Below are 53,217 nucleotides of genomic sequence, written 5' to 3' on the forward strand. Positions count from 1 at the left end.
GCGCCTTTATCTGCCTTGCATCACCAGAGGGCTGTTTGTCTGGCCCCAGATCTATAGAGGGCCGGCCTGCCCTAGTGGCAACATAGGAACAGCAGGACTGGCGGATGTCGCAAGGTCCTGCAGGTTCTCCCCCTCTCTCCCTTAAGGACCGGGGGAGCCTTTCCCTTCTGGGGCCCGGCCAAAAGAATTGTCTGTCTCTGTCCCAATTTTCCCCTTGGGAGGCATGCCCTTATCTACCGGGGTTTCTTGGACAATATGTCAACCCAAACCTGAATATAAGGAATTTGATTAGGATGCCCTGGGCGGCCGTATATGACATAATGGACCCGGTAGGCAGTGGTCAGATCAAAAGACCCTGCATCCGGCCACCCCTCCTGGAAAGTGGGCCACTCCCATTCACAGAATCGCTGTAAATCAAAAGCATTAACGTTATAACTTTTAAATCTACCCCAGAACTTCAGTTTAATATAGTAAATTACAACCCAGGTAAGAGCAACTGATAGACAGAAATCTTTATTAACTAAGTAGGCTGATTCCCCTTTAACAGTGAGCAAAAGACTCTGAGAAAAAAATAATTCTCGCAGCTGCAAGAGGCTTTGAAGACTATTAAAGGGGCCAGACCAAACGTTCAGCCAAGCGTATCAACAGAAAGCAGAATAAATCAAAGTAGCTTTTACTTTACACAGACCAGTAATGATTTACACTTTCTTAGTAGACCAGCCCAGGGTGGAGCTGTATCTAGTCCTTCTTCTCTGTAGTAATTTGGCTAGTCCCAAACAAACAAACTTTTTCCCGACCCCATGATGATCGGTGGTGAGAGACAGACAAGGGAGGGGGTGACCTGTTTTCACAGATCCTCAGTCAGATGCCCGCCTGGCCGCGTCCCTTGGGAGCTTAGATTCGTCATAGCTAAGGTGCACCCGTATAAACCCCGGGCCTGGTCACCTCCACATGGGGGTGAGTCACCGTTATGCCATATGACGAATCGCGGAACCGCAGGTTGGGGCCCACTCGGACTCCGTAACCGAAGTCGTGGAGCCACACAAAGGAGAGGAGAGGGCAGGCCCCCTCCCTCTACACTCACACACTTTCACCAGACATTCACTCAGAGTTTAAACAATCCACCCAATTCCTAACAATTTCCCAATTCCTGAGGGAGCTCTATAGCTTCCCGGGAGGTGATCAAGCTCCCCTTCCACTCACCCGGAGTGGGCCTGACTGATAGGGGGTCGACGAAGATGACTGACCCTATTCCATTTGACAAAGACTAAGACAACAAAGAACAAAGACAAAACAAACCAGCCAAATGCAACCTAAGGTTGCCCGGAACCTGCAGCTTGCTCCTTGAAGTCCTGAAAATTTTCAAAAAACATTGCAGCAGGGTGTACACAGAAGCAGACAACTTTTTGACAATAAACACCAGGACAAACAAATACCAGACAGACAAACCCAGTGCAGCCTACAGCCACACGAACCAGGGACCCCGGCCACCATCGTGGCCGCGGGTCAGGACCAGGAGTACCGCTGCGTCCAGCCCTCCGTATAGGTCCTTCCGTGGGACGTCCCAATTCCTGTTTAACGACCGGTCCTTACCTCTCTCGAGAGTCCAGGTGGCTCGGTTTCCGAATTGAAAGTTTTTGGGTGGACTGGAGGCCTCCTTGATAGTCGTTCTCCACAGGTGTGGGGTATCTCGCTGAGTGCCCGGCGACAAGTGGGGGAGAGCCTCCTGCCTTGAATAGGGGGTCCCTCTCACCCCTGCCGGGGGAGAGCCTCCTGCCCTAAACAAGGGGTCCCTCTCACCCCTGCCAGGGGAGAGCCTCCTGCCTTAAATAGGGGGTCCCTCTCACCCCTGCCGGGGGAGAGCCTCCAGCCCTAAATAAGGGGTCCCTCTCCTCCCTGCCGGGTATCTCGCTGGGGCCTCCAAATGTTATGGGTTGGCTCAACGAGATAGACCACCGACTTAGAATTTAAATTTAAGAGCCTTTATTAAGCTGGCCAGCTGACCACAGCACCTATCTCCCCCTCTGGGAGATTCGGAGCATGTGGCGGAGACCAAGGGTGCAGTATGATCTTTATATAGCAAAGCAGTGTTAAAAATCAATTACAAAGCATTCCATTAAAAGTTCATAAAGAGTTAGCTGCTCGTCGCCGGAGCCCGCGTGGGAGCCGGCGGCCTCCCGGGGAGCCGGGCGCGGGCGCCGGGCGGGAGCGCCGAGCCGGGCCTGGGCGGCGGCGCGGCGAGGCGGCCGCTGAGCCTGTCGGCCCCGGCGCGTGGCAGAAGATAAAATAACAGTCCACTTTTTAAACCGTGACGGTGAAATACTAACAACCAAAGGAAAAATTGGTGACTCTCTGCTAGATGTTGTGATTGAAAATAATCTAGATATTGATGGTTTTGGCGCATGTGAGGGAACCTTGGCTTGCTCTACCTGCCACCTCATCTTTGAAAAGCACATATACGAGAAATTGGAAGCAATCACTGATGAGGAGAATGACATGCTTGATCTGGCGTACGGGCTAACAGATAGATCTCGGTTGGGCTGCCAAATCTGTTTGACAAAGTCTATGGACAAAATGACTGTTCAAGTACCGGATGCCATGTCTGATGCCAGGCAATCCATCGATATGGGCAAGAACTCCTAAGATAGAATAAATGGGAATATTTTCACAGAATGTTACCTATTTTTATAATTATTATTTCTTAATTAAATGAGAGCATGGATGAATGAGTTTACTATGATGACCTGCTTTACTACTTTAATTCACCTTGTATAATTACTGAATTTTGTAGTCCGAAAGTATGCAATCTTTATTTTGTTTAAATTATAAAAAGCAAATCAAATATTAGAAAACATAGGATAAAATGGCACAGATTTTACCTTATATTTGTTTAGCAACTTTAGCAAAATGTTTTCATATAAATTCTATGCCTATTTGCCTATAAAGTAGGTTTAAAAAGGCACTATCCCTGTGAGATGTGGATGAAGGCAGAGATCCAAGAGTGAATTAGAAAATCTGTACCAGAACCCACATCCTGTTACTACAAATTTTACAAATTTAATGTTTAGATTGAAAGTCACAAGAACAAAGGGGGTAAACAGAGTCACACCTGGCTGGAGCATATCATAATTCATTGTTTTTCTAAGACAATCTAACAATTTTTCTTCCACTATTACCCTGACACAATCCTGCTTCCACGGTTACCCTGACACAATCCTTGAACACAATCCTCCCTCGTACATCCCCCTCCCTTCGAGCACATTCAATTTCTCATGTCTCATTTCCTCCCCTCAGCACATTCTGTAACATTCTGTAACCCTTCCATGGCTCCGTCCCCTACCCTAGCACAAGTGGAAGGACACACAGAGAAGGCAGCATGCAGAGGCCAAAGACAGAGCAGCTCCGAACCAGAACCTGAAGAGACGTTATTGGTGCCAGAAGTTCCAGCTGCTCAAAGGTTAACAAGTGATCTCAATGGGTGGAAAGGACTTTGAATTTAGAAGCAAGTCCATTTCTCCCACCCGTGTTCCTAAAAGGTCTGGCTGCAGTCAGTTATTTCTATGTGAATTCATACCATCAATCCCAATTATTTTAGATAATCTGAGTGACTTATTAAACCAAATTCTCCCCACTCTGGAATAAAGGAATCTTCAAGACTCCTGGGCCTGACAGACTTTAAAGGATTTAAGACAGTTGGAACAGTTCTTGAATGAATTTGTGTTTTACAACTGCACTTCTCCATCTGGACTCCTAATATTCCCAGGTTAGGGCAGTGCTATCAAACTTTTTGAGGCAACCACAGTAAGAAATACATTTTACAGTGGAACTCAGTACACAATATATACGTATATAGCACATCTTTGACATACCACACACACAAAAATGTCATGAGGTCATACTTCCCTCACTGTGAGCAAAAATGCCATGAGACAATACTTCCCCTCACCATTTTCTCTATTCTGTTCTATTTTCTTTTTTAAAGGTGACATCCATTACGCTGATTTCACAATCCCCTACCATCAGTTCAAAATACTGTGGTAGGGGGCACCCAAACGCCCAGGATAACAATGATACATTTTCTTGGAGAGTCCATTTTAAGAGCTGAAGTTTTCAAATATTTCAACTAATTATAGAGTAGAATCACAAATCCATTCAGTTAAAGCACAGAACTTCAAAGATACTTTTCAGTCGCAGCTGGTCACCTGTGGCGTCTATAGACACTCCAAATAAGAATGTCCTCGGCCCCTCTCCTAGGAGTACAAGAGCTGAGCATGGAAAGGATTCTGCCTTCACACCGGTGTTCTCATTCAGCAAGGCACATCTACCGGACGGTCACCTCTAATTCTTCATACCGACGAATCCAATCTTGGGGCTCAGCTTCCTGAGGGTCCCTTCTCTGTGCTCACGGGAAAGGCAATGGGCCGCGACCAGCAAGCGGTTGTCCGGCTAAGCAGGTCAACACTGTCCAACAGACTGGTGACAACAGGGGCATTCATAGGGGCAGCGGGGCACCTGCTTTTTTTTTTTTTTTTTTTTTTTTTTTTTCACAACCACCAAGGGCAACGAGTGTCCACTATGCGGGAAGTCTCCCTGGCTGGAAACCTGATCGCTTCATTTCGCAGGCCGTGCTTTCCCGTTCATTTCCCGTGACCAAGGACTCCCTGCTGGCGCCCCTTCCTGCATTCAAAATCGGTGCCACCCAACAGCGCTACCACCGCCACCAGGAAAAGGGTTGTCAGGGCGCCTTTTGTGGAAAATAGAGCAGCGTCTGGAGAGGTCAGCCCACACAAGGGCGCAGAGCACAGCGGATTAGATCCCCTCTGGAAGGACGGTTCTCCTCCTCCTCCTCCTCCCCCTCCCCCTCCTTCCCCCCTCCCTCCTCCTTCTCTTTTTTTAATTGATTTCAGAGAGGAAGAGAGAGGGGGAGAGAGATAGAAACATCAATGAGAACCACCGATGGGCCGCCTCCTGCACGCCCCCTACTGGGGACCGAACCCGCAACCTGGGCATGTGCCCAGACTGGGACCTCCCGGGACCTGGGACCTCCCGGTCCACGGGATGATGCTCAGCCCACTGAGTTTGTCTACTCAATTAGCCACGCAAGTGTCGAAAATTAAAGATGTGTTGATCTGTGAGGTCTGCGGGGTCCGCATGTCGCAGAGTAGAAATCAACTGATGAGGCGCAAACTTTTTGAATGAAATGCAAAACATTTTGAATTCACACATTTTATTCTTCCCACAGTCCTTCACTGCGGGTGTCTTTTATTTTACTTTATAGTTCCCATCACCAGCGGATTAGGTTTAATCACCAAATACTTTCTCAAATCCAGACTTACTAACACCACCATAGCTAAGAGACTAAAAAAGGAAAACGCAGGAAACCCGGAGGCTAGCAGGTAACAACCTCACTCCTCGCGTCTCACACCTTTTAAGGGCTCAGCGGGAGCCAGTTCGCCGATCTCAGCGGCTCACCAATGACCGTGCCTTCCACAGCTAACCCCGCCCCTCGCCCTGCTCTTAACCAATCACTGAGAAGCCAGCTTCTCCCTCCACCCCCACCCCCCACCGAAACCCCACGCCAGGCGACATTCAAAGCCTTCAAACCCCGCAGGCGCACACGCGCGCGGCGGCTGCCCGGTTTTATTTTTAGCTTCGTTCGAGCAGCCCCGCCCTGGGGCTGCCTCTCCGCCGCCCCCAATGGGAGACGGAGTTTCCGCCGCGTCGTCGCGCGGGCGGGCGGGAGTCGTCCAATCGGTGCTCTGGGCCAACTGGCGTAATTAAACATCGGCGGAAGACGGTGGGAGGGCCATGACGCAGCGAGTTTCCGTCGTGACTTTTCCCGAGGCTTCTGAGCGTCCCCTCTTTCCCCTTTAAAGTAAAACGTCGTCCGCCCCACCTCCGTGCGTTTCGGGGGCGGGGGCGGGAGCGGCCGCCCCGGCGGGGAGGGCGACGCTGACGCAGTCACGGCGGGGCGGGCGGCGGCGGCGGCGGCGGCGGCGGTCACGTGGGCGTGTTTGGGGGCGGGGCCGCGCGGCGGTTCCGGGCGGTTGGGCGCGCGAGCGAGGAGCGGAGGCAGCCGCGCCCGCCCGCCCCGCCCCTGGATGCCGCTCTGCCCCGGCGCGGCCGCCGCGGATCGCAGCACAGGAGTCGCCGCCGCCGCGGTTCATGTGGTTGGCCTGGGGCTGAGGAGGCCGCCAAGATGCCGCAGTCCAAGTCCCGGAAGATCGCGATCCTGGGCTACCGGTCTGTGGGTGAGTGACGGCGCGGCCTCCAAGCGCCCGGCCCGGCCTTGCCTGGGCGCCGGGACTCGGCGGGCCCGGCCAAGTTTGGGGCCGGCGCGGCCATGTGGCGGCCGCGCGTTTCGTAACCAGCCGCCCGCCGCCGCCATATCCATTTTGAGCGGAGGCGGCGGCGAGGCAGGGCCCCGCGGGGCGGCCGGGCGCGCGGAGGACGAGTCGGGGAGGCCGCGGACGCCCGGGGAGTTGGGTTGGGCCGGGCCCCGGGTGGCGCCGGAGGGGTCGGCCGCTGCCCGAGCCGCCGCGGGCACCCGCGGGGGGAGAGAGCGCACCTGTCTCCCCGCCTCTTCGCGGCGCGCGGTCGTGATCGCCGCCAGCAGCCTTTCCGCCCCGAAGTGAAGCAAGTCCGTGGGGTTTTAACAAAGGAAGCGGCGCCTCGGGCTTCTCTGTCGGTGTGGAAGTTCACATTCTAAAGAAAACCGGGCCGTGTGGCTGCTGAGGGCGCGTTTCCTGCCGAAGAAAGCAGAGGCAGCCGGCGTCGGCAGCCCCGTGTGCCGCCCGCCCAGTGGGAGGGCGGCGGGGCGGTCAGTTCCTGGTCTCGGTGTCCTATTTTCTCCCGAGAAAATAAGGTCAGGCGCTGTGACCACGCTGCTGAAGTCATTCAAAAGTTTGTTGTTGTTCCCTGCAAAGGGTTGACATGTATTTGAAACTTGCTGGCAGTCGCCGCTTTGCCGAGCCGGGGTGATCTGTGACGGGGTGCGGGGCGGACAGGGGGCCAAAAAAAAAAAGAGTGAGAAAGCAGAACCGTGGAACTTCACCGTGTTTCTGGGCGAGGCCTTATTTATTGTCTCGGACAACCAGCAGCCTGGGGAATTGGATCTCTTCGTGTTGTTTTAGGAAGGAACTGTGTGAGGAAGATGCGCACTTGACCGTAGGGGAAGGAAGGTGAGAGCGAGGGTTTGGGTCGCCGGTGGTTGCAGGGGAGGGGGCCGCTGCCCTCGGGGAGCCTGTAGCTGCCTGCGGCTCCCGGGGAAGGACTCCCCGACTCCGCTTTCTGTTCCGCCCCCCCCCCCTTTTCCCCCGCCCGTGCCAGGGTCTGTGCCCTTTGACCAAGATGGGCTCCAGCCTGCTTGCTCACCCTTTTGTCGTCGCTTCCTCGGTGCTGGCGCGAGGGGTCCGGAGGCTCCGAGTCATCGGGCACCCCTGGGGCGGGGTGGCGTCAAGTCGTAAGCATATGTGGGGGAAGCGGAGGTGACAGCCCTGACAGCTGCCGCCATGAAGGGCCATGCGTCCAAGTGAGGCCTGTGGGGTGGCCAACAGCCCACGCCCCGAGCGCCCATATGGCACCGGCGTGCAGCCTTTACTGGCAGCCGAGCCGCCCAGCCCTCGCTTATCTGTGCTGTAGCCTCCTCTGCGTTTGAAGAGTGGGCCTGTGACATAGCCTGGCTCTTGCGTGAGCTCCGTCTAACACATGAGCAGGGCCCACTAACTGAAGCTAGCCCTCCGAGTAATCAGGTGACACGTGACATGTACCCGGGCTACCTGACTTCAACGCAAAAGATGCCCCAACGATCCGCACTTACTTACTTACCCCTTGAGATTCTTGAGATGATTCTGGGATTCAGTAAGCAAGGCTACTGTTCTATCACTTTTGCTAAAAAAAAGTTGCTTATGTTCCATTGAAATCCTTCTGTTTCGTCTTCCTTCTAGTCGTCCCCCTCCTAAACACCCAGAGGTGACAGGTCACTTCACAGACACTTAGTGTGACTGCTGTTTGTTCAGGACTCTTCTAAGTAGCCTCCCAGGGGCACAGATTCAGTTCTAGTCCCTATTCCCTGTGCCCTCAATATAATGACCTCTTCCATTTTCTCCACGTTTACTTTCAGGGGTAGTGACGATTGAAGTAAAGGTTAAATTACTCCCAGGCTTTGTATTTGATGTTTGAGTTGTTTACCTTTGCTATGAATCAGGACACTTTGGGGTTTGTGGGGTCTTCTGTTTTGTTTTGCCAGCATCAAAAAGGAAGTAATTCCCTGATTTCCTGTACAGGCCACTCTTGGGAGAATGATTCAGTCTTCAGACTCCAGGAGTTTACTGGCATGTCTGCTTGCAGATGGTGCTGTACTAGAGAAGTTGGAGTATTGTGTTTCTAGATTGTGTTATTTTGTATTGTTAAGCTGTTGTGTCATTTTGATGAGGTAGAGTGGTAGAAAAAGGCACAACTAGAAACCATACTTTTCTCAGAATGTTCTCTTGATTAAATATCTTATGCCATTTTGACTAGTGAGTCTTAACCATGCCACAGACTTTATTTTAAAATCTTGCCTTCAGATAAAACTACTAAATGTTACCATTTTTTAAACACTGATGAAACTATCGGTAAGGAAAAGACAATTCTCAAATAATTTATACGACTCATTTTCCCCCTGAAGTACTTTTCCTGTTGTTTACAGTGTTAAGCGGTTAAGGCCACGTCACCTATAACGCAGGCTGGCTTTCAGGGAGTGCTTTGTATTAATTGTTTAGTGGTGGACAAGTGTCCCAGCTCCCTTACACCCATTGTTTCTAATACAAACAAGTAGTCCCATAGTAGGAGGTAGCTCAACTTAATCAAGTTAAAGTTGTAGTGTCAGTAAATATCTTCAAATAAAATCTGGTGCATCTTTCACTGGAATTTTCTAGAGAGGCTTTGGTAATCTAGTTTGCCATCAGAGCATACTAGTAATCCAAAAGTTTGTTTCCCATATGTAAGCCTCTGAGGTTAATGAAAGAGGGGATCACAGGAATGTGAACAATCATGAGAGAAAATGAAACCACTCTGTTTTATAAAAGGCAATTTAGCAAAAAGTAACTCCAAATATGACCTTCTCAAATGTTTTAGGTAATAGGGAAGATGCTTCCTTTGATTTGTATACTTCACAAGAAAAGATAGCATCAAATTTGTTCCAAATAGAATACAAGCCAATTGTGTTCTCGTTTACTGTCTATTTTTAAATCATCCTTTTTGGACACATTTCACTGAAATATTTTAAGGTAAAACATGTATAAAATCTGTTAGTGTGTGAAATTGTATGTTCAAGTGCTTAATAACATTTTGAGGTTGTGTATGGGGTGGGAGGTGGTAGTCCTGCTGTGGTCACCTTATGTTGAAGCTTGAAGTTCTTTTTATAATTTTTTTTTAATCCTCACCGAGGATATTTTTCCATTGATTTTAGAGAGGGGAAGAAATGTCGATGTGAGAGAAACACATTGATTGGTTGCTTCCTGCACGTGCCCAGAGCCTGCAACCAGGGTATGGGCCCTTGACTGGAATTGAACCCAGGACCCTTCGGTCCGCAGGCCCGACGCTCTGTCCACTGAGTCAAACCAGCTAGGGCTATACTTTTTATATATTATTGATTTTAAAGAGGGAGAAAGAGATAGAAACATCAATGATGAGAAAGTCCATTGATCGGCTGCCTCCTTCATGCCCCCTACTGGAGAGCGAGCCCACAATCCAGGTAGGTTGCCCTGACCGGGAATTGAACATGATTCATAGGTCAGCACTCAACCACTGAGCCTCGCTGGTGTTAACTTTTTTTTTTTAATCATTCATTGTTCTGTACAAGAGAATAACCAGAGTTTGCATTTGTGGTTATCACTTTCAGTGCTGAATGTTACTAAATGTCCATGTAGAATATACTCATCCATACTTTACCCTTATCACTCCAGAAAGAAACTGTGCCCATTAGCAGTCACTCCTTGTCTTCCCTTCCCCTCAGCCCCTGGCATCCACTAATCTACTTTCTGTTTCTATGAATTTACCTTTTTATTACCAAATAATATTCCATTGTTTGGATATAACACATTTTATTTCTTCATTCGTCAACTGATGAACATGTAAGTTGTTTCTACATTTTGGCTATTATGAATAATGCTGTTATGAACATTCCTGTACAAATTTTTGTGTTAATTGTATGAAGTGTATGTTTTCATTTATCTTGGGTATATTTGTGGGAGTGGAATTGCTGGGACATAGAGTAACTTTATGTTTAACATTTAGAGGAACTGTCAAATTGTTTTCCAAAGCAGCTGTGCCATTTTTATATTCCCATCAGCAACTGACATTGCTTTCAGTTTCTCCACATCCTCACCAGTCACCAACACTTGTTATTGTCTGTCGGTTTTATTCTAGCCATCTTTATGGGGACAGTGGTATCATACATAATTTGCAAATAATTTTCATTCTGTGGGTGGAAACTTTTTGCTTCCTTTGAAGCTTTATCCAGGGCCGTGTGGACTTAATACTGTGTTTTCTCCTCAGTGTTTTATATTTTAGCTCTTACATTTAAGTTTATGATACATTCAGAGTTAATTTTTGCATATGATAGGAAATAGAGGTACAACTTCATTCTTTTACATGTGGGCATCAAGTTGTCCCAACCTTTTTTTCAGCCCCCCCCCCTTTTTTTTAAAGACTATTCTTCCTTCTATGAATTGTCTTGACATCCTTGTCAAAAACTGAGTGACCAGAAATGTGAGGGAAAATTTATTTCTGGACTCTATTCCTATGATCTGTATGTATGTCCATATGTCAGTATCACACTGTCTTGATGACTGTGGTTTTGTAGTAAGCTTCAAAATAGGGATGAGTGAGTCTTCTAACTATTCTTTTTCAAGATTGTTTTGGCTCTTCTGAGTCCCTTGCATTTCCATCAGTTTCTACAAAAAAAAAAAAAAAATAAGCAACTGGGTTTTGATAGGGTGTTTGAAGGGAGTCCAGCCTGCACAGCTACATAGTTGGGAAAGGGGGGTGTATTTAATAGCTTTCTCAGATAATTGTGGACATTCTTTGATACCCACCGAAACTTCACAGGTGGTAGTTTCTTAAAGGTTAGTTGTAGTGTGCAATATGAAGTCATACGGATGAAGTTTCTGCCTTGTTACATTGGACTCTATTGGGTTATTTTGCACTTTGAATGGGTCTTCTGCCCATGCCTGATTTTGTTACATCATACATTGGTTATTTGGAAAATATTGGTCCACTGTTTTGTAGATCCTTCTACATTTTGATACATTTTAATATGTAAATACTTTTAAAAGTCACATTTAATATCATCACCAGTCTCAGAAAAATCTGGATACTGGGAAGCTGTTAAGCTCACCTTGAATGATGCAAGTTTTCCAACCTAATTTCCTCTTGAAAGTTCGAATTTAATTGTTGGAAAAGTGCTAGCAGTTTTACTTGAAGTGACAGTCTCATTTCTTTCATTTTCAAGAAAATGTCTGCCAAATACCCACATTTGAAATAATGATCATTTGTTGGTCAGTCTTGAAAGGAAAAATGGTGTTCCATAATTAAAGTGGCTATTTCAGATCACTTTGCAACCAATTGCCTCGTTTGGAGACAACCATCACACTTCAGTACGTAGCAGGATGCTCTGTGCATATATCATGTTTTGTCATGCAGAATACTAAAAGGACATGCTCTTAAGGGTCAAGATTTAATAAAAGTAATAATTTTACTGCTTCCTCAAGAACACTGTTAAGTGAAAATGGCTTTTTTATTTTTTAATGTTGGTACATGGTAGTGAAGAATATGGTGACTTTCTACAGCTTGCTCCTACTGTCCTGATTTGTGCTGAGGGGTGCCAAGCTAGTGGTATTACCCACCATTGGTTTTGCACCATTACTGCAAATATGAAAATAGTTAAAAAGGCAGATAATACCTTAGCATTTTTATGAAAATAGCTTTGACTTCATGAGTCCCTTGAAAAGGTCTCCAGGCTGCACTTTGAGAACCATTACACTGTGGTGTACAGAATCTTGCTAGACTGCTCACTGTTGTGCAGAGTCAAATCAAGACCAGCTGCATCCTAGCTGCTGTGGTGACTGCTGAGGAGCCTTCCCAGGAGGCCCTGCAGCATCCTGAGGCAGGGATGGGGCATGAGAGACAAGGATGGAGGGGGCAGGAAGAACTTAGCCTGCCTGCATGGGACAGAAGGAAGCGGGGTGGCTCGAGCATAATGCGGTGGGAGTAGGAAATTAAGTTGGGAAGGTAGTCAGTAGCTGGATTTTGCAGGGCCTGGCAAGAACGGCAGGGAGTCATTCCTCCTGAGCAGTAAGCAGGGAGTTGCTAAAGCCTGAGGAGAGTGAGGGTATCTCAGTACCAGTTGACTTGGCCTCTGATTGTGGTGCAATTTGGGGCGTGTTGTTTTTTGACCTGGTAAGGGTGCGGCTCCCCCAAAATAATAAAAATCACCGAGGGTAGCAGCATACCCAAGACCTGTATATTAAATACTGAACTGACATGGTTCAAATACAGGTAACAGGGTGGAAGTAAAAACAGCCACTTGATCACAAATGAGAAACAGCCATCTCTACCTGTGATTATGAAGTTAAAATGTACACCACTTTCCCTAGTGTAGGTCTACAATATTAGTGATTTTAATATTGTTCATGAGTAGGTTGTACTTAGTTATTGGGCTAAACCAAAACTGAACTTGGACATGATTGTACAAGTTAAAGCATTATGAAGTCTTTAGTGCTCACACTTAAGAGAACCTTTATTCTTGTTTCTAGTTTATCCTGAAGCACCAAATTAAGTCTTAACAGTTGATAGAGAAATCACTGTCTTAAACTGATAAACTTAGTATCTCAAAACATAGAGGTCCTGGAATACTACTTTATTTTATTTTTTGTGTGGAATGCTATCTTAGTATTTTCATATTTCTAAATGTGTATTGTTGAGGATCCTTGTGTAGGGCTTTGTGGACAAGTGGAAGTAGGCAATTTAAGGATCTCAACAGTTCACTCCTACCTGTCCTTGGCTGGTGGTGTAACTGTAATATAATTGAGTTCCCTTACCTCCCCACCACCCTTCCCCCATTTCTCTTGTGCTTGCTTACTTGAAAGCCTGAGGTGGGGGTGGAATTTTGAAACAAATTGGTGTTTTAACAATATGTGTGATCCTTCTTTTTGCAAGATTAAAAGTAACTGTGATGGCAGGGTAAATAATTTGTGAACATGGAAACAAAGATACTGGCTTTTACAGTTAATATAGTTTTCTGAAATGGAAATGCTTTTGTATGTCTTAGATATAAATGCATCTGGCTGATCACTTGCTTTTCATCAAGTCTCAATCACACTTGGAATTTATTTTAAAGAGAATATTTTAAAATATAGGTTCTCTTTATTCTTGTTCATGACTTGTATGAGTTACTGAATAAAACATATGGCGAAATTCAACCATAGCTGAACATCCAGAAGGAGAGGATTTGGAATGACCTTGGCAAACTGGAGACACGCCCTGGCGTAAGCGGAAGTGGAACACACTGTGGACTTTCTGGTCTGTCTGCCAGGAAGTGATTAGATGTGGATGGTGAATTTCTGACCTGGTTTGTGTGGCCTGGAGTACACCAGGGGCTAGGAGTGGCTGACAACATCTCTGAGCTCCATACTGGAGGGCAGGAGGACCACAAAAATGCAAGCCCTGAAATTAAAGCCTTGTGTTTACGTTTCAGAAGAAACCTCCTGTGTGTGTACAGGCTGAGACCCGGATTCCGTTTCTGAGCATTTTAGCTGGCCGTGCTCTCACTGTGCATTCTGAACCACTAAGAGCCTTCTCTGCAGTCTGGGTGGCATGTGTTGAAGAGCATTGCCAGCTTAGAGTCATGGTTCTTCACTTGCCGTTCATGAGCTTCCCTGAGATGTGCATATTTCCAGGGGAAGAGTCAAGGGCTTTTATCATCCATCTTCTATCCAGAGGATTTCAGTCTGCAAAAGATTGAATTTCTAAACTGACTGTTTGAAGAGAACTGTGTGTGATTTAAGTGTCACATGTAATTCAAATAGGTGTTCATCACTGCACCAGGCCCCGTGTACTTAGTCACAAAAGCTAGGGCCATCCTGATCTCTGCCTTCAAGGAGCCTCAATCTAGTGAGGAACCACTGTAAACAGCTTCTACTAATGATATTGGCGGGTGTTTTAAAAGTACTTACTGAACTCTGTGTGGTAAGTACCATTATTATGCCTATTTTGCAGAGCAGGAAACTGAGCTGCAGAAAGGTTAAGTGATTTGGCCTAGGTCAGTTATTAGTGGCAGAGCTAGGATTTGAATTTAAGCAGTGGTTCCAGAGCCAACACTAAATAATAACACAATTACTATTTAAAAACATTTGGGATAAACGCTTAGAGAAATAATTCAAGGGAGAGCTAACATAACCATGGGTGGGGCGGAAGAATTGTCCCTAGCAAACTGTCATTAAAGCTGGAGTTGGTGGGGCAGAGGGTGGGGAGCATGGGGGCAAAAGAAGGGCAGGGCCCTCCAGTAGAAAGGAACAGCATGTGCAGACCTCCTGGGGTGAGAAAGAGCTTGGCACTCAGGAGGAATAAAGAGAAGGCCGATGTTGACTGGTGAATGAGGAGAAGAGTAAGATGTGAGTGGCAAGGAGATCACAAGGAACTAATCTATATGCCAACTGTCTACCAAGAACAGCCTTGTAGGCCCTGTTGGAAATGTTAGACTTCCTAGAAACGCGGAAAGTCACGGAAGGGTTGTAAGCAGCATAAGGTGATTTGTCTATACCAGGCTTGGCAAACATTTTCTGTAAAAGGCCAGATGGAAAATTTATGTCAGGCTTTGTAGGCCACATGGCCTCTTTCGCAACTACTCCCTTCTAACTTTTGTATCACACAGCATTACAGACAGTTTATAAACAAGTAGACATGGCTGTGTGCCAATAAAACTTTATGGACACTGACATCTGAATTTCATCTAATTTTTACATAGTATGACATATTATTGATTCTTTTCAGCTATTTAAAGATGTAAAAACCAGCCCTGGATAGTGGGTTCAGTGGTTAGAGTGTAAGCCCGTGCCAGAAGGTTGCAGGTTGGATTCCAGGTCAAGGGCACATACCTGGGTTACTGGTTCGCTCTCTGCCCCCATCAGGGTGTGTGCTGGAGGCAACCAGTCAATGTGTCTTGAGACATCAATGTGGTGGTTGTTTTTTTCTCTCTCTCTCTCCTCTTCCCTCCCTCCTTTCCACTCTCTGAAAAGCAATAGAAAAAATATCCTCAAATGAGGATTAACACAAGAAAAATAAAAGATGTAAAAACCATTCTTATTCGTAGCTGAGCAAATTTGGCCTCTGGTCTAGTTTGCTTCTCCTGTTTTATATCCTCAAGAGGATCCCCCCACTGCTCTGTGTCGGGGATGAGGGCAGTCAGGAAGGGAAGTGGGAAGACAGCCACGTATTGAAGTTCACCATCAAGGTCTCACGGACAGCCCAGCAGTGTGGCTCAGTGTTTGAGCGTGGACCTATGAACCAGGAGGCCACTTTTTGATTTCTGGTCAGGGCATGTGCCCAGGTTGTGGGCTCAATCCCCAGTGTGGAGTGTGCAAGAGGCAGCCAATCAATGATTCTCTCTCATTATTGATGTTTCTGTCTCTCCCTCTCCCCTCCTCTCGGAAATCAATACAAAATATATTTTTTAAAGATCACATGGGGCTCCTGCAAGAAGCTACCAGGGGAACCAAGATGGCGGCATAGGTTAACTCCGGAGTTTGCTGCCTCGAACAACCACTTCAAAAATACAACTAAAAGACAGAACGGACATCATCCAGAACCAGAGGAAGGCTGGCTGAGTGGAAGTTCTACAACTAGGAGGAAAGAGAATAGCATACCGACTCAGAGGAGGCGCAGTGCTGAAGTGAAATACTAAGGTGCGGAGTGCATGCGGAGTGGGCTGGCGACTGAGGGTGCGGTTGTTTTCAATTGGGAGGGAGTTTCAGACTCTGAGCTCCAGATCCTGGCGAGTCTCTAGGGACCCAGACTCAAACGGGAGAAGCGGGACTGTCTGGCTTCGGTCGGAACTCGAAGGCAGCTTTCTCTCCGAGGTTTGCAGCAGTTGCTGGGACTCTGAGAGGCAGAGCCCCTGGGGATGGAACTGAGAGCAGCCATAACTGCTCGCTCTGCCCACCCTGTAGATCCCCAGGGACCCGCCCCGCCCAAGCCCTGCACAGAGGCATTTGCCGGATAGCCTTAGGCAAATGCTAGATTAGCACCACCCTAGAGATCCAGCATAGAAGTTCTCCCACTGCAGACACAGCTGACTCTCATAGCCAGTTAGCCTGGAGGTCAAATCACCCCCAGTATTGCCGACAACAATCAGGGCTTAACTACAACAAGACTGTGCACAAAGACCACAAGGAGGTGCACCAAGAAAGCATAAAAAATGCAGAGACAAAGAAACATGACAGAAATGGAGGATATAGAGCTAAAAACCGCACTTTTAAGGTCTTTCAATAATTTTCTAGAAACTGCCGATAAATGTAGTGAGATCCTCAAGAAATCTAATGAGACCCTCGATGTTGTGATAAAGAACCAACTAGAAGTTAAGCATACACTGACTGCAATAAAGAATATTATACAGACTCCCAACAGCAGACCAGAGGAGTGCAAGAATCAAGTCAAAGATTTGAAATGCGAAGGAGCAAAAAACACCCAACCGGAAAAGCAAAATGAAAAAAAAGAATCCGAAAATACGAAGATAGTGTAAGGAGCCTCTGGGACAGCTTCAAGCGTACCAACATCAGAATTATAGAGGTGCCAGAAGATGAGAGAGAGCAAGATATTGAAAACCTATTTGAAGAAATAATGACAGAAAACTTCCCCCACCTGGTGAAAGAAATAGACTTACAGGTCCAGGAAGCGCAGAGAACCCCAAACAAAAGGAATCCAAAGAGGACCACACCAAGACACATCATAATTAAAATGCCAAGAGCAGAAGACAAAGAGAGACTCTTAAAAGCAGCAAGAGAAAGAAAGTCAGTTACATACAAGGGAGTACCCATATGACTGTCAGCTGATTTCTCAACAGAAACTTTGCAGGCCAGAAGGGAATGGCAAGAAATATTCAAAGTGATGAATGCCAAGAACCTACAACCAAGGTTACTTTATCCAGCAAAGCTATCACTCAGAATTGAAGGTCAGATAAAGAGCTTCACAGATAAGGAAAAGCTAAAGGAGTTCATCACCACCAAACCAGTATTATATGAAATGCTGAAAGGTATCCTTTAAGAAGAGGAGGAAGAAGAAAAAGGTAAAGATACTAATTATGAACAACAAACATGCATCTATCATCAAGTGAATCTAAGAATCAAGGGAATACATAATCTGATGTACAGAATGAACTGGTGATCATAATAGAATCAGGGACATAGAAAGGGAATGGACTGACTATTCTTGGGGGGGAATGGGGTGTGGGAGATGCGGGAAGAGACTGGACAAAAATCGTGCACCTATGGATGAGGACAGTGGGTGGGGAGTGAGGGCGGAGGGTGGGGCGGGAACTGGGAGGAGGGGAGTTATGGGGGGGAAAAAGAGGAACAAATGTAATAATCTGAACAATAAAGATTTAATAAAAAAAAAAAGATAACATGGACTAGTGGAGTGCTGGTGAGATGAAGAGGAGACAGATTTGAGATGCTCTTGAATATGTTAAAGATTGTTAATTAGAGGAAGAATCAAACTTTGATGTGTGCAACGTTGAGGATAACATTCGGTGGTTAGCACGAGTGCCTGAGTGGGTAATGGTGCCACTGGCTAAAATGAGAAATGGTAGAAAAGGGCCAGGATTTGCGATGGTCTGCCCACCAGTCCACACATTTGCCTTGTCATTTCGATGGTCTAGAGCAGCCGTGGGCAAACTACGGCCCGCGGGCCGGATCCGGTCCGTTTGAAATGAATAAAACTAAAAAAAAAAAAAGACCGTACTCTTTTATGTAATGATGTTTACTTTGAATTTATATTAGTTCACACAAACACTCCATCCATGCTTTTGTTCCGGCCCTCCCGTCCAGTTTAAGAACCCATTGTGGCCCTCGAGTCAAAAAGTTTGCCCACCCCTGGTCTAGAGCAGTGATGGCGAACCTATGACACGCCTGTCAGAGGTGACACGCGAACTCATTTTTTTGATTTTTCTTTGTTAAATGGCATTTAAATATATAAAATAAATATCAAAAATATAAATCTTTGTTTTACTATGGTTGCAAATATCAAAAAAATTTCTATATGTGACACGGCACCAGAGTTAAGTTAGGGTTTTTCAAAATGCTGACACACCGAGCTCAAAAGGTTCGCCATCACTGGTCTAGAACCATGGTCGGCAAACTGCGTCTGGCGAGCCACATGTGGCTCTTTGGCCCCTTGAGTGTGGCTCTTCCTAAGCCTTAGGAGTACCCTAATTAAGTTAATAACAATGTACCTACCTATACAGTTTAAGCTTAAAAAATTTGGCTCTCAAAAGAAACTTCAGTCGTTGTACTGTTCATATTTGGCTCTGTTGACTAATGAGTTTGCCGACAACTGGTCTAGAGACAGGTGGCTGCTCCTGCAACTGGGGTTCTGGGGTGTGCTGCTCCCGGGTCCTCATGTTGCCTGAGGATCTGCCCCAACATACCTTCATACTGCAGGTTGTTGCCTTGGCAGCAAAGGAGGTTGCAAAACTTACTTGGCCGCACACTGCTCACTGTGCCCGAGAGGGTGCTGAGGATTCCTGACTGACTACAGGATGTTTCCATTTTCCTGCTGGGAGAAGGGGAAGTTGGGCTCCATGTCTAAACCTTTTCATTTTCCATAACTGCTACCAAAGGTGTGACTATATCTAATGAAGTAAGTTGTTTTCTTACTCTGACCATGTTTCTGAATGAGCATTATCCTAAAAAACTGGACAAAATGAACACATCTTCTATTTCTTAGACCTCTGTGGGAGTCTTTCTCGTAGACAGCTGTGTTTATACAAGTAGGATGTTCCTATTCCTTCAACTATGGTATTGAGCAGCATTGCAAGTTTTCTAGTAGTCACATTAAACAAAAAGAGGTAAAAGTAATTTAATATAATTTAGCCCAATATGTCCAAAATATTATTTCAATATGTAATGATATTTTTACATTTTTTATGCTAAGTTTTCAAGTCTTATATACATTTTACGCTATGACCCATCTCAGTTAGGACTGGCCCCCTTTCAAGTGTTCACTGTCCACCTGTGGCTGGTGGCTGCTTGCTGGTGGACAGCACAGGTACAGTGAGGAATGCCAGGGCTGTTAGTAAATGGGCTTAGTGCAGATTTGAAAGAACTCTTGAAATAATCTTTATAACTATTCGTGCTGATGTTGAATACGCTTTATTTTATCACTTGATTGTCCTAAGTTTTTGTCATTACTAGTTTTGATCAGTCTTAAACTTCGTGCTCTTGAATATGCTAAAGATTGTGTTAAAATTTGAGGATTCATCTCTTATTTGCTTTTTTCAGCTCTTTCCCACCCTGACCCCCAACCTTCTTCCCAGTTGCCCACAAATCTAGCAAAATTCATTCTTTATTGTTGCCAAATATTTAATTTCCTGCAGGATACCAGGTCTCTTCCCTCCCTTGCCTTCCAAATCAGCTTCAACTCCAACTCTTCCTATAGAAATGAGTATCCTATTTTTTTAAGTTCTTTAATATGTTTTTATTGACTTCAGAGAGGGGGGAAGGGAGAAGATAGAGAGATAGAAACATCCATAAGAAAGAAAACACCCCCTACTGGGGATTGAGCCTGGAAACTGGGGCATGTGCCCTGACTGGTAATCGAACCCTTGATCTCCTGGTCCATGGGTTAAGGCTCAACTGCTCAGCCACAGTGGCCCAGCATGAGTATCCTATTTAATCATCTTTGGGCAGTTTCATGGCCTTTTCTGGCAGCACTTTTTTCCTTTTATTTGTTTATTTATTTATTTATTTATCCTCACCCAAGGATATTTTTCCATTGGTTTTTAGAGAGAGGGAAAGACAGAGAGAAATATCAATGTGAGAGAAACACATTGATTGATTGCCTCCTGCACGAGCCCTGACCAGGGCCTGGGCTGGGGAGAAGCCTGCAGCCCAGGTATGTGCCCTTGAACAGAATCAAACCTGGGACCCTGTTGGCTATCCAGTGAGCCAAACTGGCTAGGGCTCTTCTTTCCTTTTAGTATAATAACCTTGACAGTTAATAAATTTTTTTATTTCTCTAACTCATATCTATTTTCATGTTATAAACTTACCTCTTGTGTTCTCAGGGGGATATATCTGGAAGCGTAGTGCTTGGTGGTAATAGTAAGCAACCAGTGAGTATTTGAGTAATAATTTTATGAACCAGTTTTACTTGGTTACTAGTAGTCTCTGTCTTGTCTTTGTCATAATAATTGCACCTTGGTTTTGTGTGGGGGTTTTTTTGCCTCCTAGCATCTATTTTTAAAAATTGGGAAGGGGGTGTGAGAAAGAATAAGATGATGTCAGCTGTGCTTCACTCATAGGCACAAGTGAGATAATTCATGCAAAACTGTTTTTGTAAACTCTTAAAACAATGTCTCGCTTGTAGGTTGTGAACTATTAAATTTGAATTACCTGCTTCACATGCCCTCATCTGACCCTGTATGTGGTGGAGATTCGGGGTGGGTCTGTATATTGGAAGCCTGGGGGGCACCGTTGGAGAACACACAGGAACTCCTCTGCACCTCCTTTTAAATCAGAATGCTGAGATGAGTGTATTTTTTTGAAAGGCTTCCTTGGTGACTGATGTATATACATATGTGTACATAACATCCACCCCTTATGGAAGCTGAAACCCCTGATGCTGCAGTCAGCACTACACATTATTACTGAAATGGATGCAGCACTTGGCAAGCATGTAATCGTCATGGCTGTCATGTACGGGACACATTGGTAAACCTTCGTGCGGCTCTGGCTCTTTATCAGTGAGGATACATTCAGGGAGCAGTCCACTTAGAACCAGGTGATTCTGTAGTCTCTCTGCTGTTTGCAAATCTGGTCCATTTATTGATGTCTGTTCTGTGGTGGCTCCCAGAGAAGAATCTTCCTGCACTGGTGCCAGCCCTGTGGCACTCCTGGACTGCAGCATGCTGCAGGCTTATGCCAATGCCAGGTTGTGCTCAATACAAGCCAGCAGCTTCTGCTTTTGTGTTGTCTGGAGCCTCCAGAGACATGCGGGAGGGCCTGGGGAGAGGACACTGGGAAGGGAGAAGGTGCAGCTGGCCCTCCTGAGTCTAGCCCTGGCCACTATCAGCCAGGGCTGCCAGGAGTGACTAGAGACCAGCAGAGGACCCAGTGGAGCGCAGCCTTAAACTAGACTCCTACTAAACAGATGAAGAGGATGTTGGTCTCAGCTTCAGCCACTGAGTGTGGGGCAGTTTGTTACACAGCAGTGGAGAAATTGACACTAGTTTTCTACTTAGGGAACGGGCTATATTTTTATATTTATTGGTTTTTGTATGTTGCTGCTGAAGTAGTTGTTAGTATATGTCATTTTGTTATATTTCAGATTACTAGGTATAATCATTAACATGCATTTTTCTCCTAAGCAGCTGATATTTGTCTTAAGAGCATTACTAATAATGTTTATTGAGGACTTATTACATACTAGATATTCTACATGTATTTTCATTTAATTTTCACAGCCACCTATAAAGTAGATGCTATTATTATCTCCATCTTCCAAATGAGGAAACAAACTCAGGAAAACTGCCTGCACTCTCATAGCTAATCATCACTGTCCTAGTCTGCTTAGTAAAAAAATGATAAATGTCTTGTTTTTCTTTTTTATACTTTTTTGTTGAGGTATAATTTACATGTAGTAGAGCTTGAATTTTCACATGAATGCCTTTCTTCCTGTTAAGATGACTGCGTTCCCTCTGTTGAGAATGCCTCTAGCTGGCATTCGGGTGTACTGCACTGGCATCTTTTTCAGAATCACCCATGGAATAGGAACAGTCAGTGTTTATGGACTCAAGGTAAACTGTGTTGATCATGATTTGGGGGAAGCTTTATCGACTTTAGAATGCAGTACTGGAATTTAATAGCCATTTGCTGAACACATTATAAGTTGTATTCTAATTTTAATTGCGTACTCTCATCAACCCCTGCCCCCCAAAGCTGCCATCAGCAGGTGGCGTGTTTGAGAATAAATGGAGTCTTAGAAATGGAAAAAAAAAAAAAAATGATTATTGTGTGAATACTTTTGGCCCTGTGAAGTTTACCAGAATTCTTTTTTTTTTTTTAATATATTTTATTGATATATTTTTACAGAGAGGAAGGGAGAGGGAAAGGGATAGCGAGTTAGAAACATCGATGAGAGAGAAACATCGATTCAGCTGCCTCCCACACGCCCCCTACTGGGGATGTGCCCACAACCCAGGTACATGCCTTTGACCAGAATCAAACCCGGGACCCTTGAGTCTGCAGGCCTACGCTCTATCCGCTGAGCCAAACCAGCCAGGGCCAGAATGGATATCGGTCTATATTTTATGTAAAATAGTAGGAACTTATTTCAAAAGATGTTACCCAAGTTTTGTAAACATTTCTTTAGAATGTTTGTGAAAGAACTTTTTCAAATGCATTAGATTCTGTTTAGTCTCTTTTCATAAATTTTTAAAAATAGAAGTGATGCCTTCAATAATGTCTTTGGAAATGCTTAACTGTTTTGTTAAAGTCTTTGGCAGACCTTTAGAAAATCAGTTTCACCTATTCCAATTACTTTGATGGGTGTTTTTTCTTTTCTTTTCTTTTTTTTAAATATATTTTATTGATTTTTTACAGAGAGGAAGGGAGAGAGATAGAGAGTTAGAAACATCGATGAGAGAGAAACATCGATCAGCTGCCTCCTGCACATCTCCCACTGGGGATGTGCCCGCAACCCAGGCACATGCCCTTAACCGGAATCGAACCTGGGACCTTTCAGTCCGCAGGCCGACGCTCTATCCACTGAGCCAAACCGGTTTCGGCGATGGGTGTTTTTTCTTACAACAGTTCTTCATGTAGTCGGGAACCTAGTATTGCCAGGTGCCTGTTTACGCTGACTTCCCCTGTCCTCCTATCTCTATCCCGCGTATCATTTGGGTTTTTCATCAGCCTTCATCTGGCCCAGTCCAGGGTCCTCTATGGGGAGCTTGCATGGTTCCTGGGAGGGAATCAGTGACTGTATCATGTCCCAATTGCCACCCTTTCCCAAACACGAAAACGTGGCCCCAGTGGTCAGCAGCTTTCTTTTAAGTTTCTGCATTGGCATCTTATGATGGTTACTCAAGTCCATTATGAGGGCATACCTGATGGCTATTTCTTTTACAAAGACCTAAGTTTCTTGAGGAATTTTGTCTAGATTCTGTCAATTGAGAGTGGGTGTGGGGTCAAGTGTTATGATTAAAGCAGTGACGACTCCTATCAGAGAGGACTCCTATTTCTGTAAAATATAAATTTATCAGAGGAATGATGTTCATAAAAAGACATTAAATATTTAAGTTTTATTGTAATACAGATTAATATTATAATCAATTAGGTGCTTGGGTTACAAATTAATTTAACTCATGCTTCTTAAACAGTAAGGAAAGTTATTTACACACATAAGTGGAAGACTAGTGGTTGACTGAGTGGTTAGTCAATTCAAGAACAGAGATTCTTGGCTTGGCTGGTATTGCTCAGTGGTTGAGCATTGGCCTATGAACCAGGAGATCATGGTTCGATTCCTGGTTAGAGCACATGCCCGGGTTGCGGGACAATGCTTTACCCACTGAGCAAAACTGGCTAGGACTCTCATCGATGTTCCAATATCCCTCTCTCCCTTCCTCTCTGAAATCAATAAAAATATATTTAATAAGTAAATATTTTTTTAAAAAAAGAATAGAGGTTCTTCCATCTCTTTATTTAGCCATTCTTGACTTTGGCTTTAATAAGGTGTTGGCTGCACCCTGTACCTAGTTTAGTCAGAACTACTGGGGTGAGACCCACGCTGTAGTTTTTGGAATTTTCTAGGTCATAACAGAGTGCAGCTAAATTTGAGAACCGGCACTCTAAACTGGAGAACTTGGTTTGGAGATCAGCATCACTGGGGAGCTTGGTAGAAATGGAAAGTCCCACATCCTCTACTTACCTGACATTTTCCTTGAAGGCTTTTTAGACCAGGGTCTACACACTTTTCAGGTGTTATGGTCCCATTACTGCAAGCCACACAGGTCAAATGTGTCTCCATGGGTGTATTTAACTTGGGTTAGTAGACTGGAGCTTTAAGTGACTGAGATCGTTTCTGTAGAGTGCACTCATGTTCATGGTCAAGCATGGACACCCAACAGCTGCAGCACCCAACAAGAGCTGTCTGTAGTGCAGAGAGCAGAGCGGGAACGGAAGTTGGTGTACCACCTTGGACTTGAAAGCTATTTAAATATTTCAGAGGCACTGTGAACAAAGCACATGGAAATGGGGTAAACCAATGGAGAAACCAAGAATGTGTTTGTAACTATTTCAGGAGGGAGGAGGGTTTAGGAGGAGACCAGGAGGAAATGGGATCTCGAGGACAAGGGGCTAGAGCAGCTTTTGTGGGAAGAGGAGCTGCACAGCACAACCCATTCAACAATTGTAGTAATTGTTCACATTGACTGATCTGGGAAGTAGAGGTGTTCACAGCAGGTGACCTCTGAGGTTAGGCATTACCCCTTATTCATGGCTGTATTCTAGTACCTGGTCCATAACAAGTGTTACTTTAAGTGCTTATGGTCTGAGCTGCTGAGAGGAGCTGGAGGATTTGGGAGCGCCCTGGAGGCTGGAGAAGTAGGGTGATCTGTTCAATTTGAACTTTTGCCAGAGGGCAGTGGTTCTTCAACTGTAGTGTGCAGCTGAATGGGTAGGGGATTAATATTCCCATCCTGTAGGTTTGGGTGGACTCAAGAATTTGTAGTAAGTTACCCTGTGTCGCTGCTGGGAAACTTGGCTGTTGTAGGAGGAAAGGAAGCACAGAGAGGGTTCCTGAGGAGACCAGACGTGGTGGGGTGCAGGCAGGCACCGTAGCTTGAGAGAGGTCTCCAACCCACATAGTTGTAGGACTTGCCTGCAGCTGAGTCCAATAGGCTCAAAGCAAGTGATTAAATCATACAATTTATTGGAGGGCCCAGGGAACGGAAATGGGAGGTTTCTGATGAAAGGCTAGTGGACAGTGACTGATCTTGGGGCTTCAACGGATAGGGAAGGAAATGGTGGGGATTGGAGATTCAGGGTATAATCATTTAGAGTAGTTTATTTCTAACCTTTTTCACTGTAGCCTGTAGTAAGACATACATTTTATTTTGCCCCCCAATCACGAATGTGAGTATAACTGATCTAAAGTTTCATAACACCTTTCTTATTTACATTCCACTCTGGTGTTCCTGTTTCTTTGAAAACAGTGATCGTAGCATAGTATGTGAATTTTGTGACCTGGTGGGAAAACATCACTTCCAGAGATGGTTGTGATTAGAGTCAGAAAGTGAGGGCACTGACAGAATGCTGCCCTGCTTACTGATCGGTGCCTGTAGATATCGGAGGTGGAGTCACCAGGTGGTCACCACGCAATGGTGTGCTCCTGGGGTGGGTCACTGAAGTGGCATGGAGACAATTTTTGGTGGCAAGACCAGTGAACTTTGAAGCTAAACTGTTAGGACAGACAGCTTGTGGACATCAAAGTTCTGTAAGGTGATGTGAAGAAGTTGAAGTGAAAGTGAAAGCAGTCCTTGGAATGGGTTGTGTCCCAGATATACCATGTGGGCCTCGTGGACCCTTCTGCCCAGTGACTTGATAGCCTAGTTGCTAGATTGAAACCCTCTCCTCTCTGTTATATCCTACGGTTCCAGGGAGTGTGGCTTTGAAGGGGAAGGAAGGTAATGTACAAGTAGTTGGGGTTTTTTAGGAGAATAAGCATGAAAACTAGTTCAGAATTCATCTGAAAACTATTAAAGTGTTTTGTGTAAACAGTACCTACTTTGCAATGATCATGAAGTATGAGATTTAGTTGACAACCTTGAAAATAGATCTTCTGTAGTGAAAATATTGGGTGGAAAAACGTACTGTGCCGTATTGTCATTGTGAAATACATGTAACTGTGCAGTTTTTACCTGGTAAAAGTTCAGGTGAGGCTTTTTAAAAAATTGTTTTTATGATTTTTAAAGTTAAGGTGGTTTTTAGTTCTGAGGAAGAGTATTAGAAAGTTAATGTGGGATACTGGGATATATTATTTTCAAATCTTGCATAATGTGTTACCAAATGGGAAGATTTGTCTCTGTGTTGATACACACATCCAGGTATGTGCTGCTTTTCAGTTTACTTCAGCTCACTCCTGTGTTGTTATCATATAGCATTTCTCCAAGAATTGGTCAGGAGTTTGAGATTCTGCCCAGGTTATACAAACCTATGAGCCTCTGAGAGCCTGATTGGTGCTAAAACATCTTCAGGAAATAATAGGTATTTCCAGGATGTGAATTTGACAAGGACAAAGGCCCAAGTAGATGTAGAAGGTTATTATGAGGAAAAATATAAAAGGTGATCAAGTAAATAATATCATTTGCTGTAGGTCAACAAGGCCTTTTGTAGCTGCAAGCAAACTGCAGTGGAAACGCTGGCCAAAGGAGCCAACTTACTGCTCTAGAGGATGAGGACGTCCCTTAAAGCCAGAAATTACTAGAACCAGGACTGAGAAGATTATGAGCAGTGGGATTCATTTACTAAGATTAATTATCAGTTAGTGCTGACTTGAAGATTTCAACACCAGTTGCCTAATAATTCTGCTTTTAATGGAAACAGCAGAAAACAGCTGTCATGTCAGCAAATGTAGCCTTCCTGTCCCTTCTTAATTTAAATAATTAATGATCTTCCCATAAGGGAGAGTCCAGTGGAGGAGAGACCCAAGGGAGACTTAGCTGTTCTTCAGCCCCACTTCTGCTGGTGAATTAGCACTTTCTCCCAGCCTGCCTGACGGAGAAGTCCAGCTGCTCCCTGAAGACTGGGGCTTCCGATCTGGTGCCCAGTCACTCAGGGGGAGTTCGCTGTCATCCTGCACTTGATTCAGGGTGGGTTACATCGTGTGCTTTTGCCAGAATGATTGCTTATGTTTTCAAGTTAAATGGGAAGTTAACCAGGGCACAGAATATGCCCTCTGTGATATAAATGAGGAACTCTTCTTTCGAGATGAACCAATAAATGTATTTTTAAGATGTGGTCCACTTGTTAGCTGTAACTATTTATCTCATGCTGTCTTGTTCAGTGTTTAGGGTTTTCTTTTCAATTTGGTTGTGGCTGCCTAAATTTCCTGTGCTAGCTCCTGAGGCTGTCCTCCCCTCCCCTCACCCCTGTAGGTGAGGTTTTTGAGACTCACCTGGTGCCAGGGCAGAGAGCTGTCTAATCCAGTGTTTCCTACTGGTTTTCCTCCACGTTGGGGGAGTTTATCACATACATCACACTTAACTCCTTTCTTTACTGGTTTTAGTCCAGTTCTGCTTCCAAAAAAAAGTTATAAAAATCTTTTTAATCCCTTTCTTTTCAGCTTTGTAACTCTTGACCACTTATCTGTAAGGGAAAAAAAATCTTATTTCTTCCTTCTCTTCTTTCCATGTGTAAGACCCCCCCAAAAAAAAACAAACAAAAAATACAAACCCCCAGTGTCTGGAAGTATTCTTAAGAAGCCCTGAAGAAGGTTCTTTTCTCTTCTTTCTTCCTAATTAAACATTTTGCTTCAAGCAATAGCATTCGATATAAATAAGAATATTCTTATTCTTTAAAATTTTTCAGTTTTGCTCACATAAAAGAGGGTTTTCTATTGCTATTTTCATTACATAAAAGCTGTTCTATATCTTGAGCTAAATGCCTCTTTATGAGCTAGCTTATATAACATGGTCTTTTGAGCACAATTCTTTTGAAATGCATACAGTTCCTGGACAACTACTGTATCCGGTATCACAGGCAGGCCCGTGTTTGGGGACCAATAAGTACTAGACAGTTATTTCTTCATTTCTATTGAACTGTTTCCTAGTCACATTTATAAAGTTGAGATCTTTTGTCGCATCTGAATGTATGAGAGTGCCCTTTGGCGTGTCTGCAGGGTGTGCAAAGACTAATTAATGAAAGTACTTGCAGATAACTTCAAGCACTAAAAGAAAGAAAACAGGATGGTCTGATAGAGTGGCATCAGGGAGGTGGCACCACCTTAGATGGGGTAGTTTTAGCAATGGCCTCTCTGAAGAAGGGACATTTGAGTGCGGACCAGAATAATGACAAACGTGAGTCAGACCTTCAGAGATGTGGGGCTGGTTAGAACAAAGGCGCTAAGGCTAGTAGGAACTTGGCAGGGACAGAAGAATGTGACTGGAGCCTGGGAGGTCCCCATGGCGGAGTGGTAGCCATTGAGGTTAGGGAGGTGGGCAAGCAGGCCCTCTCCCCCGTTGTGTGTGGGTCATGGTTCTGAGTTGGGGAACCAACTCTAATCACAATTAGGATTTTAAGCAGAGAAGTAATGTGTAATTTTCCAAAGCTCTTGTAGGCTGCCTTATGGAGAATGATTTCAGTTGTCAGTAATTCTGGAGACACCGTGAACTTTGTGTTTAGCTGCTTGAGAGGAGTAAATAACAAGCCTGCCAACTTGGGGATTTTCTGGCTGTCTCCCAGGAGCTCCCACTTTTAAACCCGTTTATCAATTGATAAATTTCTAAGTATAAGAGGACTGACTGCCTTTGGTGTGAAAACCTCACGCCCCCTGTGAACTCCTCTCTGTGGTTTCGGGGAGACAGGCAGACAGGAAACTCCAGGAGTCCCGCCCTCCCTGTCTCTCCCTGCAGGTCCTGAGATGGAAGTTGATTCTGCAGCATGTCTAAGGGTGGACCTGAGAGGGAAGGATTTGGGATGGAATTAGGGAGGAACCACTCCCTGCTTCCTGGTGATAAAATAGTCTGGACTGTTTCTTCCCAGGGAGCCCTGCTCTGATGTCCTCCAGTAGAAATTCTATATGACATGTAGCCCTGAGAACATAGGGCTCAGTTATCACAGTGTTTTGGTGAGTCCAGAATATTTCTGAACTGTCCGTGTGCAGGACACTGGTAGGCCTTTGACACTGGATGATAGACACAGGGTTTCTACCTTCACCAAGTATTAAAAATAAAAACTTTCGTTATTTTTTCAGCTTACCCTCTAAACAGCCATATATGAAAAAACCCAAAGAAATGAATCATGCTTTACTCATTGCCATATTAAAATTAATAGCCAGATTTCAAGGATACCAGAGGAGATCAGCTTAGCTTACACCTTATTTAAGAGTTGTTTACCTTTAACAGAATATGCAGTGTGCTTGTTGGTCAGTATATCTGTTAATGTCACAAAGCATTTAATTCATAATAGCTTATTTGCTTAAATTTCTGTCATATTTTCACAGAATTTTAAGATTGCCTAAATGCTAATTAAAGGAACATTTTCTGATCTCAGTACCTTCAGTTTCTTCATCGGTTACAGTGGTGGGTTTTTTGTAAAATACTAGAATTACAATTTTTTGCCTTGATAATGCCCATACATTCTGAGTTGTCTTTTTCTTTTACAGGGAAATCCTCGTTGACGATTCAGTTTGTTGAAGGCCAATTTGTTGACTCCTATGACCCAACCATAGAGAACAGTAAGTATTGTTTTCAAGGATTTATAAACTGAGGAGCCTGCCTTCTGCATACAAACAGCCATTGTGTGTTTGGAGGCTTTGATGGAAGAGTATTCAGTTAGACTTATAGATCACCAACTCGGGTCCAAAAAATGCTTCCAAAAACTTGACCCACTTTACAGCGAGTGATTTTTTTTATCCCGCATCCAGATCCTGCCATTTAGAAATTGTTATTCATCTCCATAGGAATCAGAGTCCTGTATCGGAACCCCATATTCTAGGTTCTGCTTTAGGAAGATGGAGAGAGTGCTTCCCCCCCCCCCCCCCTCCTTTTCCTTCCTCTTAACAGTAGCCCTCTCTAGGGATTCTAAGCTGGAGAAGGAAGATGCAAACACTACGAGTTCTTTGTACTTTACTGTTGTGGAGGCCCCAGCTGCCCGGCCCGGCCAGTCGTGGACACTTAGGGAAGGAAGCCTGGGAGAAGTGAGCGAGCTGTTCTGGGCTTGGACAGAGCAGTCGCAGCGCTAGAACAGAGCCTGCTGGCCTGTCAGGTTGTGTGCAGCACAAGCACCAAAGACTAGAGCCGGCCACGACCTTTACCTGGTCCAGTTTCAATCCATGGTTTCAGAATCTCCCTGAAGGGTTCCAGGGCCTTGAGCCAAATCTTAATTCTGGGGCTCACGGAGGAGAACCTGAGGCACTTCGTCCGGGGAGGTTGCTTGTTGAAGCTAGTCTGGTTTCAGGCCATGTTAGAACCCCAGCTCACCTGGAACCAGTCTTCTCAGATTGTTGACAGCAGGGCTTACCTGGGACTTGTCACCAGGAACTTACAGATTTAAACATGGGGTTCAACAAAACCTGATTGGCATATTAGACAGGCAGCCTACCTAACAGCCAGGCTCACCAGCTTTGACAACTAGATTCATAGACTTCACCCGCCCAAAGCTTGCAAAAGAGACTTAAAAAGAGGCTCTCAACGGGAGTTGACAAATTTGGGCCAAGTTGCCCATGAGCTAAGAATGGTTTTTACATTTTTAGTATTTGAAAAGAGTCAAAAGAAGAAGAATGTTTGTGACATGTGAAAGTATACAACTAGAAATTCAAATTTCAGCATCCATAAGTAAAGTTTTATTGGAACACAGCCATTCTCATTCATGTACAGACTGTCTGTGGCTGCTGCTTCTCTGCAACAGCAGAGTGGGTGGACAGTTGCAGCAGAGACCATGTGGCCCACTGAGCCTAAAATATTTACTGTCTGGCCCTTTCCAGGAAGTTTGCTGACCTCTGGCTTAAAATATCCAGCTGTCCTTTGTCCCGTTCACTGGTAGCAGGGAAGGAAACCTGTTGATTGCTAAACTAACTGGGAAGTCACGTGTTTGAAAGTAACCTCTGCCTTATCTGGAAGGAGGAGTCCTGATGGCATCCTGTTGATTTCCCTAGCTGTCGCGGAATAGTGTGCCCTGTGAGGACAGATTAATTTGAATGCTGAGTGAACAAGTTTGGTTCTCTCTCCATTGGCATCGGAACACAAGAAAACCATGCTCTTGGCCTTGATATTTGCTCTACATAGCAATTTAGAATGTAGTGTCCTTTAAGAGATAAGGCTCGTTTAAGAATTTTATTCATAGAACAATAGAAGATAGTTTTCATGGTAAGCTCTGCTTATAAAAGTGATTTTTATAATTGTATATCTTTGTGCCATTTAAGATTGAGTGGGAAGAAAAGTCAAGGTGTTATCTATAAATGCGTTTTCTTTATGTGTAAGTAATGGATCAGACAAAAGTCCAACTTCCTTACCTTGATACTGTCTCAGAAACAGAATGAAAGGACCCTACTTCAAAGGCTGTCAACATCATCTTTAGTCATGTTTTTAATGTTTTCCTATCTGATACTTGGTGTTTAATAATACTTTTTTTTCAGTGTCAGAAGTGAATTTATTTAAAGTCTTTAGGCAAGAGCAGAAATGAGTATCAGAGTATATTAAAAGTTCATGAGCATGCCCGACCAGCCGATGTGGCTCGGTGGTTGAGCATCAGCCTATGAACCAGGAGGTCATGGTTTGATTTTTGGTCAGAGTACATGCCTAGGTCACAGAATCCATCCCCACTGTGGGGTGTGCAGGAGGCAGCCATTAGTGATGCTCTCTCATCATTGATGTTTCTATCGCACTCTCCCTTTCCTCTCTGAAATCAATAAAAATGTATTTTTTTAAAACGTTCAGGAGCATATTCAGACATCTGATTCTATTTTCCATGCTTCTGACAGTAACACAGGGCAGAAACCCTTCCTCGACCCTTCCCCCACTATTTAGTAGAAAAACATTGCTCAGGGATAACAGGGGATTAGAGAGGAATGGGATTGTCGTCATAAACTTGTTGCTCACCACATAAATAGATGGTTTTGTGGTTCTAAAAAACACAATGAATCTGGAAATGATCCAGTAATTATTTTACACTTAACTCTAATATAGAACAGGGTGTTTGTAACAAACATTCAGCATTGACACATTTATATGCAGTGTCACTGCAAAAGCAAAAAGTCTGGGACTTTTAAAACATAGGAGAAAACATCGATAAAACCACATATTTTTTGTGTTTGGGGAAATATTTACACCGATGATCGTGCCTGTGCAAATGTGCTTTCTTATGTGCCTTTGTGCTAATCTAACAACTCAAACTAGATTGACATTAGGACATGGAGTAATAGTTTATAATTTGAAGAGGAATAGCACCAAATCACAGCTCTGCTATCCCCAGGCAGGACTGCTGATGAATTAATAAAGCTCAGCAAATTGGAAAGTAGGAATCAGGAATTTATCAAGCCTTGTGTGGTGGGCAGACTGCCCAGTGGGGTGTGGGTGAAGAGTTCACCATACACGTTAGTAACGCAGATCTTACTTTGTGAACACCAGATTTAAAAAGTCTTCAGGCTGAGCCTTGTTTATTAGATTTTACTGGTAAGTAGCTATTAGCCTGCTTAGAGAAGTTTCAGGGTTTTAAGCTAGAAATTAGATTAATTTCTCTGGAGATTGAAAAAGGGAGAAAGGGTTCAAGGAAAGTGGTGTCAGGGGAAAGCCAGCTTCTCTCTTCACAAGGCGGTAGAAGAGTTTGCTCCCAGTCTGTGGACTGGCAGTCGGATCGCAGGATGCTTCCTTTTTTCTGTAGTGACAACAGGAGGCACTTCTCCCAGGACAGATGGAAGATCTTCGGTTTCATCTTACTGCTTTGTGTGGGAGGGTTTACATCCTTTTTATGTGCAAGGATATGCTAAACGTTTGTTAATGTTTTATTTCTTTTCTGTCTTATGTTCAGTTCCATCTCCTGCCTTTTTACTCCTACCTCCCTAGCCAGTACTTTCCAGTGTCTGTGGCCGAATCTTCCCGTGTTTCTGACCTGGCAGCTCAGGGAGCCCCTGGGTGTGCATGTCGGGCTCAGGCTCTCTCTGCCCTTGCTCTCCAGGGGTCTTCCCCTCGAGAATTTGCCCGTCTCACCGAGAATTTGCCCGTCTCACTGTACCCAGCCCCAGCCTCTCCCCTCAACTCCGGGCCTTTTACTGAGCTGCCCTCAGTCCCCTTGGGTATTTAATGGGCTTCTCAGACTGACCATACCTAACCCTGCCCCTCAGTCCCCTCCTCTGCTGCCCCAGGGCCCCTCCCAAAGGCTTTTCTGTGTCGGTTCATGGCAACTCGTGCCTCCAGTTGCTCAGGCCAGAAACTGGAGTCTTCCTGCCTGCCTGTTCTTCACACCCTACCACAGACAACCGGAAAATCCTCTTGGTTCTACCTTTGAAGTATATCCAGAATTCCCCATGTCTCACACCTCCATCTCTGCCCCCCTGGTCACTCTATTATGGGCTCCCACCCATGTCCCTTGTCCATTTTTCTATTCACAGCCTAACCAGAGTGATCCTTTAAAAATATGAATCAGATCCAGTTACTCCCCTGCTCAAAAACCCTTGGTTTCCCATCACTTCCAAATAAAAATCTGAAGTTCTGACCAAGTCCTCTATGGCCGCCTGCCCCTCCTCTACCTAAGTGTCTGCCCACCATTCTCAGTCTCAGCTGCACTGACTTTTCTCTTTTTTTGTCCTCACCCGAAGACATGCTTAGAGAGAGAATGGGAAAAAGAGAGAGCCAGAAGCATTGATGTAAGAGAAACATCGATTGGTTGCCTTAATTCCAACCAGGGATCGAACCAGCAACCTTTCTGTGCACAGAATGCTCAGCCAACAGCTGCTCCAGCTGGGCTGCACTGACTTTCTTTTCTCACTGAGCCTCTCCTTGCCATTGTACCTCCTGGTGCTGCTCCCAGAGCAGATACCTGACAGCAGGTCTGTCCCCGTCCTCCTTCCTTCATGGTGTCAGCTCACTGAGGTCAGGGACCCAGTAACTCCCATCACCTAGTGGCAAAAATAATAGGCACTCAAGAAATAGTTCTTGAGTGAGTGAATGGTGTTCTTTGTAGATAATCTTTTCATAATAATTATACTTTATAACCACAATTACTTAGTTCTAACTAAAGGTTGCTATTTTATTGCTCACCGGTGTTTCTTCTAGAATTTTCATCAAGTCTGAAATATGTTGATCTTAGGTGAGGTGTGGAAGGCAGGTTTTCACCCAGGTGCCTCATGGCTGCCCCCAGGCCCACAGTGATGGAACGCACAGTCGATGCACTGTGCACCCCAAGTTCAGAGAGGTTGCAGTGTGAAAAAAAAAATATAGTAGAACCTTTTCTTAGAATTCTTTCTTTAAGTGATAATTTCCAGAAAGGGCACAAGAATGCTCTCAAGTGTGCAGTTGCTCGAGTAGTGCGGTCTGTGCCCTGCTGGCACTCGGAGAGTCTGATGCTGGTATGGTTCTCCCTCTGTCACTTACAGTTTCTCTCGTAACTGTCAGCATCTGTCTTTCCCTTTTGGCATGGGGTAGAGTCTACTGGCAGCTCTGATCAAGTCCAGCGGGCAGCTAGGAGATGTAGGCTCTTCATGAGCCAAGAAGGCTGGGATGGGGTGCAGCACCTTTTCCATTTGGTTGTCAGGGTTCCAGGTGGTTCTTTGTAATAGTTATTATTAATAGTCTTTCCTCTTGTCTATATTTGCTTGAAGTCTGTCTCCTTGAAATTCTGAATTGACTTTTCTGGAAGTTATTTGAGTCTGATTTCTCCCCCCTTGTTAGGGAAAAGAAGTTGTGACCAATTGTTTGGATCCTAAGCTAAGTGGGAATGATGGCTTCACATAGAACATCTGTTCCAATGCTGTGTTAATCTGTCAGTAAGATTGGGGCTGTTTTACATTCTGGGAGTTCGTAGCCTTTCAATTAATATTAGCTCTATGTGCTCTGACACCAGACTTCCTATAAATTAGTGAAAAGGTTTGTGCTTTTGGTTTATTCTTGACATACTAGAGGCCCAGTGCACGAAATTCATGCACTTGGGTGGGGGGTGGGGGGGGTCCCTCAGCCCAGCCTGCACCCTCTCCAATCTGGGATCCCTCTCACAATCCGGGACTGCTGGCTCCTAACCGCTCGCCTGCCTGCCTGCCTGATTGCCCCTAACTGCTTCTGCTGCCAGCCTGATCACCCCCTAACCACTCCCCTGCCAGCCTGATCAATGCCTAACTGCTCCCCTGCCAGCTCGGTCGCCCCCAACTGCCCTCCTCTGCAGGCCGGGTCCCCCCTCAACTGCCCTCCCCTGCTGGCCTGATCTCCCACAACTGCCCTCCCCTGCCAGCCATCTTGCAGCTGTGGGCGCCGCCATCTTTGGGGGCATGGCAGTCAAGTAGCATATTCCCTCCTTATTGGCTATGGGTGCCATTTTGCCACAGTGTGAGAGTCAATTAGCATATTCCCTCTTGATTAGATAGGATTTCACTTTTTCACAAGAGAAAGGACTGTCCACAGAGCATTCAAATTTCTTTTACAGGATATGAATTATTGCCTGATTTCAATTTCTTTGAAAAAGTCCAAGGTTTGCCCAGTCTTGATTTCAGTCAGCCAGCAATGTTTTTAAGCTACATAATGGAAGTAGAGAAGAATCTATACCAGGGGTCCTCAAACTATGGCCTGCGGACCACATGCAAATACAAATATTGTATTTGTTCCCGTTTTGTTTTTTTACTTCAAAATAAGATATGTGCAGTGTGCATAGGAATTTGTTCATAGTTTTGGTTTTTTTTAACTATAGTCCAGCCCTCCAACGGTCTGAGGGACAGTGAACTGGCCCCCTGTTTAAAAAGTTTGAGGACCCGTGGTCTATAGACTCAGAGATGTGTCCTTTTTGTTTTATGGAACCTTTTTAGGAGATTATTAGGGACTCTGCTTACTTGGTTGTCATTGTTCAAGCTTTAAGTGATCTAAATTTAATGTTTAGCTAACTAATATTTAATTCCCCTTTCCTCCTATAGCTTTCACAAAATTGATCACAGTAAATGGACAAGAATATCATCTTCAACTTGTAGACACAGCTGGGCAAGTAAGTATCTCTCGTCTCTTTCTCTCCTACGGCACTTGTGGCAGTCCTGGCCCAGGCACTGACTACACACAGCAGCAAGGCCAGGAAGACCCTGGGACTTCAGGCCATCTACTGTGTTTTAAGTCACTTGGGGCTGTTTTTCAAATAATTAACTTGGGTTTGTACTTTAGAATTGTCTTAAATATATTCATAACATTGTGAAGGTTAATGCTTACTACAGGAGAGGAGTTTTTTATTTTCTAAATTTTATGTCAGACTCACATTAGTGTTTTTTCTCCCTTTGTGATGTGTGTTCCCCTACATTGAGAACAAAAGTAAGTCTTTTCCAGGGGAAAGGCATGAGAGGTAGGGCAACCCAGCTGGCTTATAGATTGATTATTTGATTACTAGATTAAGGAGTGTTGGTTTGATTTGCTGGACAATAGGTAATTGCCAAAGGTTAAGTAACTTTAATAAAAACACGATCTTTTCACAGGTTAATGTGGGGACTGGATCACCAGGGGAACTGACTGGAAGCAAAGGGTGGAAGAAATTAAGAGAACTTGAAGGGAACAAAGAAGCCCCTTTTTGTCGGCTTCATTTCCCTATTGCCATGGCACCCAGTCCAGCTTGTATAGAACCCATTCTGTTAGGCTGGCTTTATTACATTTCACTGGTGGGTGGGGAGTAGGAGGAGCCGCGATGTTGGATTCTAACTCCTCACCTTGCATCTTACAAATGACGAAGGACAGCTGGCAGGAGGTGTGTGTGGTGCAATCAAGTACCGGCTGTGTTAGGTGGGGGCTTTTACCTGGGGGAGTTGGGGTCGTCCTGTCTTGTTTGGAATAAACTGCCTCTGCTTTATGCTTTGATGTGAACATAGATAGAAGGAAAGCGTAGCCCCGAGTGAGGCAAGAAAATGTCGTCAGACCTCGCGGTTTTCTTAGAGCAGAGCCATCCTTGGCTTATTGTACAGTGTCCCGTCCAGGGGCAGAATGGGGTCTGGGAGCTGCTGGAATGGGGAACAAGAGAAGTCGCCAGAAGGGAATAATGGCACAGGGGACGCAGCCTGACCTGTAAACTAGTATAGAGAAGACTCGGGACCTGCTGTGGGTTTCTAGGGTTTGTATCTCTTATAAAGTGACTATAATTTATTGCCTAAAATGAGACACTTTTAAGAGTGAAGGGCACAGGTGTAATTATGCTGGGACAGCAGGTATACCAGAGTTCTGGGCAAAGAAATAATAGCCATGTTGTTTATAGTGGAGTGGACATTATCAGGATTTCAGTTTGCCTTTATACCTTTTTTTTTTTTTTTTAATCCTGACCCAAGGATATGTTTTTGTTGATTTTCTTTTTTTTTTTTTTTTTTTTTTTAAATATATTTTATTGATTTTTTACAGAGAGGAAGGGAGAGAGATAGAGAGTTAGAAACATCGATGGGAGAGAAACATCGATCAGCCGCCTCCTGCACATCTCCCACTGGGGATGTGCTCGCAGCCCAGGTACATGCCCTTGACCGGAATCGAACCTGGGACCCCTCAGTCCGCAGGCCGACGCTCTATCCACTGAGCCAAACCGGTTTCGGCTGATTTTCTTTTTTAGGGGGGGTGGGAGGGACGGCGTCGTAGAGATGTGAGAAAGAACCATTCACTGGTTGCCTCCTGTACCCGCCCTGACCAGGGATAGAACCCTCAATCTTTCGTTGCAAAGGGCGACACTCTAACCCACTGAACCATCTGGCCAGGGCTGTCTTTATATCCCTGTTTTGGATTTTCACCTAAGCTCATGGGAACTGGGGCTGAGGATGTAAATTGATCAGTCACATCCCTGTAGCGTTACTGTGGAAATAGCCCTCGTGGTCGGCCAGGAGAACCAGCACTTCATGGTTGTTTGGAGTGTGGGCTCTGCAGTTGCAGTGCCTGGGTTCCAGTCCTTGCTGTTCTTACTAACCAATGACATTGAGAAAGTCAGTGAACTTTTCTGTGCCTCGGATTTTTCATCTGTGAGATGGCAGTAATTGTGGTGCATGCCTTCACAGCATCGTTGTGGGGTTGAAGAGGATTTGGTCCTTATTTGTGGATCTGTGATGCTTCTCAGGCTAGAACAACGGCCTCACGTTGCAGCTCAATTGACATTTACAACTGGGGTAGAGAAACGCAGGTGTCTCCTACTTGGAGAAGAGCTGTCCTTGAGAACATTTGCATGGAGAGATCATCCTATCTAATAATAGACAAACATGGTAATTAACCATACCTCCGACACGCTTCCCATTGGCTAATCAGGGTGATATGCAAATTAACTGCCAACCAAGATGGCGGCCGGCAGCCAGGCAGCTGAAGTAAACAGGAAGCTTGCTTGCTCCAGTGCTGGAGGAAGCCAAGGTTCCCCGCCTGCCTTGCCGGGCTCTGAGCTGCCCTCTAAGAAACAATGTTGCAATTATAGAAGCTAAACAAACCCCAGATACCTGCTTTCAGCCATCAGAGCTGGAGCGAGCAGGACAGCAACAATGTTGCAATTATAGAAGCCAAACAAACCCTAAATTCCTGCTTTCAGCAGCCGAGGCCTCAAGCTGGAGCCGACCTCAGAGCTAAAGCCGGCTCTCAGCTCCAGTGACAGCCATAGAAGGTAAATAAATCCCAGAATAAAAGAAAAAAAGGAGAGGTTGGGAGCTTCAGTCGCCTGCCAGCCTGAAAACGGCCCTCAGCCCCTCACCCAGACTGGCCAGGCACCCCTGTGGGGACCCCCACTCTGAAGGGGGTGCGACCAGCTGCAAACAGCCATCAGCCCCTCACCAAGGCTGGCCAGGCACCCAAGCGGGACCCCCACCCTGATCCAGGACACCCTTCAGGGCAAACCAGCCGGCCCCCACCTGTGCACTAGGCCTCTATCCTATATAGTAAAAGGGTAATATGCAAACTGACCCTAACAGCAGAAAGACTGGGAATGACTGGTCACTATGACACACACTGACCACCAGAGGGCAGATGCTCAATGCAGGAGCTGCCCTCTGGTGGTCAGTGCACTCCCACAGGGGGAGCTCTACTCAGCCACAAGCCAGGCTAATGGCTGCCAGCACAGCGGTGGTGGTGGGAGCCTCTCCCGCCTCCTCAGCAGCGCTAAGGATGTCTGACTGCAGCTTAGGTCTGCTCTCCACTGGCAAATGGACATCCCCCGAGGGCTGCCGGGCTTCCAGAGGGATGTCTGATTGCCATGTTAGGCACAATCCCCTGGGGAGCAGGCCTAAGCCAGCAAGTGGTCATCCCCTGAGGGGTCCCAGACTGCGAGAGGGCACAGGCCGGGCTGAGGGGGACCCCCCCCCCCGCCCCCGAGTGCACAAATTTTTGTGCACCGGGCCTCTAGTCCTATATAATAATAGAGAAATATGCAAATTAACCATCCCTCTGCTATGCTCAAGCCTCGCCCACCAGCCAATCAGGAGCTAGTATGCAAATTAACCCAACTAATGGCGGTGGCGGCCATGGAGCTGGAGCAAGCAGGAGGCTTGGGTTGCCCCCGGCGATGGAGGAATCCAAGCTTCCCGCCTGCTGTGGCCTGCCCTCCACCCTGCTCAAGGCTACAAAGTTTCAATTATAGAAGATAGATAAATCCCAGGGAAAAAAAGAAGAAAAGGAGAGGCTGGGAGCTTGGGTCGCTGGAGGGCTTGGCCAGCCTGAAAACGGCCATCAGCCCCTCACCCAGGCTGGCCAGGCACCCCAGCGGGATGCTCACCCTGATCGGGGACACCCTTCAATGCAAACCAGCCGGCCCCCACCCGTGCACCAGGCCTCTATCCTATATAATAAAAGGGTAATATGCAAATTGACCCTAACAGCAAAACGACTGGGAATTACTGGTCACTATGACACACACTGACCACCACGGGGGAAGACACTCAATGCAGGAGCTGCCCCCTAGTGGTAAGTGTGCTCCTACAGGGGGAGCTCTGCATAGCCACAAGCCAGGCTGCCAGCTGCCAGCACAGCGGTGGTGGCAGGAGCCTCTCCTGCCTCCTCAGCAGCGCAAAGGATGTCCGACTGCAGCTAGACATTTAGTTTAGCCATTTCCCCCAGATGGCTCCACATTTGTTCCCTATGTGTTACTTTGTATCCTTCCTGATTTGAATGCCAACATTATCATATACCTAATTCCCATATCTGTTGGTTCTTGTAGAATTCTCAGTCAGCTCCATTCATGAGCCAGTACTGCACTACTTTAATTACTGCCGCTCTGTGGTTCCCACTCATGTGCCTCCACAGTTGGTTTTCTTTGTCAGGAAGTATGCTTTTTGCCCTGGCCCGGGTGACTCAGTGGCAAGTGGTCATCCCCCGAGGGCTCCCGGGCTGTGAGAGGGATGTCTGACTGCCAGCTTAGGCCCCCTCCCCGGGGAGCGGGCCTAAGCCAGCAGGTGGACATCCTCCAAGGGGTGGCAGACTGCGAGAGGGCACAGGCTGGGCTGAGGGGACACACACACACACACACACACACACACACACACACCCAGTGCACAAATTTTTTTGCGCCGGGCCTCTAGTTTCTTTATATTGACCCTCCTGGCCACTGTGGGAGGTGTGTTCCTCTGAGGTTCTTGTTTTGCTCTAAAGCAGAAACGTCCACTTGGCCATCACACTCCTGTAATTGTTCTAATGATAGAGTTTTACAAAGAATGACCCCAAAAGGATCCCATCTCAGGGAGTGAGTGTAGGAGTGAGGGAGAGACCAGAGCGAGGTCCATTTCCAGCTCTGCTTGTCTTTGCTGTTTTGGGTTCTGTTACTGCCAGATAAGAATATTTAGAGAATTTTCGCAAAAAATATATCCAAATTTAGCTATTTGGAATAATTTGTTCTCACAGCAGCTAACAGTTCTTAAAGGCTATATTCATGGCTAGGAGACCAGGAAATAAAAGGCTATGCTAGTATTTACCACTCATGATGGTGTGACACAGGCATTACCTTCTGCGGTCCACCCTGGTTCTGTAAAACTGGCTGGGATAACATCACTGCACCCCGGGCTCTTTTTAAATTGGGTTCACGTGGGCTTATTCTGGGCTTAAGACTGCTAGTAGGAGGGAAAGATGAGTGGGGGGCAAATTCTTTAAAAGTAACCTCGTCAGTTTGTTCACTAGCTTGCACTTTTTAGGAGGAAAATTAATTACACGTAATAAATGGCTGTATAGCAATACCTGACAGCAAGTGCTCTATGGTAGTTTGTGTTACACCTGGTGTCATTGCAGCAAGGGATGATGGTGAACATAGTTAAATACAAATTGATTATTTTTAGTTTGCATGAAATACTTTGTTTTGGTCTAATTTCAGTAGAGTCAATGACAAGTGAATCAATGACAGTCAGTTTTATACTGTCAAATTCCCCTTCAAAAAAAGAATTAAGTTTATTTTTTTAAATAGTAATAAATGCACCTGTTACAGAAAGAAAGCAACACAAAAAGGCAAATAGTAAACCTTAAGTCTTTCCCTCTCTAGCTACCTTAGCTTCACCCCAGCAGCAACTCCCATTATCAGTTTCTAGTATTTGCTTCCAAGATATTTTATCACCAACATTCAAGTATAGTTTTAAGGTTTTTGTTTGTTTGTTTGTTTGTTTGTACCCCACAAAGTAACACAGATCTATGTCTCCATCTTGGAGATTACCCCATATCAGTGCATGCGGCCTCTTTTTGTTTTCCCCATGGCTGCATAATGTCCTGTTATTTGAGCTATATCATCATTTAACCAAATGTTTCCAGTCTCTCCCGCCATTAGTGCCTCCATTGTACACTGTCATTTTAGACAGATGGTTTGTGTGTAAGAACATGCCTGGGTGTGGGATTGCTGGGCCATAGGGCCATGGTTTATATTCTCACCAGCAGTGAATCACCAACACAGTGTGTTACCAAATTTTTTATATCTATCCATCTGCTAGGTGAAAATTAGTATCTGTCATTTTAATTAGTGTTTATGAAGGAGTTTGATCCTATATTCCCTATTTGAGGACATCCATCTTTTCTGTGAGCTATCATGTCTATTCATGTACTTTCCCCTTTTTCTATTAGCTGGTTGGTCTCATTGATTTGAAGAAAATTAGCATTTGGTACATGAGCTGAGCGGCAAGGTTTTGTTTTCCATTTAAATTCTCCGGTCTACATTATAAACTTATGAACAAAAATAGATACAGAGGCAGAGCTGCCTCGAACAGACTGTCAAACTACAGCAGGAAGGCCAGGGAGGGTGGGAGGGCAGGAGGGGGGTGGGTAAGAGATCAACTGAAGGACTTGTATGCATGCATATAAGCATAACCAATGGACATAAGACACTGGGGGGTAGGGGAGGCCAGGGATTGTCAAGGGCGGGGGGGGGGCGGGGGGGGGAGACATATGTAATACTCTTTGTAATACTTTAAGCAATTAAAAAAAAAGAAAGAAAGAAAGAATGAAAGAAAAAAAATTCTCCGGTCTACCATGCGCAGCTTCAATTTTCATCTTTAAGTCTCATTCCTCCGGAATACGTGTTTGCTAAGGTGTGAGGTAGACATCCAGTTTAGCCATTTCCCCCAGATGGCTCCACATTTGTTCCCTATGTGTTACTTTGTATCCTTCCTGATTTGAATGCCAACATTATCATATACCTAATTCCCATATCTGTTGGTTCTTGTAGAATTCTCAGTCAGCTCCATTCATGAGCCAGTACTGCTCTACTTTAATTACTGCCGCTCTGTGGTTCCCACCCACCTGCCTCCACAGTTGGTTTTCTTTGTCAGGAAGTATGCTTTTTGCCCTGGCCCGGGTTAGAGTGTGGGCCCAAGCACCAGAGGGTCTCAGGTTCCATTCCTAGTCACGACACTTACCTGGGCTGCAGGTTCAATCCCTGGCCCTGGTTGGAGCATGGGTGGGAGGCAACCTATTGATGTGTCTCTCCCACATCAATGTTTCTACCTCTCTCTCTCTTCTCCCCTTTCCCTTCCACTCTCTCTAAAAATCAGTGGGAAAAAATATTCTCAGGTGAGGATTAACAACAAACGTATGCTTTTTGTCCAGCATCATGTTACTTTTATATATTAATTTAGGGTTAATCAGTGGATATCCTTACAATTCTGCATATTCTTGCTAAAGACAGCCATGCTCGCTGTTCCATTTATTTAAGTCCTTTATCTCAGGAGTATTTTAAGATTTTCTTTAAATGAAGCATATATTTTTGTTTCCTTCAGTTTGTTCCTAGGAATTTTGTCCTTTTGGTTACTGCTACAGCAGAAGATCTGTTCCTCCATTATACTTTCTAACTAGTTGTTTCTTGCGCCAACTTAAATAGGATTACTCTTTTTTTTTTTTTTTCACATCTTCCCTTCAGAGGAAACATAATTTGAACTTTGGAGCCACTGCAGCTGAGCTGGTGACTAAAATCATTTGGAATTTTGTTTTTAATCTGGGTAGAAAGATCTGTCATTCCATTAACAATTTGTTTTCAAAAATCAACCCTAAGACCGGCCGGAGCAACTTGGTTGGTTGAGCATTGTCCCATGAACTAAAAGATCACTGGTTTAATTCCCAGTCAAGGCACATGCCCAGGTTGTGGGCTCAAGCCCCAGTACAGGGTGTTATAGGAGGCAGCTGGTCAATGTTTTTCTCTCTCTTCCTTCCTCTCTCTCTAAAATCAATAAAAACATATTTTTAAAAAATGAACACTAAAATAAATTCACCTTAATAAAAGTTGTACTAATAAGGAAAATAAAGGTTTTATTTTGCATAGATAGTAAGCTCTGTGATGTAGAAATGCTATTTTCTGATTAATGACCACTATTTTTGATGTCAGAGAGTTGATAGGACAACTAAATTTTTCCTTTTGTTTTTAAAAGACACTTTACCATAGGGCAGAAATTCGGGGTTGTCATGGACACTAGTTGTAACCATACTATGGAATTGCAAAGTTAACAGACAGTTGCTTGCCCTGATTTTTCTATAATAGTGTTTGGTGTGTGTGGTATGTGGACAGTTCTGTTTCAACTGAGAGCAACATATTTGTACCAGGCAGGGGTGTGCACTGATGAAGGCTGCATTGACATTAGCCTCTCTGTGCTTTGATAATTCCAGATCTAAAGCAGTTTCATAAAGCCATATAAAACTGGGTGCCAGTACCCTGTTGCACAATGTGTACCTTTGTGTTTTTTTGTTGTTGTTTTTAAAATATATTTTATTGATTTTTTTACAGAGAGGAAGGGAGAGGAATAGAGAGTTAGAAACATCAATGAAAGAGAAACATCGATCAGCCGCCTCCTGCACACTCCTCACTGGGGATGTGCCTGCAACCAAAGTACATGCCCTTGACTAGAATCAAACCTGGGACCCTTGAGTCCGCAGGCTGACGCTCTATCCACTGGGCCAAACCGGTTAGGGCTGTACCTTTGTTTTTAATTCCTAAAGCTGTTCAGTAAATAACTCATTCCATCCTCAGATGTCTGGGTACTCACTCTATAGTTTCTCCGTTCTCTTCTCCTCCCCTCTCTCTCGAGTGCTTGTGGTCACCCAGCCAGTGATGCATGGTCATGATTTATGGGGGGCCCTTGTCTGTGGGCCTCTCATAGTGGACCCATGCCAGAGGAAGTTGCAGCCTCAAACCATTGCCCAGCCTCCTTACCCTTGGGCTGTGAGCACTGAAGGGGGCTGTACAGTGTAGAAATAGAGCGCTCCCCAGCTGAGGGCACTGAACGCTCCAGGAGGAGAAACTTCATAAACATGGAGCCTGTTTCAGAAATCCAGTGATCAGTGCTCAGGCCATTGTGACACACACAGAAAACAGGGCACGTGATAATACAACTATTTTATGTAGGAAAGTACAGATGTGTGGAATAAACCAGTAGCACTTGTGAATTTTCTGTGAGGTCTAAAAGATTCTGGACTTTTCATCCATAAAAGAGAACACAAACCAGTCATCTTTTCATTCCTTATATCCTCTTCTCCCAAGATTTACAGGAGTCAATTTTTAATATTGGCTTAAAGCACATGATCACCCCCAGACCAGTCTTAAATAAATCTTGAGTGTGTGGACTATGTTTCTAGAATAATATTGTAATCCATATTTTGTATACTTTGATTTCTTTGACCAGGAAATATGTGAAGAACTTTGGGTGAAGATTGCTTGTTATGCCAAGTGTAATCCTTTTTCTTCCACAGGATGAATATTCCATCTTTCCCCAGACGTACTCCATAGATATTAATGGTTATATTCTCGTGTATTCTGTGACATCGATCAAAAGGTAAGACTCAACGCCTCTTCCTTGCTTGAGTTTATTTGCTATGCAGAGATAGCATTAATCCTTATGCTGGAATTGGTGTAGTAACAATTAGACTTAATTACTAAGCTAAATGTTTTGTGGGACAAACAGGTTGTTAAAGGAAAAACAATATCCTGATAGATGTTCTAGATAAATAGTGATTGAACACAGTCTGAGCTTATCTGCTGATTGAAATAGGGAATGCATAAAGTGATTACTTTTTCTGTGTTTTCATCATGTAAATGTGGAACATGGGCTGACTGCTGGGGCCCTCTAGCTAAGGAATGTTCTACAAATGTTTATTCAGAGATTTTGTGGTTTGTCAGCTCAGTGTTAGACTTTTCCCATTAAATGTCAGACCTGTTTCATTTTGAATGTTCTCAATTGGGGTTACTGAGTGTCAAATACATGTACATGTGAAATATTGGTAGGAAAAAGAAAGGAATTCTTTGTGTTCGGTTTATTTTATTAAAATGGTGAATCTGGCATTTTCTGTGTTTCACACTAAAACTTTACATAATAAACATTTAAAACATGAACACTAAATTGGATGTCTGCCCTAGCTGGTTTGGCTCAGTGGACAAAGCATTGGCCTGCAGATTGAAGGATCCCAGGTTCAATTCCAGTCAAGGGCACATGCCTAGGTTGCAGACTCAATCCCCAATGCATGCAGGAGGCGGCCAGTCAATGATTCTCTGTCACCATTGATGTTTCTATCCCTCTCTCCCTCTCCTTTCCTCTCTGAAATCAATAAAAAAATATATTTTTTAAAAAATTAAATTGGATGTCTGACTTCATGTTTTTCCTTTTATAGTTTTGAGGTGATTAAAGTTATCCATGGCAAGTTGTTGGACATGGTGGGGAAAGTGCAGTAAGTAGGAACATTTTTCTCTCTCGTTAGATATACTCTTTCCAATAGCACCTTCTGGACAAACTGACTCGTTTTCTTTGCCTTTCTTTCTTATATTAACAGAATACCTATTATGTTGGTTGGGAATAAGAAAGACCTACATATGGAAAGGTATGTCGCTTCTAATAATTGCTGATTCATAGAATTGAGCCTGAGATGTTTAGTCCCAGAAGTCACGGGTTCCGTTGTTCGCCGGCGGGGGGTTTTAGCTGTGGTGCCTGTGTTCTGTGTTCAGGGAGGTGCGCGGTGCTGCTTGGCAGAAGCCAACTCACCTGCCTTGAAAAATGTTTCCTGGAGAAGAGGGGGAGCAAACACTGTAGAAAATTATCTTTTGTTTCTTCTATCATTTTGTGCAAAGCAGACACTAACAAGGCAATGGGAGCGTTCATTTATTCAACAGATTGTTTTTTGAGTGCAGGGTTAGGATTAGAGCAGTGGCCCCGCCGGCAGGAGACGCCGGCCGGATGCTGGCAGCCTGTGCGCAGCATAGCCATGGCCCTTTGGGGGTTGCCCCTGTCCTCGGGCACGTGCAGCTCTCTCTAAGATGTTGGGGTGTTGGTAAATGCCTCCTGTGAGCTGTGAGGGCTGCCAGGGCGTGAGTACTAGTACTCCCATAAGACAGTGTCTGTCTGTTCCCCGGCTCAGGTGGGAGTGATGCATGGTCATGATTTATGGGGGGCCCTTGTCTGTGGGCCTCTCATAGTGGACCCATGCCAGAGGAAGTTGCAGCCTCAAACCATTGCCCAGCCTCCTTACCCTTGGGCTGTGAGCACTGAAGGGGGCTGTACAGTGTAGAAATAGAGCGCTCCCCAGCTGAGGGCACTGAACGGAGCATGCACCTGCTCCAGGAGGAGAAACTTCATAAACACGGAGCCTGTTTCAGAAACCCAAGTACAGTAGATGTTTTATATAGTAAAGAGCAAAGCTCTTTAATGAGAATCTTTGTCCTTTAGGGTGATCAGTTATGAAGAAGGGAAGGCGTTAGCAGAATCTTGGAATGCAGCTTTTTTGGAATCTTCTGCTAAAGAGAATCAAGTAGGTATTTTTTAAAGCTCACTTTGCACTGCATCCCGTCAGTCCAGGCCTGTGCTCCTGTTAGCAGCTCAGCACTGTCTTCATTGCTCCTGTTTAATCCTGACCCTCCCACCATTCCTCCCATCAGGCTTTGGGTTGCCTCAGGGAGACACCATCTGTTTTATTTCAGCCAGTGTTCAACCTCATGGGACCTGGAATATTTGTAGGATAAACAGAAATTGATAGTAAAGGAAATACTGCCTTTGTGAACATGCATTATCGTGTTTGTTTTATACTAAGGCTGCTACAGAAGTAAGTCTAGACTCACCTGGGTGGGACGAGGCGGCCGTGTGCATGACCAAGTGTAGCAGAGACTCGGGTCTGCTTGGGGAGAGGCAGACTGTTCTGGATGAAGCTGTGTGCACCTAAGTTACTCATGTCCAAGACATTTTTGGTTAGTTGGGGAGATTGGATTATGTTTTTGATGTATTAGGAAAATGGTGTTAATTTTTTTAGGTGCGGTAATGGTATTGGGCTTATGACAAGAATATCTTTGTTCTTGAGAAATGCAAACCAAAGTATTTAGGAGCAAAGTTTCATAATGTCAGCAACTTACTTTCAAATGGGATGGGAAGATGGATAGAGAAAAAGAGAACAAATACAGCAAAGATGTTAACATTCGCTGAATCCAGCCAGTGGGGCTAGGTGGTTCTTGTACAGTTCTTTCTGTTGTTCTGTATAATAGAAAATTTGTGAGGTGGGGGAGTGAAGTTGAATGGTTGGCCTCAAGCTGTGTTCAATTCTGTTTGCTGACTTCACTGTGCTTGCTTCTCTTTGGTGAAAAACTGAGGGTCTTAAAGCAGTTGTTCTGTTTGACAGTAGAGTTAAGGAGGCAGCAGCAGCAGTGTGGACTGTTCATGCAGGCTGGTGTAACCACTTCTCAGTACGTGTGTGGCAGTTACTAATCCTTCTAGCAGTGTAAATGCCTTATGGAGTCTACCTCCAATGTGTTAAGAGGGATTGCTGAGTAGGGAGCATGGCTCAGGTTAATTTGTGTTTTTGAGAGTAACTTGAATGGTTAGCTTAAAGAGTGTTATTTGGTTTCAGGGTGCAGGCCTTTTCTCCAGTTTGTGTTGTGCTTTACTGTAGCTGAAGGGTTTAATGTGGTTCTGGATAGGTTTGCCCGTTAACCTTTCAGTTCCTTTAGAAGGTGGTGAACTGCTTTTGAAGACCCAGATAAAAGGTGAATGTGCTGCCGACGTAGGCAGACAAGCGCTGAGGTCAGGTGTTCCCATTGCTCACTGTCTGGGCTGCTCTCGCACCGTCATCATCAGGCCTGAAGTGAACCCTTTAAAGCAAAAGGACTGTTACACCCAAGTTAGGTGCATGCATTGGAGACATGCGTGTCCTTGGGAAGCAGGTCCTGAGCAGCTCCCTCACTGGCATTCTAGATGGCTCTACTGTCATGTCGTGGGACACCCCTGCTTGCATCCTCTGGGAATGTGCAGGAGATGTTGAGAGAGCCCTCAGCCTAGGGAAGGTCTCCAGGTCGGGTGGGGAGAAACTGAGTAATCCTAATCCCTGACATAGAGCTGGAGTGATTCTAATCCCCACACAGACTGGAATGCTTACTGCTGTTTGTGCGGTAGGGAGAGAAACCTGTCTCGTGTGCACTCGCACACCCACACCCACGTGGTCATGTGACCAGAGACCAGTTCCTGTGAACTGATCAAAATTTTATTGATAGATTTTCAAATAATTTGTATTACTTGCCAAAAATCCAATATTTCAAAAAAAACTTTCCTCAGCAGAGTTCAGTTTCACTGATAACATCATGGTAGTAAAAATTGCCAAGTCTGTGAGAATACTGCATTTTAACTGTTAATGGAGTCTGGGACGTTTGCAGTTTGGTTTATTTACCATGGAGGCCTTCGGCTATAGTTCAGCAATTTGATGAAAGAGAATATTTTTTGACAATCAGATTACATGGATTACTAAATTATAAGATTTATCTAGAAAGCCCGGTCCCAGACACACTATTTTCTTGGTAAAAGTTTGGCAAGTGTCATTCCCAACATTTTTCTGTGCATTATTTTCAGAATGAAATAAATAGCTTGTTTGTATAACCATGGGACGTGAGGGGGTGAGTCTGGAGGAGGAGGGGAGGGTTGCTGAATCAGTTAGACAGAAGGGCTGGGCCTGTGGCTGGCTTTGGCTTGACCAGGAGTCCTGCTTCCTACCAGTCGGAGAGAAGGGACCAGAGTAGATGAGCCCATAGGGTCCCTGACGGTCTCTCTGGATGTCGATTCTGTTTTTCTGGTGAAATATAAAACAGTCACCACGGAATGGGGAGGCTTTAGGAATTCAGAGGAAAGGGAAGACATGAAACCTTCATCTGGGGGAATGACTGAATGAGGGACATGAGCTGGGCTGCTGGGTGGCATCGAGGGTCCACTGCGTTCACGGTCCTGGCGGTGACAGCTGTCGCAGCGTGTTCCCAGGCTGCACTGCGTGTGTGGTGCAGGCACCGCGCAGGCTATTGGCAGAGAAGGGAGTCCACGTCCATGAGCACGATGGTGGACTGTGGAGTCTGCTGGCCCCAGGAGGAAAGTGAACGAGAAAGTGGCTAAGGGACAGGGAGAAGGTGGTCGGATCAGGGAGGCAGGACCGAGGATTGTTGAGTTGAGGCTATTGAAAGTGGAAAGGACGGTGAGGTGGTGGGAGACTTTTTTTTTTTTTTTTTTTTTTTTATTGGTGGGAGACTTAACATTGGGTGGCTGCTGCGGTGACGAGATCTAGGACTGCCCCCGAGGCTTTTGAGAACGGGTTTCTTTCATCATCACAGTGAGCACACTTACAGGACAGGCACTGGCGGTCCTCAGCGCTGTTCAGCATAAGGGAGGGTTCCCTGTCCAAAGGGGCAGTGCTCCTCCTGTGAGGGGCTGGGGGGCTCTGGGAGGCCAGGCTGCTGGGTCTGCAGACAGTGAAGGAAGGGGAAGTGGCTCGGAAGGATCGGGCTCAAAGGTGAAAAATGCCCTCTCATGGCATAAGTGTCAACACAGGTTTAAGGGAGTGGGAGGAAAACAGGTTCGGAGGAAGGGCAGCAAGAATGAGGGTTTGCCCGACCTTAGGCCCCGGGGTGCCAGGAAAGAGGGAGCATGGCCCTGGGAAGCAGTGTCGGAGGGAAAGGACAGCCCTCAGGGAGGTGGCTAGGCTGGTGCTGGACCTGGAAATCCAGAAGCACCAGGGGGAGGGCTGGGCTGGAGCCGACTCCTCCCTGTGGTGAAAGCAGGATCAGAAGCACGAGAGAAGATTAGTTCTGGTCTCAGGTCAGGTGGGAGGGGGTGCAGTGGGGAGGAAGGAAGACCAGTCTCTGGGTTGTGGGGTGGCCTTGGCCTCTGCGCCTGTGCCTGCAGCTGGGGGGCGGACAGCAGGCCTTCTCCAGTCCTGGCAGCAGCGGTAAGAGTGAGTCTCAGGCTTCCGCTGTAAAGCCAACACAGTCACGTTTTATTTCTTTTTCAGACTGCTGTTGATGTTTTCAGAAGGATAATTTTGGAGGCAGAAAAAATTGATGGGGCCGCTTCACAAGGAAAGTCTTCCTGCTCGGTGATGTAATTCTGCTGTGGGCCCGAGGCCACTGGGACCCGTCCTGCCCGGAGACGCAAACTGCCCGTCATCCTCGAAGATAAACTCTGCTTCGTTTTCCTTCTGTTAACCTGAAAGATTTATTTGGGTCAGAGCTTTTTCCCACCTGCCCCCCTTTCAGATTATGTTGAACTCTGACTATCCTTCTGAGTTCACTTCCACTTTCAAATTTTAAGCAATCATATTTTCAATTTATATATTGTATTTCTTAATAATATTATGACCAAGAATTTTATCGGCATTAATTTTTAAGTGTAGTTTGATGTTTAAAATAATGTAATCATCAAAGATGCATATTGTTACACTACTATTAACTAGGCTTCCATATATCAGTGTTTATTTCATTGTGTTAAATGTATACTTGTAAATAAAATAGCTGCAAACCTTAATCCCTCGCGCTACTTAGTGTGGCTTTTAAAGAAAACCATGTCGGTGAGGGCTCCTTCCCGGCCCCCAGGAAGGCTCAGGTTGGATTCCAGGAACTGGTGGAGGATGTGGCCACAGGCGGAGGCCAGCGGGGCCCACTGGGTGGCAGTGACGGTGGGGGCAGACTGCCGGAACTGGGGAGGGATCTCTGTTCACTAAAGCTGAGCGGTCTTGGGGGTCTGTGAGGGAGTCACTCCCAGTAATGGCTGTTCTCTCTCCACCCTCAGAGGCCCCCATCCCAGCCTTGACTGGAGGGCTTCCTGCAGTGGGGGCTGTGGCGGTTACTTGGCAAAGCCTTCTCGCCCAACTGCTTATCTCAGCTGCATGAAGGAAAGAGATGTTAGAGACACTTATTATCCCTCCTTTTTTAAATATATTACTGATTTCAGAGAGAAACGTCAATGAGAGAGAATCGATTGGCTCCCTCCTGCACGCCCCCTACTGGGGATAAAGCCTGCAACCCGGGCATGTGCCCTCGACCAGAATCGAACCTGGGACCCTTCAGTATGCAAGCCAGTGCTCTATCCACTGAGCCAAACTGGCTAGGGCTATTGTCCCTCCTTATGCTTAGCTTGATGTCCATGGCAGATGGGATCTAATTTACTTCGTTATTTTTATTTTTCAATTACGGTTGATATACATTATGTTAATTTCAGGTGTCCACCCAGTGACTAACCATTGCATAACTTACTAAGTGATCACCCGCCCGGTGACTCTCGCACCCTCTGACACCACACATGCTATTAGAATACCATGGGCTCTATTCCCAATGTTGTGCTTTACGTCCCATGCAGACAGCATCTGGCCTAGAGCGTAGATATTTGCCTGTCACCATCCCCAAACCTCCAGTAGTTTAAAGAACGGGGACTATTGCCCAGTAAGTGGGGTGTGGGGGGGCTTCGTGAACCTTCTCCAGGCCCAGCCGCATGCCTCCCGCCCACTCGGAGGCACAGCTGAAGGAGAGTGGGTCTGATGTGGCAGCTCCCACTCACTGGAAGTCGGTTCAAGCCCAGCTGTGCGTTAAATGCCCGTCCCAGTTGAATTTCACAGGGCATTGCTATCATTAGGAAATGTTACTAACAAAATGTACTTTCGCTTTGTGACTAATTTTTTAATGAAAAATTGCTTTTAGAATATGCCATTATTTTGGATCGTTTAAGTATTTGTCTCGTCATTCCAGGATGAAATTGGAGCTTTAGGAGACCTCCACCAAATACTTTTTAAATAAAATAAATTTTGACAATAGAGTATCATGACTTGTTAACAGGGCTTGTTCTTAGGCCTGATGTTAGGACTCGGTGCTCAGTGTATGGACCACGGTGACTCCGGGCCGGGTCACCGTCAGCCTTCTCCTCTGAAGCTGTCTGTGGGCGTGCACTTCGGCGGGCCATGCACCTGGAAACAGTTCACTGCACGGGGAGGGCCTCCAGGGCTGGGTCTCCTGCTGGGCGGCAGTGTGATCCTGTGTGTGTCCGTTCACATGTTTTCTGAGCACCTACTGTGTGCTGGACACTGTTCTAAGTGTCAAACAACAGAAATCTGAACCCTTGCAGAGCTTGCATTTGACCCCAAACCTGGGGACATGGGAGCAGGTTCTTCCTTGACTTGCTCACCTGCGTCAGCTGTTGGGTCCGAGCCCCTCTACAAGGAACTGGGCCTCCAACAGAGGAGACGTGAGACGTGGTAGGTATGGAAGACAGTCTTTGTGGTAGCCAAGTAGCCACTAGACAAAGTAGCTCTTCAAAGGAGTCTCACACAGTAGCCGCTGCTAACACAGCAGCCATTGCAAACACAGGAGCCATACCAAGCAGCTGCTGTACACATGGCCC

General features: G+C 45.4%; 1 protein-coding gene, 1 long non-coding RNA gene, 2 other non-coding genes and 1 pseudogene across 9 annotated transcripts; 4 read left to right on the top strand and 1 right to left on the bottom strand.

The window, feature by feature from the left end:
* The first annotated feature begins 320 nt into the window (after positions 1-320).
* LOC118679465 lies at positions 321-2,730 on the top strand (annotated as a pseudogene).
* A 2,480-nt stretch (positions 2,731-5,210) lies between these two features.
* LOC118679437 lies at positions 5,211-7,655 on the bottom strand. The gene is made up of 2 exons (XR_004975244.1): positions 7,375-7,655; positions 5,211-6,982 (listed from the first exon to the last, which is right to left on the bottom strand). It is a non-coding gene; the product is annotated as an uncharacterized LOC118679437 (long non-coding RNA).
* Positions 6,047-52,633, top strand: RHEB (Ras homolog, mTORC1 binding). 6 transcript variants are annotated; one of them, XM_036356183.1, is made up of 9 exons: positions 6,072-6,251; positions 21,938-22,051; positions 29,638-29,709; positions 36,085-36,152; positions 45,293-45,375; positions 46,208-46,264; positions 46,367-46,414; positions 47,257-47,338; positions 50,840-52,633. In XM_036356183.1, exons 1-9 carry the CDS (start codon positions 6,200-6,202, stop codon positions 50,930-50,932), a joined length of 669 nt encoding a protein of 222 aa, XP_036212076.1. In that variant the 5' UTR covers positions 6,072-6,199; the 3' UTR covers positions 50,933-52,633. The 6 variants fall into 6 exon arrangements, with proteins under 6 accessions (XP_036212081.1, XP_036212079.1, XP_036212080.1 ...); XM_036356186.1 differs by lacking the exon at positions 47,257-47,338 and having other exon boundaries at positions 6,065-6,251; XM_036356185.1 differs by lacking the exon at positions 21,938-22,051 and having other exon boundaries at positions 6,075-6,251.
* On the top strand, positions 44,657-44,792 carry LOC118679472. The gene has a single exon (XR_004975256.1). It is a non-coding gene; the product is annotated as a small nucleolar RNA SNORA42/SNORA80 family (small nucleolar RNA).
* Positions 46,960-47,095, top strand: LOC118679473. Its single transcript, XR_004975257.1, has one exon. It is a non-coding gene; the product is annotated as a small nucleolar RNA SNORA42/SNORA80 family (small nucleolar RNA).
* Positions 52,634-53,217: the final 584 nt, after the last annotated feature.

This window comes from Myotis myotis, unplaced genomic scaffold (genome assembly GCF_014108235.1).
Source record: "Myotis myotis isolate mMyoMyo1 unplaced genomic scaffold, mMyoMyo1.p scaffold_m19_p_25, whole genome shotgun sequence".
In the NCBI taxonomy this organism is placed as follows: Eukaryota; Metazoa; Chordata; class Mammalia; order Chiroptera; family Vespertilionidae; genus Myotis; species Myotis myotis.

Bases quoted from the DNA above. Each gene is read 5' to 3' on its own strand.
- RHEB (XM_036356183.1), top strand. From the start codon at position 6,200: ATGCCGCAGTCCAAGTCCCGGAAGATCGCGATCCTGGGCTACCGGTCT. The intron at 36,153-45,292 runs GTAAGTATCTCT...TTTCTTCCACAG, and splicing joins TTGTAGACACAGCTGGGCAA to GATGAATATTCCATCTTTCC. The intron at 46,415-47,256 runs GTATGTCGCTTC...TTTGTCCTTTAG, and splicing joins AAAGACCTACATATGGAAAG to GGTGATCAGTTATGAAGAAG.